The sequence below is a fragment of the Procambarus clarkii genome, chromosome 13 (genome assembly GCF_040958095.1).
Source record: "Procambarus clarkii isolate CNS0578487 chromosome 13, FALCON_Pclarkii_2.0, whole genome shotgun sequence".
NCBI classification, from domain to species: domain Eukaryota; kingdom Metazoa; phylum Arthropoda; class Malacostraca; order Decapoda; family Cambaridae; genus Procambarus; species Procambarus clarkii.
Window position 1 is genome coordinate 22,036,420 of NC_091162.1, and position 72,089 is coordinate 22,108,508.

General features: G+C 42.8%; 1 protein-coding gene across 1 annotated transcript; it reads right to left on the reverse strand.

The window, feature by feature from the left end:
• Nucleotides 1–15,876: 15,876 nt before the first annotated feature.
• Nucleotides 15,877–34,175, reverse strand: LOC138364401 (micronuclear linker histone polyprotein-like). The gene is made up of 3 exons (XM_069324020.1): nucleotides 33,983–34,175; nucleotides 27,687–29,108; nucleotides 15,877–15,914 (listed from the first exon to the last, which is right to left on the reverse strand). Exons 2-3 carry the CDS (start codon nucleotides 29,104–29,106, stop codon nucleotides 15,877–15,879), a joined length of 1,458 nt encoding a protein of 485 aa, XP_069180121.1. The 5' UTR covers nucleotides 29,107–29,108; nucleotides 33,983–34,175.
• Between the last annotated feature and the right edge of the window lie 37,914 nt (nucleotides 34,176–72,089).

Below are 72,089 nucleotides of genomic sequence, written 5' to 3' on the forward strand. Positions count from 1 at the left end.
GGCAGACTCTGGTGGAGCAAAGCGCCCAGAATCGTGCAGCAGCAGAGGCGGCTCGTATTCAGATCCAGGAGTGAACTCGTGTGAAGGACTGGAGATTCCTTTTACAGCTAAATAATATCAGCACTGGCATTCGCTGACGATCTGGTTGTGGCAGCAGAAACGGCTGCTGGACACTCATAACAAGTATTTGCCACACACTGCGGGGCTCTGGTCTTAATGTAAATGCTGTGAAATGCTGTACGCTAAGCATAGCGATTGATGCCCATTGCAGGACGTGGCATGTCCCCACCAGGAAGGCATACTACGTCGGGGATGATGAAATCGGTAGGTTGAATGTGGCGGACGAGTATAAGTACTTATGAATAATTATCGGGGCTAGGGGCAGACGCTTATCCTATGGTTCCCTGTTTGAGGATGGCCTGACAAACATCGCTAAGGCGCCACTCAAACCCCAACAGAGGCTATGCCTACTAAAACACCACCTAATTCCCAAAATGAACCACCGGCTTGTTCTCGGACGCGTGTTTAAGACATAATTAGCGAGGCTTGTTCGGCGGCTGCGGCATGCCATTCGTGACTGGCTGCGGCTGCCTAATGATACTCCTAATGCCTATTTTCATGCCAACGTGAAGGATGGTGGACTAGGAATACCAGACTTTGCCACATCAATCCGCCTACAGAAGAACAAGCGGATTGGGGCGTTAGTAGAGTCAGAGGATCCAGGGGTAGTGGCAGTGGCTCTCCTACCCGTGTTCCAAGCGCGAATGCATCGATATGTAGACCTGACCACGACCGCCCAAACCCCTTCTAACAGAACGACTGAGCGCTCTAGAAAGTGGAAAGCAAAACTGTATAGCATGGTCGATGGTGCCGGCCTTCCGTCCTCTTGTGAGGTTCCAAATTGCCACAAGTGGGTCACATCCGGTACCTGTCTGCTTAGCGGAGGAGATTTTGCTCATGCCATCCAGATTAGGGCAAACGCTGTTGGCACTCCGTCAAGAGCTGCTAGGGGTAGACCCGAGGCTTCTGGTCTCTGCAATGCTTGCCAGAAACCAAGGACCCTGGGCCACATATCCCAGGCATGCCACAAGACACATGGGGCTCAAGTGAAACGTCATGACGATATCACCCGGTTCGTAGCTGGCCGCCTGCAGCAAAGAGGTTGTGAGGTGGAACGTGAAGTCCGTATACCGGATGGAGGGACCTTCTGTAAGCCTGACATAATAGCTTGCAAAGGCGAAGAGGCCTTCATATTAGACACCCAGGTCTCTGCTGATAACTTCCCACTCTCCCGTCCACATCAGAGCAAGTGCGACAAGTACGGCACCCCAGAGATCCTTCAAAAGGTCAGGGAATATACCGGGAAGCACACAGCATCCGCCTCGTCAATAACCCTTAATTGGAGAGGAGGATGGTGCAAGGAGAGTGTGCGTGGTCTACAGAATATGGGACTCACCAAGAGCGACATTGAGATTTGCTCTGTGAAAACCCTGACCTGGATATATTCCATCTACAAAATATGGTCCAAGACCACATCTAGGGGCAGACCACCTTAGTCCCAGGATCACCGTGCACAGGGTGCATAAAGGTTAATATAGTCTTGCTTAGGTAAACTGCAGCCAGGATAGCTGGTAGCCTAATCTAATCTAATGGTAATCTAAGCAGAGTCGTCATCTGGAGTACCACTTCTCCAAATGGTGTTTCACAAGAGGGTAGATGACCTGGCCAGAGCTCAGGAGTGGGTAAGGCAGCGGCTGGAGGAACCCCCATGCACATACATGATATCCCTCCCTATCCGGGGTCTTGTTAGGAGCTTTCACTATGAATAATTTTTTCCATGTATGCCGATGTCAAGTCATCAATCCTGCCGCATAGGCAGCTTGTTGTTTTGCCTTCAGCGTTATTTCTTTTTTAATGATATACTGTGCATTTCTTCCTTTGTGTGCTGTGTCCCATATAAGAAAAAAAACAATACAAAAGAATTTTCCATTTTGTGTATGTTATTTTCGTGTGTTATTAGTATCATCTTAACTCTTGTGGGTTGTGATGAGATCTGCCATTTATATGTATTTTAGTTTGTGTTTGATAGGGAATTAGGTATGCTTAGGGGTGCCTTCTCGCCATGCCCTGTGGCTGGGGGGATTGGTGCCCTGAAGCTACATAAACACCCTATAACGGCGCCCCCCCCCCCCCCCCGAAGTGGCAAGGGGAGTTAGGGGGACAACAATTACACAAAAACTTATCAGAATCTTTAGTAATAGCTCCCTAAATACTGGGAATGTGTCTGAACTGTAAAAAGGAGTGAGACACAACAACGAGCACTCCATATCTGAGCAAGCAACTAGTAATATTTACAGCAACGCTCTGGCATAAAGTTAACAACATCAAGCTGCCATTTCATAATTAAAACATAAAGCCTAGTCTCAGCAAGAGTGACTCCATCTGGCAACAGTCACATAGGCACCGGTTCTCTATTTCAGAATAAGTTATTAATTGTTTTAGAGCGTAGATTAGCCAATTAACATGCTTTATTACATTAATACTTTCTTATGTAAATTAAGTTGTTAGGCAGCGAGGCAACGCCTCATCATCAGTAAGTTCTGACCTACTCATGCCGTATCTGAGCTTATATTGCCGAATATTCAAATAATCAGAATTGCCATACCCATAAATTTTAATTATCAGTTTATTTTATTGAATACAATTCTTGTATGCAAATTTACATTTATCTTTGTGTATTTATACCTTTTCTGCAACAGCACAGATATTCCTAGGGCTAAGCTAGAGCGTGCATTTACTTCAGGTCCTAAAATATGAGCCTTATCAGTGCTAACAGTCATAGAGCTGTTATATAATATTCTTGTTTTCATTTACAAGTTAATGTGTGGTGTACCCACAGGAAAAAATTGTTCTGCAGTTTATGAGTCAGATCAGCCTTCAGTAATGGGCTTGTACTGCTACAGCCCATTTCCACTATCAAAGTCACAGAGGAGTGGACTAATAATCTAGCATAGGAACCTCGCATGCAGCTAAGAGCTTTTAGTTTTGTTCTTTATCAATAGTTACAGAATATTATTTAATTTAATTTCATGGTTCTAATAACCACATATTGGTTCCTGTGTAATTCTCCTCATGCCTCCAATCCCGGTATATTCCCCCACAACATTCAGGTTGCGACCACAATTATAATTTCAGTTCCCTGGTGGATGGGTGTTATCCTAAGGTCACCCAGTATACTATCTTTCTAGCTAATGACGTTTTATGTTTCCAGAGGTGACATAAGGAGGCGATTGCACTGAGGGAAGGGCAGTTCACCTTGAGCAGTCCAAGACTCTTGACTTGGTCCTGTGAGAGAACAAGGTGGCCACCATCGGTTATAGCAGTGTGTTAGCTGCTGATTTATGCAGTATTGTATGGGCCGATGTACCCGGGATTGGCTAGGAAGAGTTACAAGACGACAGTGGTGCGTCTGTTGAGAAGTGCTACTAGTGAGCGACTAGAGACTTCTGCTAAGTGGCTAGCTACCCCTGTATGTGATTATTTGAGACCCCCTGTCAGCGTGTTGCTGAAACCCTCTGCCAGTGTGCATCTGGAGAGCAGGGGGGGGGGAGTATTGGCACATTGTAATGATACGGTGTGTGTGGACTGGCACATGTTGAGGAAGGTGAACTCGCTGGTGTTTGCCATTAAGTGTGAACTACGTGTACCTGGAAAGTGGATTCACCGGGACTTGATGAACACTGCCGATGTATTGTGTCGACACTGTAAATATGTGTAATAATACTTTAATATAATATATATAGTGGTGAAGGTGTTAATATATTGGTGAAGATGTAATTGTGCATTGTTTATCCCCCCTTTTATTCTCTGCACTACTACCTACCCCAGCCAGTTCTTGAAAACTTACCACTGATATTGGGGGTTGGATAAAGATGAAGAGGTTATAATATACATTAACAGCAAGAACCCGGTTATTGGCCCAAAGTGGCCGTAACAGCCAGCATCGAGGGCCAGCAACATGGACGAGCAACATGGGCCAGCAACGAGGGCAAGCAATTAGGGCCAGCAACGACAGCCAGAATCATGATACAGCAACATAGTCTAGCAACATGGGCCAGCAACATGGGCAGGCAACAATGTCCAGCTACATGGGCCAGCTGTTGGAAATTTACCCACTATATCTATATTGTTATATAAGAAATGTATTATTTCTATATCATATCCAAGTCATATCGGAATCACTTTAGATTCATTATATCCTACATCTGGATCCTACATGACAATGCCACTATGATCACGTACGCCATAGGGCCCTTGGTGCCTATGTGACTTTGTGCATGATTTCTCAAGGATCTAGATGCTTCGAGAATAATGTCTTAATTAAAAAACTATTGGAACATTAATCAATTTCCGGTGAGGAATAAATCTAATCCTTAATAATAATTAATAGTACAATCCAGGACTACCAATAATCTAAGTCTTATATCTAATTATATTACAATCACATCTTATCTCAGTCATATGTATAGACAGTAAAAATAATCAATAAATATGTATTGAAAGCAACCCTCTCTAGGGAGGAGAGCGGAGCCAACTCTAGAGAGAAGCGACCAAAGGGGGTAGGGGGGTGGGGCCATACAGACCTTCCAGTCTGTATTTATCATGTGAGTTACAATAGGTAATGACAATGCTTTAATTCATATGTGTGTTTGAATTTGGAGAGAGGTGCTTGACATCCTGGAGGTATGAAGTGCACTATAGACCCTCAGGGTGAATCGAATTCATTCACCAGCCATGAGATCTATGCTTCTCTTTTTAATTTGCCTAATGCAGTTATGCTTTCCTATCCCAATGAACTCCACAAGTCTATAACTAATAAGACCAGATTTATGTGAATCCGGAGAGATGGGGAGTGGACATGATCACCACACACCCGGGCCACTGCCACCTTAGAGGTGGTGACATATCAAGGTCACCCTCAGTCGACACCTTACCAATATGGAGGGTGTTGATCGACATCATTTGCTATCATTGAGTTGCTGATTTAAGAAAACCGAGACGTCAATGGAGGATGCGTGTTAACCTTGCCACACATCATCCTACCTGCAAAACTGAATCTAGCTTCTGGTAGATGTAGACAGCTAGGTGCAGAGCCCCGAGGATGACTGGGAATGGCTGGCGGGTCACGCGGTATTCGCGTTTGTACTCCTGGACCCAAACCATTTTGAAGCTCAGAACGAACAGTGCAACAGGATGATAAGATTCAGAGTGCTAATGTAGTGCTATAGTTGAGTGCCACTGTAACTTTAAATGTCTTTAGGGGTTCCCTACCTAACCCCAATGTTTTCAGTGGCTGTATATAAATTATCTATTGTGAGTTGATATTATATGAAGTGCACTGGGTGGAAACTCCAGTGACCATTGTTGAAGAACTGTTGACCTACAATGGGAGTCTGCAGTGCTGAGGACGAGAGGTCAACAAGATGCAGGACTGACTACAGACTAGTAAAGGAACAAAGAAGAGTTATCCACTCCACTGGGCGATAGTGTTATTTGGAGTTCCACGGGATGGTACTGCGGTCCCTCTGACAGTGATTTGCAATGGTGGGGACGTGATGCACGACACATCACTTGTACATACACTCACAACTATTGCGCTTACCTCCAACACCCTCCTCATAACACTTGCACTTACCTTCAACACCAATCACTCAATACTTGCACTTACCTCTACCACCAGCCACACAGCACTTACCTCCACCACCCACTACACAACACTTGCACTTCCGTCCTTTACAGCCAGTCGTATACACGCTCTCACCCGCCGAACACAACGTCTTGCAGGACCCTCCACGCTTCTTGCACTTGCTCTTGGTTTTGCAATCTGTTGATGAAGGACAGTTTTACAACATACAATATCATGTGTGTATATAGGTAGGCCTCCACGAGGCAGGTAATGGAGCCACCTTCCCCATAGTCACTTCGGGAGACCCGACACTACTCTCAGTGGTACGGGAGCTTCTTATAACACGTCTAAGTGAAAGATCACGAATACTAACTTTGAATATTTAGAGTTATACTAACTTTGAATATTCAGAATTATACTAACTTTGAATATTTAGTTATACTAGCTTTGAATATTTAGAGTTATACTAACTTTGAATATTTAGAGTTATACTAACTTTTGAATAATTAGAGTTAAACTAACTTTGAATATTCAGAATTATACTAACTTTGAATATTTAGTTATACTAGCTTTGAATATTTAGAGTTATACTAACTTTGAATATTTAGAGCTATACTAACTTTGAATATTTAGAGTTATACCTAACTTTGAAATATTTTGAGTTATATTAGGATTGAGACTGATACCAGGTAATGATACTGGTTAACTCTCACAGCGTATGTGTGTGTGTGTGTGTGGGTGTCTGCGTTGTCTTTATGTTGCTTGTGAGGTTATTTCTCTGTAAATGTTTTGATGTGTTCCTGTTCGTTGTGTGACATTTTCAGTATTATCTGCCAACTACTGTAACTAAAGAAACACAATATAAAACAAACAGCTGGATGAAATGTTTGCTCTCACACAATAGTGGCTTACAGTGTATATTATTCGGACTTTATTTTGGTATACTAATGGCTACTTTACTGGTGCCTTGGAAAGGTAAACAAGGCAGGTTCAGTGGCAGTTAACCCCTAGTCTGCAAATTGCATCAACTAAGGTATAAAGTATTCGTGCTGGTTTTCGGCTCCACAGGTGGTGCGCTTGAGTAGTGGTGGAGTAGATGTGGTTGGTTCGGGCTCGGTTTTTTGGAGCCATGCCAGTGCGGAGTGAGAGCATTTAAGGATGGGTACTATGTTGCCTCACCTGAAGAGGACTAGCTCGGCTGGTTTAGTTTTTTCCTTGCCGGTGGACCACACGTTAGTTGGTCTTGAATTGGTGGACGTGCTCCGTGTCAAGTTGCCCGATCTGATGGGAGTTCAGCTGCATCATGACCGTCGTGTGGTGGTTAAGTTTCTCCATCAAGCTGTGTTTCAAGAGTTCCTTGGTCAGTGTGATGGGCGTTCTTTCCCTCTGCCTGATGGAGCGGGCTCCGTTCGGGCGGTTTATTAGAGTGTGATTTTGACTTATGTGGTGGAGCGCCGTTCGAATTACCGGATGAGTTTTTGACAAGGCTCTTTGGGTGATTTTGAAAAGTGCTCAGTATCTGGTGGAACAAGGTTTCTGACGGCCACTGTGTGGGGATGCACCAGGACTCTGACGATGTCCCTGCCTGCCATGAAGTGTCCTATCTTCGTTGTCCCTGATGGTGTTTACGTTCTGCTTCCTGTATAGAGGTCAGCCCTGTACGTGGTACCGCTGTGGTCTGGAGGGTCACCTGGCGGCTGATTGCACCATGGTTGAGGCAGACCGAGTGAATATATTCAGGAAGGATGATTTTCCACCCTTTACGACTCAGGAAACGCCAGTGGGGGGTGTTGGATGGAGGTGTTGTTCTGCCTCCCAGTCTTCCGGTTTAGGGGCCGGAATGTGTCGATCCCGGCTGTGGCCTAAGTGTGTTGTGGCAGTGTCGTTGCTACCCTGGTGTGAGTTAGACGTCTAGGCTTACCTTCCACATGGATTTACTACAAAATGGGTACAGGCGGCTTTAAGGAGTCCACAACCTAGCAGTGATATACACCATCTAGCTATTGGAAGCTTTCACCTAGGTTACTATATCCATTGTTCACCAATACCTGAGTTATTCTTTCAAACTCTCTACTCACGTTGCTCCATTAAGAGCAGTGGGTAAGCGCTCGACGAATATAAGCATTGGGAACACAGGTTTTGTATCTTTGGGGACACTCACTTCTGCCGTTCAGACATAGTCCCATGTTGGTAGGCTTAGTATATACGCTGGTGCTTAAAGAGGTTCCTGTTTTTGTTATTACTACATCCAAGAATGACAGACTGTTATTTTCACCATTTTCATGTGTAAATCGGAGTACTGACTCTCTCTAGATGGCTTTTTAGATCAATTCTTTCGTCTTTTACTATGACGAATATGTCATCTACATAACGGCAGTATACAGTTGGTTTTTGTTTACTACTGAAGACTCTGTCTTCGATGGTTCCCATATAAAAAGCCAACAGTGGCTTGATAAAAAAACGTAAAGTAACCCCTCACCAATCTGGAGCCCTTGGGAGATGGGGATATTTGAGGTAAATACCTCAAAATCTCTATCTCTTTTAAGGGTCTGATGTGGTGTAGTGGGCTAAGGCGTACTAGTTATAGCAGCTACTGGAAGGTAGTTGTGCTTTCTGGGTTCGAGGCCCACTGGTGGGTGTTGTCTAAACTTTGTTAAACTTCACGTGTGTGTGTGTGTGTGTGTACTCACCTATTTGTGCTTGCAGGATCAAGCATTGGCTCCTGGATTCCGCCTTTCCAGACATCGATTGTTTACAGCAATGACTCCTGTCCCATTTCCCTATCTTACCTAATTTTAAAATTATGAATAGAGTTTGCTTCCACAACCTGTTCCCCAAGTGCATTCCATTTTTCCACTACTTTCACGCTAAAAGAAAACTTCCTAACATCTCTGTGACTCATCTGAGTTTCCAGTTTCCACCCATCCCCCTCGTTCTCGTATTATTACGTGTGAACATTTCGTCTATTTCCACTTTGTCAATTCCCTTGAGTATTTTATATGTCCCTATCATATCTCCTCTCTCCCTTCTTTTCTCTAGTGTCGTAAGGTTCAGTTCCCTCAGACGTTCTTCATATCCCATCCCTCGTAACTCTGGGACAAGCCTTGTCGCAAACCTCTGAACCTTTTCTAGTTTCCTTATGTGTTTCTTCAGGTGGGGGCTCCATGATGGCGCGGTATACTCTAAGGCTGGTCTCATGTAGGCAGTGTAAAGCGCCCTAAAAGCCTCCTCACTTAGGTTTCTGAATGAAGTTCTAATTTTCACCAGTGTAGAGTACGCTGCTGTCGTTATCCTATTTATATGTCCCTCAGGAGTTAGATTAGGTGTCACATCCACTCCCAGATCTCTTTCTTGAATCGTTACAGGTAGGCAGGCCCCCTTCATTGTGTACTGTCCTCTTGGTGGTCTATCACCTGATCCCATTTCCATAACTTTACATTTACTGGTGTTGAACTCCAGTAGCCATTTCCCTGACCATCTCTGCAACCTGTTTAAGTCCTGTGGGTACCGACCTGTGAGATTTATATTTATTTAATTTATATGAATTTATATTTACGTTAATTTATATACTTCGATAGCAATTTGTATAATCATAAGTGGACTGTATTTCTGCAATAATCTCAATCTCACAAATCGATCCTCTACACATTAGGGGGGGTTTATATTAATTGAATATATATGCAGCCAATCAAACTACAGTAATAGACTACATACATTGAAGAGGTTCCTTATCTTATAGTACAGCAGGTTAGTCCACCAGGTATAACTAGGGTGTAGACACCAAATTATCCTCTTTGAGGTAGCTTCCATCACCCAGTAACTGATGCACAAAGTCTTGCTTCCTCGTCTTGACCTGTCAAAAGGGGGCTAGCTGTAAAGCCAGAATCCTTTATATGACAAGCTATATCAGAGAAAACACTATACAGTACATGGAACATGAATACCTGGCTTAATTACCTTTAGTTTGAGGCGATTTCGTGATCTAACCGGCTAACCCTACCCAATGACATTAATGGCCACTAATGATAGATAAACGGGTTTCGGAAAGAACACTTAACTTGAATTTGTTGACAGCGTGTTGAAAATGGTACACCTTTGGTTTCCATAACACTACGTCCAAGTAAAATTAACAGGAGCCGTATTTGCTCCCGTGTGCCTCTGGTCTAGTATCAACAATGGCTGCCCTCCTTCCTCCACTGACGCCTGGCTTACATTGTCCAGATTTCAGAAAGTGATAGAAGGGTCACATTTACTCTACTTTAATATTGATAATTAAGTTAATTTATATAAGATGTTTTTATGATGGTAAAGTCCAAAGACTAATGTATTTAAGAATAATTCCCACCATAATAGGTGGTGAATTATAATAGTGTGTGGTGATGATATCCCGTTTTCTTTAGACGGTAATTCCACTACAAGTTACGTTTTCTATGGGTTAACTTGTTGGTAATACAGCTATTATCTGTATGATTATTAAATGGTGTCGGATTTTCCGACATAATTCCCCAGGGGGCTGCTCACGGGTCGAAGTCCTCTTTAGAACAGACGAACACCGATACTCCTCCTTCGAATTATTTGATTAATTTGATGTTAGTTAGTAGTTAGTAATCACACATTTGTGTGTCTGTTCGTACAGGACGGATGTCCCGTACTAGAGTTCCAGGGGTTAGAAGTCTAATGCGATTTCATTTCCCTGTCAACTCTTGAAAGGCTAATATTCAAGCCTAATTACATATTATTTAACCCAGAAGACTGAATGTGATCAAGTACTACAGTCAAGTATGATTCAGGGACTGCAGTGAGATCAGTGACATTAGATATAACTTGAAGTTTGTTCAGGTAACTAGTCACTGATATATAAACACTGAGGCCCATGGAATACATCTTGATTAAATAATAAATGTATCAAATCAGTCATCAGATTTATTACGGTTTAATTTAGTTAATTGATTCAGAAGATTGAATAGCTCATCATTAAAGTAAAGTATGGTTCTGAGACTGCAGTGGGTTCAGTGACATTGGTCGCAGTGACTTGTAGCTGTTTTAGGCTACTGTTCACTGATTTGCCACTGAGGCCTCATGAACTCATCTTCAGCTTCAAATGATGATACTAACATCAACCTCTGTTACTATAGTCAGCTGTAATCTCCTTAGTATAATGCTACTGGAGAAATATAATCAGCTGACAAATTTAGATTTCTATTGGTATTGTTTATCTGCAGGCATAGATCTCCTCAGGCTTGATACTGGGCCTGAGAGTAATTTACCTCCTGCAGAGTTTAACATGGTTATGCCCTGATATTTAGTAGGGCTACCGATGAATCGATGACAATAGTCTGTCCCTACAAGGAGACCGAAGTCGGTGAGGTGATCAGACTTAATATTATCTGCCAATTTATTCCTCTATTTCTCAGGAATTTGGCTGTTGCTCTCAGACCTTGAACTTGTAGGTCTACTGGTATTTTGTCCACCACAATGGCTTGTACTCGACAGACGTACCTGCCTAAACGTACTGATGGTTGTACCACCTGGTAGACGAGGTCCTGCATCTGTTACAAACCCTGAGATGTTGAATGACGTCTGGGCTACAGGCCTTAATTGTAGTTCATATGCCAACTTTTTAGTGACAAATGTTCTCTGGGATCCTTGGTCAAACAACCCACGGGTATGGACCTTGGCCCTCTTATTCAGGATGGTAATTTGGGCAGTAGGCAAAGTCGTATTACCTTTAGACTTTGCCGATTGGACACTCTTTGTTTGTTGCACCTTGCAGTACTGTACTGTAGTGGGAATGCTATCTTCCACCTTGGGGTTTGGAGACGTTCTTTTGGTGTCTCTGCACAATGCTGCATGGTGCTGACCTTTGTTACACCTATTACAAGGGTGTAATTGGGTTTCACAATCCTTGATGTTATGTTTCCTGAGGCACCTCGTGCAATGTTGCAAATCTTTGAGTCGCTCAACACGGGCGTCACTATCAGGAAAATTAGAGCAGTGGTACATTGAATGTTTCTCATTGCAGACCAAACATGTTACATAGCTTCCAGTACCCTTTGGTGTCACGTTCTTGGGTGACACAGTAACTATAGGCTTGGAGGGTCCCACTGCATATACGCCCACACTGCTACTGTTCCACTTTGGTGTTGAATTATATTGTCTAGATTGATTTGGAGTACCTTTGGTACTCTGTGGTTTACTATTATTGGTTTCTGAGGGTTTACTTGGTGGTTTTAATTTGTCATGTGTTCGTAATTGATGAACTACTGACTTTAAACCTTCAGATATTTCATTCATAGATAAGATGCTTTTATTGTAATGAGCACTCATTTGTCTCAATATGTCCCTAGGTATTTTCTCTTGGACAATTATTTTCAAGACCCACTCAGCCCCGTTTGTATCTGCTGTCAGGCTGAGGGCATTGATCAATGATTCTACCTCCAGCTTGAAGACTTGGAGTGAATCAGCTGAAGCCTCCGGTGGGGGTAAATGCAACAGCTCATGAACTAAATGTGATGTTCTTACTTCTGGATCAGCATAATTATCCTTGAGGAGTTTTACTGCCAGATCATAGCCGTCATTAGTTAATCTCAGATGGGATACTACTGTTTTAGCCTCACCTGATAATTGGCCTTGCAAATAAGAGAATTTACTACTCTTTGGTAAAGATTGTTTTGAGTCTACAAGGTCAACGAATTTGTTCCAAAATTCGTCCCAATCTTCCTCATCTTTTCCTGAGAAAGTGGGTAAATTAATTGGAGGGAGTCGAGCTTCTGCTTGACTCGTATTAGATGCAACTGTTGTTGTTGTTGCTGTTGCCTTGTTCTGGGCAATTTGACATAAGGCTGTAACGTGGCCTGAGTGTGATCTTCATAACTCGCAAGATCAACCATAATGTCGTCTATTTCTGTTTCTGATAAATTGGTGTTGGCAAGTTCAGCCACATATGTTGCTATTTGACATTTGATTTGCTCAAATTTACCTGCAGCTGCTTGATAATAGCTTTCCAGGTCAGCATAATCAACTTGAGATTGTTGTGACAAATCTTCACATTTCTTGATCTGTCTTGTCAAGTGGCCTTTAAGACCTGCAAGGGTTCTTTTCATTCTCCCTGCATTATCCATACTGGTTCGTTGGTGAAGCCTTGTGGGACTTGTACTTGGGCTGCTCATAATACTGAACAAACACTAATGGTAGCCTAGGGTAAAATGCACTCACTAGGCAATAATCCTACCTCTACTAGAGGTTAGCACTTAAAATTAATACACATTATATATATATACAATCATACACACTAATGATTTGAGTGATAAACCAGTGTCATGGAAGTGCCTTTAGGTTAGCTCTTCTATATCACCCTAGGATGGTAGAGACACTAATTAATCACTCAAAGGTGTAATGATCATAAGTAATTTATTATATATACAACTCAACTCGAGTTGATAAAAATTACACCCAAAATAGGGTCTGGACCATTCATTAATGGTGTTAGGTTGTTGAATATAGTACAACTGACTATGGTAATAATGGGACTAGGATGAACAATAATAGTTCAACTAGTCAATTTTAATATCCTACCCTGTTGTGGGTTGGCAATTAGTAAATATTATACTGTGATCACTAGTGCAATATATTAAATGATTCTCTATTTTGGAGAAATAATATACACAATTATTGATAATAGCCTCTTAATTAGCCTCTATGAAACTTCTAATATTATCTAGAAGTATTAAATATTATTAGTGACCTCGCGAAATAAACTCCACAAAATTCGTAGATAATCTCTCGCGAAATGTAACACCACGAAATCCGTGAACAATCTTGCGAGGACACAGCCACTAATTTGGCTGGCTTCTATATTAGCGCTGTCATTTCACTGAATAACACACCACCAAATCTGTGGGTGTACATGAAACCGCTGATGAGGCTGAACTCAGTTGAGGGGGGCTCGTGAGCTCCACGAGGCAACGCCGAAGTCATTGACTGCTGGCTTTGTTTAAATCACACTGCACTAGTATATTTAATGAATCCACTGGTTAACTGGTTCATCCGGTACAAAGATGACCAAATGTGGGTTCAAAGGATCAAATAATCCGTCATCCGGTTCGAAGGACCAAATAATGTGGGTACCGACCTGTGAGATTTATATTTATTTAATTTATATGAATTTATATTTACGTTAATTTATATACTTCGATAGCAATTTGTATAATCATAAGTGGACTGTATTTCTGCAATAATCTCAATCTCACAAATCGATCCTCTACACATTAGGGGGGGTTTATATTAATTGAATATATATGCAGCCAATCAAACTACAGTAATAGACTACATACATTGAAGAGGTTCCTTATCTTATAGTACAGCAGGTTAGTCCACCAGGTATAACTAGGGTGTAGACACCAAATTATCCTCTTTGAGGTAGCTTCCATCACCCAGTAACTGATGCACAAAGTCTTGCTTCCTCGTCTTGACCTGTCAAAAGGGGGCTAGCTGTAAAGCCAGAATCCTTTATATGACAAGCTATATCAGAGAAAACACTATACAGTACATGGAACATGAAGACCTGGCTTAATTACCTTTAGTTTGAGGCGATTTCGTGATCTAACCGGCTAACCCTACCCAATGACATTAATGGCCACTAATGATAGATAAACGGGTTTCGGAAAGAACACTTAACTTGAATTTGTTGACAGCGTGTTGAAAATGGTACACCTTTGGTTTCCATAACACTACGTCCAAGTAAAATTAACAGGAGCCGTATTTGCTCCCGTGTGCCTCTGGTCTAGTATCAACAATGGCTGCCCTCCTTCCTCCACTGACGCCTGGCTTACATTGTCCAGATTTCAGAAAGTGATAGAAGGGTCACATTTACTCTACTTTAATATTGATAATTAAGTTAATTTATATAAGATGTTTTTATGATGGTAAAGTCCAAAGACTAATGTATTTAAGAATAATTCCCACCATAATAGGTGGTGAATTATAATAGTGTGTGGTGATGATATCCCGTTTTCTTTAGACGGTAATTCCACTACAAGTTACGTTTTCTATGGGTTAACTTGTTGGTAATACAGCTATTATCTGTATGATTATTAAATGGTGTCGGATTTTCCGACAAGTCCTCTTGGAGGATCCTACAATCCTCATCTGTCACAACTCTTCTCATTAATTTTGCGTCATCCGCAAACATTGATATGTATGATTCCACTCCTGTAAACATATCATTTACGTAAATTAGAAAGAGGATTGGGCCCAGCACCGATCCTTGAGGTACTCCACTCGTTACTGTTCGCCAGTCCGACTTCTCGCCCCTTACCATTACCCTCTGGCTCCTTCCTGTTAGGTAGTTCCTCACCCATGCTAGGGCCTTTCCGCTTACTCCTGCCTACCTCTCAAGTTTGTAAAGCAGTCTCATGTACGGTACTGTATCAAAGGCCTTTTGGTAGTCAAGAAATATGTAGTCTGCCCAGCCTTCTGTGTGCGTGTGTGTCTGTGTTTACAGGATATGTGGAAACTGGTCAGAATTGCATTTCACCTTTGTAAATGCACATTAATGACACTATGTGAAAGACACGTCGAACACTTTATGTAGGACAGACGTAAATCTGTGTATCTATGTATTTATACATATAGGATAGATTAACATTTTTAAAGAACTACAATCGTCTTTTGTCGTTGATTGTTCAATAAATCCCTGAACTATATGTTTAACAGATCTTTCACCCTGTCCATGGAGGACAGAAGAAAAGGTACATTTGCTGCTTAGCATTGTAAATGTGTGGCCACGTCTGTGGTAGAAAATAATAATAATAAAAACTGTTTAGTATGAATACAGATAAGATAAAAGGTAGTCGATCATCACTACACAAAACTTGCACTTACATCCACCACCCGGCACACAAAACTTGCACTTACATCCACCACCCGCCACACAACACTTACCTCCACCACCCACCACACAACACTTGCACTTCCGTCCTTTACAGCCAGTCTTATACACGCTCTCACCCACCGAACACAACGTCTTGCAAGACCCTCCACGCTTCTTGCACTTGCTCTTGGTTTTGCAATCTGTTGATGAAGGACAGTTTTACAACATACAATATCATGTGTGTATAAAGGTAGGCCTCCACGAGTCAGGTAATGGAGCAACCTTCCCCATAGTCACCTCGGGAGACCAGACACTACTCTCAGTGGTACTGGTGCCTCTTGCACTTGCTCTTGCAACCTGTTGATCAAAGACAGTTTTACAACATACAATAATATTTGTGTATACAGCTAGACTTCAACGTCGTAGATAATATCGTCACCTTCCATTATTTTGGGAAACCAAAATATTACTTACAGCGTTTTAATATAATATAATATATTACTTTTTTGAATAGATAAGATTATGTTTTTACCATTTACTTTGGTAGCTTTAATGTTTACATTTTCTCAGTATCTGTGAGCTACACGATTTGGGTAAAGGCAAAAATCACACAACAGGAATTTAATATTTATGCTGAATTATTTCACCTGACCTTCCCTGCAGCAGAGAGAGACTCTCAGCTGACCTGACCTAGGCCAGAGAGAGACCCTTAGTTGTTCTGACCCAGAGCAGTGAGAGAGACCCTCAGTTGACCTGAGTGCCATCAATGAGAGATCATATAGTGTACAACAATAAATCTACGACAGTGAGAGACGGTCAGTTCACCTGACCTAGAGCAGAAAGAAAGATCCTCAGTTGACCTGACCTATGTCACACTTACCATCTGCTGGCCGGCCCCAGGTAAGATGGCCACAGGTTAATTTATACTATATTATTAGGCGGCAGAAAGCCAGTTTTTAATTTATTTAGTTTTTAAGTTCCTGCAGGAAGGATAAAGCCGCCTAGTCTATGATTCAATATAGTGGGCGTCAGGCCCGTTGATTAGAGAATTCTCGCCAAGATTTGTGGAAGGCGACGATGCTGGACTCCCCGGATGTGGAGGAATAAGAGGACTGGTTACATGAAAGTTAGATTTAGCCAATAGAGTAGTGACCTAAAGTCACGTGATCGGAGGAGGGGCCCAGTTTGCTGCGTCACAGGCGGGCGAGTAAGCCCTCTGTCTCTTATCTTCGTGGAGGGACGAATTTTACACGTGCACCTAGGCTGACAAGAGAAACGGCGATGTATTTATATCGGTGACGAAAGAAATGGCCACTATTCTGCTGCCTTGTGGTGATTCTGTGACCACCGGACGATATAGCGGGTGTATAGTGCACCAAACAACTGCTACTCTGTGGATAGAATCAGTGATGTGCCTTTACAACATCAGCAGCTAATCAGCTAGTAACAGTGAACGGTGTAACGTGACAGTGAGTCTAGAGAACCCATGTGAGGACCGTTGCAAGCCATGGTCATCCAATAATTCATCATTTAGAGTGATGAGCAGTGTGATACCCTGAATCAGTGTGAAAAGGGTCGGTCAGGGCTACACCTCTCAGTGGATCCAATTGTAGAAATTTTACAACAATACAGGAAGCAGTTCCCCGGTAGCCTTATCGCCAGGGAGGGCCGGGAATGTCTGCAGTTGTCCATTCTATTACCCGGCCGCCTTGAGCAGCACCGTGTGGACAAGATGGGGTGAAGCACGAAGAGGAATTCCCCGCAAAACACCAGGACCGGAGAAGCAACGAGCATGCAGCCAACAGAGTAGTCTACCCTGGATAACTCTTGGGGGGGGGGGGGGTAGCGAGGTGCAGCGACAAAGCGCCAATTGTAAACCTGGTAGAATAAATCTGGCCCTCCTCTTGTAGTAGGCTGTGCCGAGAAACGAGAATTTATTTGACATGACTATCTACGGCCACAAGTAACATTTTAAAGTAGTTTTCTGGAATATGATAATTCTGTGTCAGTGCTAATGTTCATGGGTGTCACCAACATGACTACAATAGTCTGGGTGTCAGCAACACAACAACAACAGTCTGGGTGTCAGCAACACAACAACAATAGTCTGGGTGTCACCAACATGACAACAACAGTCTGGGCGTGTGTGAGAAATTCTGATTCCAAAATAATGATAAAAATCTAATGTATAATTCGAAGGACAACCTTTAATAAAAGGAAATAAATTGGGGGAACCAGTGCCTATGGACATCTTAGATGAGTATAAATGAGATCTATTAATATATAATAAATGAACTGTAGTTACTATTACTTGTAAAGCCAAATCCCTCCACAGAATTTGGGGTTTTAATAAGTAAATAGAATGTAAAGTATTTCAGGTAGTAAACTAATGAAATACTAATATGCATTAATTCAAATATTCACATATATAAATGATATGCAAGAATATGATATTCAGAACTAATACTACAATCTATCTACGAAAACTACAAAGACAGCTTAGCTGTAGGCAGAAATAGTAGTAATCATTCGTGAACTCATATAATCGTCGCCTGAAACGTGTTTCATCAGGCTACTCTGGGAACACGTGAGCGTCGAGGAAGTTATCGTCTCGCTTGCGTTTGTACTCTAGCTGAAAGACGATTCACATATAAAATCTATTGGAGAATATATTATTCCTCAAGTATTCATAGAAATTAATGTGAATAGCTAAGGGGAAGGAAACTTACGGGTTTGGTATAGAGGGCGCGCATCATACCGACATACTGTCTTATCTAAAATATTTAATGTAACTACAAAAACCTAGACAAGAAGAAACTAATGTGCCGGACACGGTTTCTGTGACGTAATGAAGCTGTTGCGTCTTGTTGGGGTCTGTAAGTGCACGGATGGCTCTCTATGAAGACGATTGTGTAGTCTGCTTCCAGATACTCTCCTTAAATATGGCGTCGCTTGCCAATCTCTCTCCTCCCGCTCCCCGGGGTAGCTCGCGCATGTGCAGTCGAACTACGACGCGTTGAATATTTTCTATGCTTTATTTAATTTCCCGTGTTGATGAAAATAAGATGTATCAGAAACTATAGAGAATTAATTGGTCTAATTTGACAATATTTAAATTATCGACGTTTCGGTCCGTCCTGGACCAATCTCAATCGACTTGAGAATGGCCCAGGACGGACCGAAACGTCGTCGTCCCTTCACATTCTAATTTGTGGTCTGGTCAACATTTAAATTATCGTTTCTTAATAATTAGATATACACTATGAGATAGAAGAGTGTTGGATAGAAATTTTAGTCATCAGTGAATGTGCTGGAGTAACAATTCGTAATTTTGTGAATTATTACCACCTAATAAACAATATTGTTAACTCGAATATTATCAGCTTGAATTCACTTAGTATATTCGTGCAATAGGGTTATTAAATAATAATTCACATTAAAGAATGTGAAATAGGGAGAACTTAATACAATTCTCGTGAATGTAAATATTTTCCCTTTCATCATGTGTGCTGATGCAACACCTGACTAGAATTTCTGGGAAATAAGACGATATTACGCCTTATTAAGTTAAACTCAATATTACTAAGCGATCTGTTAGTAAATATTATTGACCAGTATAAGAATAGTTTCTTAAGGTACTGAATGTTAGTAATAAGTTTTTTCTACAAAATTTCCAACAGGGTTTCAGCAACATAACAACAATAATCTGGGTGTCAGCAACATGAGAATAATAGTCTGGGTGTCAGCAACACAACAACAATAATCTGGGTGTCAGCAACAACAACAATAATCTGGGTGTCAGCAACATGAGAATAATAGTCTGGGTGTCAGCAACACAACAACAATAATCTGGGTGTCAGCAACAACAACAATAATCTGGGTGTCAGCAACATGAGAATAATAGTCTGGGTGTCAGCAACACAACAACAATTGTCTGGGTGTCAGCAACACAACAACAATAGTCTGGGTGTCAGCAACACAACAACAATAGTCTGGGTGTCAGCAACATGAGAATAATAGTCTGGGTGTCAGCAACAACAACAATAATCTGGGTGTCAGCAACATGAGAATAATAGTCTGGGTGTCAGCAACACAACAACAATTGTCTGGGTGTCAGCAACACAACAACAATAGTCTGGGTGTCAGCAACACAACAACAATAGTCTGGGTGTCAGCAACACAACAACAATAGTCTGGGTGTCAGCAACACAACAAGAATAGTCTGAGTGTCAGCAACAAAACAACAATAGTCTGGGTGGCAGCAACATAACAACAATAGTCTGGGTGTCAGCAACACAACAAAAATAGTCTAGGTGTCAGCAACACAACAACAATAGTCTGGGTGTCAGCAACACAACAACAATAGTCTGGGTGTCAGCAACACAACAACAATAGTCTGGGTGTCAGCAACACAACAACAATAGTATGGATTTTAGCAACATAACAACAATAGTCTGGGTGTCAGCAACACAACAACAATAGTCTGGGTGTCAGCAACACAACAACAATAGTCTGGGTGTCAGCCACTTAACAACAACAGTCTGGATGTCAGCAACACAACAAGAATAGTCAGGGTGTCAGCAACACAACAACAATAGTCTGGGTTGTCAGCAACACAACAACAATAGTCTGGGTGTCAGCAACACAACAACAATAGTCTGGGTGTCAGCAACACAAAAACAATAGTCTGGATTTTAGCAACACAACAACAATAGTCTGGGTGTCAGCAACACAACAACAACAGTCTGGGTGTCAGCAACACAACAAGAATAGTCAGGGTGTCAGCAACACAACAACAATAGTCTGGGTGTCAGCAACACAACAACAATAGTCTGGGTGTCAGCAACACAACAACAACAGTCTGGGTGTCAGCAACACAACAACAATAGTCTGGGTGTCAGCAACACAACAGCAATAGTCTGGGTGTCAGCAACACAACAACAATAGTCTGGGTGTCAGCAACACAACAACAATAGTCTGGGTGTCAGCAACACAACAACAATAGTCTGGGTGTCAGAAACACAACAACAATAGTCTGGATTTTAGCAACATAACAACAATAGTCTGGGTGTCAGCAACACAACAACAATAGTCTGGGTGTCAGCAACACAACAACAATAGTCTGGGTGTCAGCAACACAACAACAATAGTCTGGGTGTCAACAACACAACAACAATAGTCTGGGTGTCAGCAACACAACAACAATAGTCTGGGTGTCAGCAACACAACAACAATAGTCTGGGTGTCAGCAACACAACAACAATAGTCTGGGTGTCAGCCACACAACAACAATAGTCTGGGTGTCAGCCACTTAACAACAACAGTCTGGGTGTCAGCAACACAACAACAATAGTCTGGGTGTCAGCCACTCAACAACAACAGTCTGGGTGTCAGCAACACAACAACAATAGTCTGGGTGTCAGCAACACAACAACAATAGTCTGGGTGTCAGCAACACAACAACAATAGTCTGGGTGTCAGCAACACAACAACAACAGTCTGGGTGTCAGCAACACAACAACAACAGTCTGGGTGTCAGCAACACAACAACAATAGTCTGGGTGTCAGCAACACAACAACAACAGTCTGGGTGTCAGCAACACAACAACAATAGTCTGGGTGTCAGCAACACAACAACAATAGTCTGGGTGTCAGCAACACAACAACAACAGTCTGGGTGTCAGCAACACAACAACAATAGTCTGGGTGTCAGCAACACAACAACAATAGTTTGGGTGTCAGCAACACAACAACAACAGTCTGGGTGTCAGCAACACAACAACAATAGTCTGGGTGTCAGGCACACAACAACAACAGTCTGGGTGTCAGCCACTCAACAACAACAGTCTGGGTGTCAGCAACACAACAAGAATAGTCAGGGTGTCAGCAACACAACAACAATAGTCTGGGTTGTCAGCAACACAACAACAATAGTCTGGGTGTCAGCAACACAACAACAATAGTCTGGGTGTCAGCAACACAAAAACAATAGTCTGGATTTTAGCAACACAACAACAATAGTCTGGGTGTCAGCAACACAACAACAACAGTCTGGGTGTCAGCAACACAACAAGAATAGTCAGGGTGTCAGCAACACAACAACAATAGTCTGGGTGTCAGCAACACAACAACAATAGTCTGGGTGTCAGCAACACAACAACAACAGTCTGGGTGTCAGCAACACAACAACAATAGTCTGGGTGTCAGCAACACAACAACAATAGTCTGGGTGTCAGCAACACAACAACAACAGTCTGGGTGTCAGCCACACAACAACAGTCTGGGTGTCAGCAACACAACAACAATAGTCTGGGTGTCAGCAACACAACAACAACAGTCTGGGTGTCAGCAACACAACAACAATAGTCTGGGTGTCAGCAACACAACAACAATAGTCTGGGTGTCAGCAACACAACAACAATAGTCAGGGTGTCAGCAACATAACAACAATAGTCTGGGTGTCAGCAACACAACAAGAATAGTCTGGATTTTAGCAACATAACAACAATAGTCTGGGTGTCAACATGACAAGAATAGTCTGGGTGTCAGCAACACAACAACAACAGTCTGGGTGTCAGCAACACAACAACAATAGTTTGGGTGTCAGCAACACAACAACAACAGTCTGGGTGTCAGCAACACAATGTAACAAACTAGGCTAGTTGTAAGAATTATCCAGAGTGGTTTATCGACAAAAGAGAATGGGAAGCTGGGCCCGCGTGGTGACCCGGGACCTGACCCCAGGGGAATTCGCGGTGAAAATAATCGACGCCTTGTTCATAGCTGCGTATAATGAATCATCCTATAGTATTCAGTAAGTTAGAGAAATTAGCCTTTATTCATTTTGTATTAAAATTGTATTGTATAATATTACTGGGTACAATATCAAGAGTATTCTAATTATTGAGTTAAGTCACCATCAGTGACATCACGAATCAGATCTAAGTTGTAAGGCGGAGTGACCTGGCGGTCATAGGTCATCAGAGTTGACATGTCTACTATTTCTCAAAGTTCAATTAACCATTTTGGGGAACGGGAACAGCTCGGCCGTTAGATGCTTGTGTAATTTATCTTCAGTAAAATAATTCAATCAGTCTGGATCAATTAAGTACAACAGAGGTTAATTGTTACAACTTAAACCTTGCTAGTAACTTGGTAAAACTTAGACTATGCGGAAGGATACAATGCTCTAGTCTGGGGAAGACCAGACGAGGAGAGATCAGTGTGAACTCCAGATCAACTGGGCGAGGTCAGCCCATCTCACCTCTCCCCCAAGACCAGCCCAACATCTTTAGCTGGTCAACATAGAGGTATAGTTGCTATTGTTATTTATAGGGATAGTCAATTCATTGCCGTTCAGGAACAGTAGGGAGTGTTAAAGTGACAGGGAGTGAACATATTTAGATTTTGCTTTAGTTTTTCTTTTTATAAATTAATTAGTTAATAAATTGCATTTTTATTATTTCCATGTGTTTATGTGAACTTGTCCTGGTCACGTGGTCCACACGAGGCAGAGTTGAATTGGGCGCCGATTCTAACATCGAATCGGAATTCATCATCTCCGTCTAATTAATTCCACACTCAAGTTTCCGAGGTTATAAACTACTCGTGGGGATCAAGCCCCAAGGTTGATTAATTAGCATGATCGATCCAGACCTCGATCATTGCTCTGTGTTACTGGTCTGGTGGTGGCGGCGGAGGCGACTCTAGGGTTTTGCTCAAAGCCTAGGTCACGTCATACGGGTTGTAGAATCCTAAGTCGGTCAATCCTCTTAGGACCACGTGGCGTGGAGTCGGCTTTAGTAAAAGTTTTGGAGTCCCTTGTAGAGAATAAAAAGTAAGAATACGGGTAGAGGGGGAGAAGAGGAGGAAAGTTAAGTCGAGAACACCCTCCCCGTGTTACAACAACAACAATAGTCTGGGTGTCAGCAACACAACAACAATAGTCTGGGTGTCAGCAACACAACAACAATAGTCTGGGTGTCAGCAACACAACAACAATAGTCTGGGTGTCAGCAACACAACAACAATAGTCTGGGTGTCAGCAACACAACAACAATAGTCTGGGTGTCAGCAACACAACAACAATAGTCTGGGTGTCAGCAACACAACAACAACAGTCTGGGTGTCAGCAACACAACAACAATAGTCTGGGTGTCAGCAACACAACAACAATAGTTTGGGTGTCAGCAACACAACAACAACAGTCTGGGTGTCAGCCACACAACAACAACAGTCTGGGTGTCAGCCACTCAACAACAACAGTCTGGGTGTCAGCAACACAACAAGAATAGTCAGGGTGTCAGCAACACAACAACAATAGTCTGGGTGTCAGCAACACAACAACAATAGTCTGGGTGTCAGCAACACAACAACAATAGTCTGGGTGTCAGCAACACAAAAACAATAGTCTGGATTTTAGCAACACAGCAACAATAGTCTGGGTGTCAGCAACACAACAACAACAGTCTGGGTGTCAGCAACACAAGAATAGTCAGGGTGTCAGCAACACAACAACAATAGTCTGGGTGTCAGCAACACAACAACAATAGTCTGGGTGTCAGCAACACAACAACAACAGTCTGGGTGTCAGCAACACAACAACAATAGTCTGGGTGTCAGCAACACAACAACAATAGTCTGGGTGTCAGCAACACAACAACAACAGTCTGGGTGTCAGCCACACAACAACAATAGTCTGGGTGTCAGCAACACAACAACAACAGTCTGGGTGTCAGCAACACAACAACAATAGTCTGGGTGTCAGCAACACAACAACAATAGTCTGGGTGTCAGCAACACAACAACAATAGTCAGGGTGTCAGCAACATAACAACAATAGTCTGGGTGTCAGCAACACAACAAGAATAGTCTGGATTTTAGTAACATAACAACAATAGTCTGGGTGTCAACATGACAAGAATAGTCTGGGTGTCAGCAACACAACAACAACAGTCTGGGTGTCAGCAACACAACAACAATAGTCTGGGTGTCAGCAACACAACAACAACAGTCTGGGTGTCAGCAACACAATGTAACAAACTAGGCTAGTTGTAAGAATTATCCAGAGTGGTTTATTGACAAAAGAGAATGGGAAGCTGGGCCCGCGTGGTGACCCGGGACCTGACCCCAGGGGAATTCGCGGTGAAAATAATCGACGCCTTGTTCATAGCTGCGTATAATGAATCATCCTATAGTATTCAGTAAGTTAGAGAAATTAGCCTTTATTCATTTTGTATTAAAATTGTATTGTATAATATTACTGGGTACAATATCAAGAGTATTCTAATTATTGAGTTAAGTCACCATCAGTGACATCACGAATCAGATCTAAGTTGTAAGGCGGAGTGACCTGGCGGTCATAGGTCATCAGAGTTGACATGTCTACTATTTCTCAAAGTTCAATTAACCATTTTGGGGAACGGGAACAGCTCGGCCGTTAGATGCTTGTGTAATTTATCTTCAGTAAAATAATTCAATCAGTCTGGATCAATTAAGTACAACAGAGGTTAATTGTTACAACTTAAACCTTGCTAGTAACTTGGTAAAACTTAGACTATGCGGAAGGATACAATGCTCTAGTCTGGGGAAGACCAGACGAGGAGAGATCAGTGTGAACTCCAGATCAACTGGGCGAGGTCAGCCCATCTCACCTCTCCCCCAAGACCAGCCCAACATCTTTAGCTGGTCAACATAGAGGTATAGTTGCTATTGTTATTTATAGGGATAGTCAATTCATTGCCGTTCAGGAACAGTAGGGAGTGTTAAAGTGACGGAGTGAACATATTTAGATTTTGCTTTAGTTTTTCTTTTTATAAATTAATTAGTTAATAAATTGCATTTTTATTATTTCCATGTGTTTATGTGAACTTGTCCTGGTCACGTGGTCCACACGAGGCAGAGTTGAATTGGGCGCCGATTCTAACATCGAATCGGAATTCATCATCTCCGTCTAATTAATTCCACACTCAAGTTTCCGAGGTTATAAACTACTCGTGGGGATCAAGCCCCAAGGTTGATTAATTAGCATGATCGATCCAGACCTCGATCATTGCTCTGTGTTACTGGTCTGGTGGTGGCGGCGGAGGCGACTCTAGGGTTTTGCTCAAAGCCTAGGTCACGTCATACGGGTTGTAGAATCCTAAGTCGGTCAATCCTCTTAGGACCACATGGCGTGGAGTTGGCTTTAGTAAAAGTTTTGGAGTCCCTTGTAGAGAATAAAAAGTAAGAATACGGGTAGAGGGGGAGAAGAGGAGGAAAGTTAAGTCGAGAACACCCTCCCCGTGTTACAACAACAACAATAGTCTGGGTGTCAGCAACACAACAACAATAGTCTGGGTGTCAGCAACACAACAACAATAGTCTGGGTGTCAGCAACACAGCAACAATAGTCTGGGTGTCAGCAACACAACAACAATAGTCTGGGTGTCAGCAACACAACAACAACAGTCTGGGTGTCAGCAACACAACAACAATAGTCTGGGTGTCAGCAACACAACAACAATAGTCTGGGTGTCAGCAACACAACAACAATAGTCTGGGTGTCAGCAACACAACAACAATAGTCTGGGTGTCAGCAACACAACAACAATAGTCTGGGTGTCAGCAACACAACAACAATAGTCTGGGTGTCAGCAACACAACAACAATAGTCTGGGTGTCAGCAACACAACAATAGTATGGGTGTCAGCAACACAACAACAATAGTCTGGGTGTCAGCAACACAACAACAATAGTCTGGGTGTCAGCAACACAACAACAATAGTCTGGATTTTAGCAATGTAAGACAAAGCAGACAACACTCACCTTGTTTGCAACATTTACAAGTTTTACAGGAGCTGCTGGTGTAAATTTTGTACACAGATGAACACTTCTTATCTGGACTGACACACCGGCCGCCGTACCTCTTGCACGCCATTACAGTCTTCTTGCACCGGTCGTCCAGTGTCTGTCCTTCCCCGGAGCCTCCACTATTGTCGCCTCTGTCCTTCTTATTCTTACTTGAGGCTCCAGTCTTGTGGCCGCTGCCCTTCTTACTCTTCCTGGAGGCTCCAGTCTTGTGGCCTCTGCCCTTCTTACTCTTCCTGGAGGCTCCAGTCTTGTGGCCTCTGCCCTTCTTACTCTTCCTGGAGGCTACAGTCTTGTGGCCTCTGCCCTTCTTACTCTTCCTGGAGGCTACAGTCTTGTGGCCTCTGCCCTTCTTACTCTTCCTGGAGGCTACAGTCTTGTGGCCTCTGCCCTTCGTACTCTTCCTGGAGGCTCCAGTCTTGTGGCCTCTGCCCTTCTTACTTTTCCTGGAGGCTCCAGTCTTGTGGCCTCTGTCCTTCTTAATCTTCCTGGAGGCTACAGTCTTGTGGTCTCTGCCCTTCTTACTCTTCCTGGAGGCTCCAGTCTTGTGGCCTCTGACCTTCTTACTCTTCCTGGAGGCTCCAGTCTTGTGGCCTCTGTCCTTCTTACTCTTCCTGGAGGCTACAGTCTTGTGGCCTCTGCCCTTCTTACTCTTCCTGGAGGCTACAGTCTTGTGGCCTCTCTCCTTCTTACTCTTAACGGAGGCTCCAGTCTTGTGGCCTCTGTCCTTTTTACTCTTCCTGGAGGCTCCAGTCTTGTGGCCTCTGCCCTTCTTACTCTTCCTGGAGGCTCCAGTCTTGTGGCCTCTGTCCTTCTTACTCTTAACGGAGGCTCCAGTCTTGTGGCCTCTGTCCTTTTTACTCTTCCTGGAGGCTCCAGTCTTGTGGCCTCTGTCCTTCTTACTCTTCCTGGAGGCTACAGTCTGGTTACCTCTGACCTTCTTACTCTTCCTGGAGGCTCCAGTCTTGTGGCCTCTGTCCTTCTTACTCTTCACGGAGGCTACAGTCTTGTGGCCTCTGTCCTTCTTACTCTTCCTGGAGGCTACAGTCTGGTTACCTCTGACCTTCTTACTCTTCCTGGAGGCTCCAGTCTTGTGGCCTCTGTCCTTCTTACTCTTCACGGAGGCTCCAGTCTTGTGGCCTCTGTCCTTTTTACTCTTCCTGGAGGCTCCAGTCTTGTGGCCTCTGCCCTTCTTACTCTTCCTGGAGGCTCCAGTCTTGTGGCCTCTGACCTTCTTACTCTTCCTGGAGGCTACAGTCTTGTGGCCTCTGCCCTTCTTACTCTTCCTGGAGGCTGCAGTCTTGTGGCCTCTGCCCTTCTTACTCTTCCTGGAGGCTCCAGTCTTGTGGCCTCTGTCCTTCTTACTCTTCACGGAGGCTACAGTCTTGTGGCCTCTGCCCTTCTTACTCTTCCTGGAGGCTCCAGTCTTGTGGCCTCTGACCTTCTTACTCTTCCTGGAGGCTCCAGTCTGGTTACCTCTGACCTTCTTACTCTTCCTGGAGGCTACAGTCTTGTGGCCTCTCTCCTTCTTACTCTTCCTGGAGGCTACAGTCTTGTGGCCTCTGCCCTTCTTACTCTTACTGGAGGCTCCAGTCTTGTGGCCTCTGACCTTCTTACTCTTCCTGGAGGCTCCAGTCTTGTGGCCTCTGTCCTTCTTACTCTTCCTGGAGGCTCCAGTCTTGTGTCTTCGGACCTTCTTACTCTTCCTGGAGGCTCCAGTCTTGTGGCCTCTGTCCTTCTTACTCTTCCTGGAGGCTCCAGTCTTGTGGCCTCTGACCTTCTTACTCTTACTCATATTTGTATTACTCATATTTTTCTTCTTATTCCCTTTTTTTTTTGTATTATCCTTATTTATTTTATTTACGTTAAATCTATTTTTCTTCACATTTATCTTGCTCTCCCTCGAGTATGTTTTTGTTTTCTTCCTCGAGGATGAACTTATTCTCTCAAGTTTTTGCTTCTGATTTTTAATTTTCTTGACTTTTCTCCTCTTTGGTTCGACTGTATTTTTGTTCTTCCTGTGTTTATTGTTGTTCTTTCCTCTCTGGTTCTTATTTCCTCCTCCGCCTCTCTTGCTCGTAATAATTTCTATATAATCTTTTATCTTTTTCTCTCGGTCAGGTTTGCCAATTTCTTCGTCATCTTTTCTCTTTCTTTGCGCTTTATCTATCTCCTTTCCTTTGTGGTTTGTGTTGGCTGTTATTGTCTTGTTTCTTGTGTTATTGTCTATTCCTTTTCTTCTTTCCCTTTTTCTTTCACCTTTCCGGTTGTCTTTTCCGTTTGGACTCTTCTCTTTTCCTTGTGGTTTCCGTGTTCTCTTGCTGCCAGGCCCAGTTTGTCCATTGTTCTTGTCACTGTCTTTATTAAGGTCATTCTTACCCATTCCCGTAAGCGTCTTTTTGCCTTTTCCTCTTCGTTGTTTTGTCTTTGTCTTGTTGTCATTTGTCGTCATCTCTGGCGTGTTCTCCTCGTTCTTGTCACCTCTATGACGACTCTTGTTGTTGTGTTCGTCTCTTATCTCTTTCCTCCTCGTGTTCTCATTTCTCTGTTTACTCTTTATTGCGGCCTTGTCTTCTCTCTTGTTTCTCTTCTTATCACCACTTTTATTCTTTAATATTTTCTGGCTGCCATCGTCGCTTGCGGGTCCATTCTTACTCTCTCTGGTTATCCTTCCTGTTCTTGGAGGCTCAAGCGACCCCATACCTGTTATAAAAACATATATATATATATTAGGAGGTATTTACTGTGCATATGTTCCTCTTACCTTATGTAAATCTCTCTAAACACATCTACTGTCCTTATGTTAAGGTCTAACAATTGTTAGTGCTCTATACAAGTGAGTACAGTTGTTGGAGTTGTTATAACTACCCAGGAGTGCTGCAATTAATTAATGCCGTTTAAAATACAGCTGCAAATTGTTTCATTCAAAATGGGGTAATTCTGACAAGCCATAAATTTATTTTTCCGTCGAGGTCACTAGAGATGGTCTTCCTCGGGCAAATTTATGTCAATGTTTGTAAAGAGGAAAAGCAGGTATATTAGGCTATCAGTAAATTAACATAATACAATATTATGCATAAAAAATAATCCGATGTGTAATACTTTTATCATAGAATTTTAAAGAATTACATTAGCAGACAAATAATTAATACTGTACGTCAGAACACCAGTAAAAACGTAAATGTAGAATAATTAAGAATAAAATTAACTATTGACAAGCTAGTGGTCAACCCGCCACACGTGACGTCACCAGGCGCCGTCAGCCAGTCTTCCATCAACCTTCTAGATGGACGGACGGACGCTCCAACTCAACCTCTTGTTTCCCACCAGCATCTACGACCTCTGAAGGCTTTCGTATGTCGTTCCAATGTGTTGTTGTAGTTGGTGGCTTACTATGAGCTTACGTTCACAGAACACCTTGGCTTCCCCAATATTAATCTCGTATACACAAGCGAGAGAAATCGTGAATCAACCTGGCCGCACTTCCTGTCTAATTACCAACAAAGTATCGGCACCAGCCGTCATGTTAGTAGCACTCAGCCTCGGTATTGAGGCTGAAGGTAGAAGTTTACATCGCGGAAAATATTGTCGAGACGTGCCTCAAATTGCCCACCCTGGAAACACAAACCGAAACTGTCTCTATTTTCCGCTTGTTACAACTTGTAATAAAGTTGTTACATCTTGGCTTAACGTGTTTATGACGTATTAGAACGTTGTTACAACTTGCTATATTGGTTGTTATAACTGGTTAGGAAGTGTTAAAACTTGTTCCAACGTTGTACCAACGTCGTAGTTTCGGTGTGTGTTTGGCGGGCAACGACTCCACTCCAGTTGCCAGTTAAGTAATGACTTGTCTTTATGCATGTAGTAGATGGATCAATTGGTTGGTGTGTAAATACACAAGCTTACTTGCAAGCTAGTTATGAAGCCTACCAAGCAACAAACTCGGCCAGACACCTTCAACTCTTTGTCTAGATTACTTGTAATGAAATCAATGTCACCCTCTTTCATAATAAATCTTGATTTAAAAACCCCATCATCTGTGGAAATACTCTGTGAATAACTTTGCTTAAATTTAATAAATTTACATGTGGGGACGTCATAAAGGAACGATAGTCCCCGGATATCGCCTGTAGCCTTGTTACTCTACAAAGAACAGTGTTCCTTAGGGCAATTACCTGGATAGAGTAAGATACTTGAAATATGAGATTTAAAGTAAGATTACCTCCAGAACGATAGACCACTGTAAATTCTTCGCGCTAATAGTTCTTGAAGCGAATGAACTTGTTCACACAGCCGTGCTCAATTGATGGGTCTCATGTTGTACCATAGATGAGTATGAAAAATATGTAGTAAGTCTCCCCACAGGATAAAGCAGTGGTATTAAAATATGAACAGCCATTTATTCTCATGCAGAGGTAATATCACAGATTTCCCACAGAACATATCTTGACTATCTGGAGCCGACAGGGCTCAACATTTGGCTGTACTTTCGAAGTAAAGACAGTATATTCATACCGGGGCTCACATTAAGGCTGTTGTTACAATGTTTGATCAGAGCAGACTCAATCACGTTTCGTTCAACAAAATCCTTACTTTTAACAATACATTTTGCCCATGTGAAGTCGACAGAATGATTACATAAACTGGAATGTAAATACAATGCACTGGAGTGCTGGGCTGTACGAATAGGATATGAATGCTGTTTTAAACGCGAGGAAAGAGATTTACCTGTCTGGCCGATGTAAACACATGCACACTCATTACAAGGGAAGGAATACACACAACCTGCTACCGACGAGGGCGAGTTCTTAATTATGGACTTAACTGTATTATCATTTTTGAACACTAGATTATTTCATGTTCGGTGACAGCAGTTCGGTGACAATTGCGCACTCTCAAAAGTAACATGTCCCCTTGGGAGTTGCGTGGTGACCGCCGGCCAGGTCGGACGTTCCTGAGGTCTCTCCGCTTCTGACTAGTGTTTACGTTGGGTGATCGCTTGTTTGCCCTGCTGGTGGTGGTTTGCCACTGACAGGGTGACGTTTGCTTAGCCATGGGGACGTCTCGCCCTCCACTGACGAGAACGCTGTCAGCTGGTCTGGCGTTTACGGTGCCGGTGGACCATCCATTGGTTGGTGTCGCCCTGGTGGACGTGCTGCATGTGCAGCTGTCTGACCAGGTGGGCATCCAGCTGCTTCAGGGCCACCGTGCTGTGGTACAAGTTCCGCCTCCAGGCTGCCTTTCAGGCGTTTCTCGAGGGGTGTGAGGGGCGTGTTTACCCTCTCCCTGATACTGCTGGCTCCGTTAAGGTGGTGAATCTTAGTGTCACCTTGACGTCTGTGACGGTGCATGGTGCCCCCTTCGAATTACAGGACGACTTTTTAACCTCCTGTTTCGAACGGTTTGGGGCTGTGTTAAGTGTTCGATGGAATAAGGTCGTTGCCGGGCACTGTGTTGGTATGCTTGACGGCTCCCGCAACCTGACGATGTCACTGAAGTGTAGTGTACCGTCGTCGATGTCCGTGTTGGGTTACACGCTCCACTGCCAGTACCGGGGTCAACCGCGCACCTGTTATCGGTGTGGTCACGAGGGTCATCTGGCTGCGGCGTGCGACGTGGGAGCAACTGGTCGGGTGCATGTTCTTCGTGCGGAGGATTTTCCGCCCCTGTTGCGTTCGGACGGTGTGGGTGCTGTGCCTGAGGCGCCTGACTGCCTGTCTCCTGCTCCACCTGTTGAGGCGAGTTCTCTCGCCCGTGCAACACGTCAGGTGACTGCTGTGGCCCCTGGGGTTGTTGAGCCGGTGTGTGAGGGTGACGGGGCGTCGCCTGCGCTGCGTGTAGTGCAGAGTGTCCCGGTGGAGGTTCATGTCCCACCCCCGCCTGTGGATGTGGTAACGGCTCCCGGGGACGCGGGTTCTGCTGTTTTGGAGGGGGTGCTTCGGCAAGGTGAGGTGCCTGCCGTGCCTGTGTGTGTTAACGACTGTAGTTCTGCTCTTTCCATCCCTTTGCAGAAGCGTGCACGTCGGTGTTCTGAGGCTGTTTCCGTGGATGATGTAGACAGTGTGGGTGATGTGGCCTCTGTGGACTCTTCAGACGGTGCGGGTGTGGCCTGTGTGGATGTAACGATGGTGTCCGTGCCTGCAGAGGGGTCTGCTGGGAGTGGTGTGGTGCGGCCTGTCTCGAAGCGTTCGCGGCGGGCTCGGAGTGTCTCCCCTTCGTGGTGTGCCTTGGGAGGAGGTGGGGGAGTATGGTGCTCAGCTGGCGCCCCCCGCCGTGGATGATGGTGCTGGGCGGGGCTCCGAAGTTGCTACCTGTGTCCCCCTTCCTGTGTCACCTGCTGTTGGATCCCCGCAGTGAGGGGTTGTCCCTGATGATCGGAACCTCGTCGTGATGTTGCGGAAAGATGTGCGCCGGGGGGCCTCGGCTCCTGTGCCCTGTGGTGGGGTCGCTGCCGCGCCTGCATCCCCTGCTGTTCCCCCTCCTTCATTACCCCGGTCTGGTGGTTGCCTAGTCCCGTCTGCTGGGGTCGTGCCCTGTGAGGGTCCGGAGTTGGGCCCTTATTGGGATGCCCGGGTGCTTCCGATCCCGTGGTGCTCGTCCACTATCTGGGTATCGTCTAAGAAGGTGTTTGTTTATAGGGTGCCGGATAGGATGTCTCAGCCGAGGGTACTGCCTGATGGCCGGCTGCCCGCCGACCTGTGGGTGATTTGGGAAGCGTACTGCTTGCGCTTTCCGATACGCAAGTTTCCGGAGAAGTATTAGTTCCCGTCTTGCGCACACCGCTACGCCGTGCCTGGAACAGCTGCCTCCGTGACCATGACGCCCCGCCCCCCGGTGCGGGGAGTCTCCCTCTAACGTTCGCCTCTGTTTTCGTCGCCACTCCTCTCTCTACGGCCCATCACATCTACCGCTTTTGACTTTCTTCTCCTCCTCACCTTCAACGCGTCTCCTTACATCTGTCCTGGTGCAGTCATCGGGAGGGTTACCCCTTCATGCAAACTGCACCTATTCTCAAGAAGAAGAAGAACATGTCCCCTTGGCCTTCTTCCTACCTCTGTAATAGATGATGGGAAATGTCTTTGGCTATGTTATGTATTGGCCGTGCATGCTTAACTCATGGACATTAAACAGATCACCGCTCTGCACATTATGGTCCAAACTGCGTTGTCCCAATTAGTCTACTTAGTCGTTTGCCTCCTTGTGGAATGTCCCGATTTTCATGACGATCGTATGTCCCTCGACAAATTCATTGGCGAGTCTCATACCTTTGATATCGCCCGCATTGTGTTTTTGTTCTCATATTGGCATCCTAAGTGAGAAATAACGCCTTTTGAATATCCAGCAACACTGATGGCGCTACATAGTCTCCCGGCTTGGTGCTTTTTGATAATTACTGAGGTAGATAATAAGAGGTACACTTAGATAAATAATTATATTTAGTGAGGTAGATAATAGGGGTATAATTACTGAGGTAGATAATAGGGGTATAATTACTGAGGTAGAAAATTATGTATAATTACTGAGGTAGATAATGGGGGTATAATTACTGAGGTAAACAACAGGGGTATACTTACTGAGGCAGCAGCGGGCACCGTTGGGGCAATCATTGTAGTCAGTGTGGGAGGTGAGACAGTCGGCTGGACCCCGCACACACACTCCCCCACCCGTGCCGCACCTCTCACCCGCACCTTCTGTCTGGAGCACCTGTGGGAGGTGAGACAGTTAGCTGGACCCCACACACACTCACCCACCTGTGCTGCTCCTCTCGCCCGCACCTCCAGTCTGGAGCTGCTGTGGGAGGCGAGGCAATCAGCCGGACCCCCCGCATATACACTCCACCGGAGTAGTGCATGTGATCCTATAGAACGGCCGTTTTCGGTCTGGCGACAGTCAGTCTACAGGGTCATTTTTTATCTTTTTTTGCTGGCGGTCTACACCAAAATATGTGCCGTTTTTATTTGGGTATAATTTGTTTAATTTTTTATGGGGTGGTAGATGCCAAAAATCTATGGTGACGTTGATTTGGCGACGACAGCCCTATAGAGAGCATAATTTTTTTACGGAGCTATTTTTGGCGGCAGTTACTGAAAAACTGTGGGGATTTTTTTTTTATTTTGGCGACTGCCAGTCTGGAATAGGTAATCCTGCTTGAAGCCGCATGACCTGGGGGAAAATCGTGGCAGTCAGTGGGTTTGTCTGAAGAACCTGTAAATGGGCAAGGGCAGACACTGGGCTGGGATAGGAAAACTCAAATGGTCGGTTTCGGCCTTCATTCGGTTTGGTCACTATCGTCTGCAGGTTTCTTCGAGTCCTCTCTGCTGGTAGATCTTGATTGCACAACACTTAGAGGTTTCCTTGATTTACACCGACTGCTGGTATTGGCAGTCACTGGCTAGCTCTACCAGGAGGTAATCCCAGGAGGCAGTGGGACTTGTATTCGGAGACAGTACTGTTTCGTGGGGCTCGTGGGAGCCACCACTCATCAATCCAAAAAGACTCCACTGAATTTAGGTCTTTTACTGATCTCTGACAATATTTGGGTCTAAAATAATCTGTCTCTTTTTGGTCTTATATGGTCTTTGAAATTATTTGGTCTAAAATGGTCTCTGTCATATTTGGGTCTAAAATAATTTGTCAAATTTCTGTAAATTTCGGTCTTCAAATGGCCTCTGTCATATTTTTGGTCATAAATGGACTCTGAAGAAAATCGGTCTTCAAATGGTCTCTGAATAATTTTCGGCGTTTAAACTGGTCTCTGTTGATTTTTGGTCTTTACAGATGAAACAGCCGTAAATGGATATACAAACTAAAAGTCATGGCTAAGATGTCTATTTTCCTTAACAAAACTTCTATGAACATATTTTCTAAAATGGTCCTTTTTTCCAAATTTCGGTCATAAACTTGTAAATAAACTTCTATGATTACATGAACTCTGAAACATTTTCATTAAACTGATATCTGAAAAATGTTGAATTTCTCCTATAAGAACTCTTAAGAACTGGTGTGTTCATCTTCATCAAATACAGTAAGAAAAATAACGAATAAGATAATAATGTTTTGCATAACTTTATCTCTGATTTTACTAATGAATTAAATTAATATTATTAAGTGATAATGGTTGGTGAGGCGGGGACGGTTGTCCCTGACCATCACCCGGGTGGTCCAGTGTTTATACCCGCGCGTAGTGACCATCACCACCTCCCCTTGCTCTTCCCCTTCCTTCTCTTACCCCTCCCCTCTTCCCCTTTCTCCTCATCCCCCCTTCTCTTGCCCCTCCTCTCTTCCCCTTCCTCCTCATCCCCCCCTTCTCTTACCCCTCCCCCTCCTCTTACCCTTCCTCCTCATCCCCTTCATTTCCCCCTCCCCTTCATTTCCCCCTCCCCTCTTCCCCCTCCTCTTCCCCTTCTTCCTCATCCCCCTTCTCTTACCCCTCCCCCGTCCTCTTCCTCTTCTCTAACCCCTCCTCTTCCCCTTCCTTCTCTCACTCCTCCTCCTCTTTGCCCTCCCTCTATTACCAGTACTACGCCTACCCCTGCTATTCTTCCCCCTCCTTTTCTCCTCCGTTACTTAATTCCCCCCTTCCACCCCCCCCAGACGTCCTGCTCCTTTCCCCCCTCCTCCTTTCCCCCTCCTCCTTTCCTCTCCCCCTTCTTCCTCCTTCCTCTTAGACCTACTCCTTCCTCCTCTGCCTCGACCTCCTCCTCCTTCCTCCTTCCTCCTTGGTCTTCTCCTTCCTGCTCGATCTCCTCCTTCCTCCTCAACATCATTCTCCTTCCTCCTCGACCTCATCCTTCTACCTGGAATTTTTCCTCCTTCCTCCTTGACCTCCTCCTCTCTCCTCCTCCGCAACCTTCCTACCTTACCAAATCTTCCTTCCTCTTCGACCTCCTACTCCTCCTTTCTCCTGGCTCTTCTCCTCCTTAACCTCCTCTTTAACATCCTCCTCCTTCCTTTTCGCCTTCCTCCTCGCCCTACTCCTCGCAATCTTCCTCCTTCCTCCACGCCCTCCTCCTCCTTCCTCCTCACCCTCCTCCTTCCTCCTCACCCTCCTCCTTCCTCCTCACCCTCCTCCTCCCTCCTCGCCCTCCTCCTCCTTCCTCCTCGCCCGCCTCCTTTCTCCTCGCCCTCCTCGCCCTACTCCTTGCTCTCCTCCTCCTTCCTTGACGCCCTCCAGCTCCTCGCTCTCCTCCTTCTTCCTCGACCTCCTCCTTCCCCCTCCTTCTTTCTCGCCCTCCTCCTCCTTCCTCCTCGCCCTTCTCCTCCTTCCTCCTTGCCCTCCTTCTTTCTCCACCTCCTTCCTCCTCGGCCTACTCCTCCTACCTCCTCGCCCTCCTCCTCCTTCCTCCTTTTCTTCCTCCTCCTCCTTCCTCCTTACCCTCCTCCTTCCTCCTTACCCTCCTCCTTCTTCCTCCACGCCCTCCTCCTTCCTCTTCCCTCCTCCTCGTGCTCCTCCTCCTTCCTCTTCCCTCCTCCTCGTGCTCCTCCTCCTTCCTCCTCGACCTTCTTTCTCTTCGACCTCATCCTCTTATCTGGAATTCTTCCTTCTTCCTCCTCGCTCTCCTCCTCCTCCTCCTCCTCCTTCCTCCTCGCCCACCTCCTTCTTCCACGACTTCCTATTGCTTCTTTCTCGTCGTCCTCCTCCTCACTCTCCTCCTTCTTCCTCGCCTTCTTCCTCCTTGCTCTCCTCCTCTATATATATATATATATATATATATATATATATATATATATATATATATATATATATATATATATATATATATATATATATATAAAGTAAGATTAATAATTCTAACACGAATTTTCTCTATGTTTCTTATATATCTTTTCACTGTTGATGGTAACTGAAAAATCAATTCTCCAAAATTAATTTTTATTTCTAGTCTGACGCGACACTTGAACGCATTTCGTAAAACTTATTACATTTTCAAAGACTTTAGTTTACACACACACAACTATAACTGAACAGAGTGCAAATAGCTTCGATTTTATACCTGCATTTGGGTGAGGTGATATGTTACAACAGTTTTGGATGAGGTGAAAACAAACTTTCAACACAAGACAGAACACGAAACAATTCGTATAATATTTTGTAAGTTAAAGGGAAGAATGAAAGTAACTGCAAAGGGTCTTTTGGCCCATATTTCTTGATGCTTCTATATTGGTGCGGAGTCCTGAAGTGGGTAGAATATAGTTGTGCATTAATTGGCTGTTGATTGCTGGTGTTGACGTCTTAATATGCAGTGCCTCGCACATATCAAGCCGGCTGCTATCGCTGTATCTATCGATGATTTCCGTGTTTTTTGTTAAGACTTCTCTGGTGATGGTCTGGTTGTGGGAAGAGATTATATGTTCCTTAATGGAGCCCTGTTGCTTATGCATCGTTAATCGCCTGGAAAGAGATGTTGTTGTCTTGCCTATATACTGAATTCTTTGAGGCTTACAGTCCCCAAGTGGGCATTTGAAGGCATAGATGACATTGGTCTCTTTTAAAGCGTTCTGCTTTGTGTCTGGAGAGTTTCTCATGAGTAGGTTGGCCGTTTTCTTGGTTTTATAGTAGATCGTCAATTGTATCTTCTGATTTTTGTCTGTAGGTATAACGTTCCTATTAACAATATCTTTCAGGACCATTTCCTCAGTTTTATGAGCTGTGGAAAAGAAGTTCCTGTAGAATAGTCTAATAGGGGGTACAGGTGTTGTGTTAGTTGTCTCTTCAGAGGTTGCATGGCGTTTCACCTTCCTTCTTATGATGTCTTCAACGAAACCATTGGAGAAGCCGTTGTTGACTAGGACCTGCCTTACCCTACAGAGTTCTTCATCGACTTGCTTCCATCCTGAGCTGTGGCTGAGAGCACGGTCGACATAAGCGTTAACGACACTCCTCTTGTACCTGTCTGGGCAGTCACTGTTGGCACTGAGGCACATTCCTATGTGTGTTTCCTTAGTGTACACTGCAGTGTGAAAACCTTCCCTCCTTTCCATGACTGCTACATCTAGAAAGGGCAGCTTCCCATCCTTCTCCATGTCGTAAGTGAAACACAACACAGAATTCCGCTCAGATGCCTCCTTCAGCTCCTGCAGATGTCTGACATCAGGTACCTGTGTACAAATGTCGTCAACATACCCTGCAGTATATGGCCGGTTTCAAGTTCATGTCAACTAAGACCTTTTGTTCGATGGTACCCATGTAGAAGTTCGCAAACAGGACACCTAGGGGAGAACCCATGGCGACCTCATCTACTTGCTTATACATGTGCCCATCCGGGCTCAAGAAGGGTGCCTCTTTAGGACAAGCTTGGAGTAGTTTCTTTAGAATGTTTTCTGGTATGTCAAGAGGAGTACAGGCCGGATCACGATACACTCTGCCCGCTATCATCCCGATTGTTTCATCCACAGGTACGTTGGTAAACAGTGATTCTACGTCCAACGAGGCTCTTATCCCTGTGGCCCGTGTTCCCCACAGTAAGTCAACAAATTCCTTTGGAGACTTCAGGCTGAAGGCGCAAGGGACAGAAGGAGTCAGCAAGCTGTTGAGTCGCTTCGCCAGTCTGTACGTGGGTGTGGGTATCTGGCTAATGATTGGCCGAAGTGGGTTTCCAGGCTTATGTGTCTTGACATTTCCATACGCGTATCCAGGATTACATTCCCCAATAATCTTTGGCAGGTGGAGTCCAGATTTCTTGGCGTTCACAGTTTCGATCAATTTGTTGACCTTTGCCTTCAATTCAGCTGTAGTGTCCTTCGTTACCCTTTGGAATTTAGTTTGGTCAGAGAGAATGAGGTTCATTTTCGCCAGATATTCGTCTTTTTTAAGAATGACGTATATTGGCGACTTGTCACCTCTTCTGACGACTATCTCCTTGTTCTCACGAAGGCTCTTAGCTGCCGCTTTGAGCTCGGGGGAGTATGGTGCTTCAGTAATTGCCTCGATTCTTTCCTCCTTCCGCAATAAGTTCTGCTTGTAGAACGTGTTAAGTTTTACAAAACGCATTCAAGTGGCGTGTCAGACTAGAAATAAAAATGAATTTTGGAGAATTGATTTTTCAGTTATCATCAACAGTGAAAAGAAATATAAGAAACATAGAGAAAATTCGTGTTAGAATTATTAATCTTACTTTTTCGGTCATATTTAATAATGTGTATATATATATATATATATATATATATATATATATATATATATATATATATATATATATATATATATATATATATATATATATATATATATAAGCCATACGCAGAAGCCTTACAGCAACTGGCATAACTGGTACGCCTTTAACGGACTGCACAAAACTCAGACCCTTAAAAGAGATGGTAATTTCGGAGTATTTTTTTAAATACCCCGAAATTTCCATCTCTTTTAAGGGTCTGAGTTTGGTGCAGTGGGTTAAAGGCGTGCCAGTTGCTGTAAGGCTTCTGTGCTGGCTAGGGCTCGAATCTCCTGATGGGAAAGTGTTCTAAAGTTGTATAAATTCTCTTGCGTGTTTAGGCAAGTTGTGCATTAAGCATAGACACAGAGTATTAACAGGAATTTGATGAATGAACGTGAGTGACCCCAGACTGGCTCTAGTTGCCCCTGGGAGGTGGTGATCTTTGGAGGTGGTGTGTTTAAATACCCCGAAATTACCATCTCTTTTAATTTCCATCTTTTTTAAGTTTGGTGCAGTGGGTTATAAGCGTAACAGTTATGCCAGTTGCTGTAAGGCTTCTGTGCTGGCTAGGGTTCGAATCTCCTGGTAGGAAAGTGTTCTAAAGTTGTATAACTTCTCTTGCATGTTTAGGCAAGTTGTGCATTAAGCATAGACACAGAGTTCTCCCATATTAACAGGAATTTGATGAAAGAACGTGAGTGACCCCTCACTGGCTCTAGTTGCCCTTGGGAGCTGGTGATCTCTGGGGGTTTAAATACCCGAAATTACCATCTCTTTTAAGGGCCTGAGTTTGGTGCAATGGGTTAAAGGCGTAACAGTTATGCCAGTTGCTGTAAGGCTTCTGTGCTGGCTAGGGTTCGAATCTCCTGGTAGGAAAGTGTTCTAAAGTTGTATGTATATATATATATATATATATATATATATATATATATATATATATATATATATATATATATATATAATACATATATACATATACATATACACATTATATATAAGAGCTAAATAAACTGGTAGACTGACTAGAGCTTTACTGAGAGTATCTTGCCTGTTGTCCGTTGACGAGGGTGTTGGAGGCGAGGATGGCCACCACCCACTCCAGGACCAGCCAGGCCGACACCTTCATGTTGACGGTGATGATCCTGCACAACTGTCAACTGTTAACACCTCCAGGATCACAACACTGCTGCTACCACAGAGAGGCTCCCAGCAACACCAATGAAGTTCTCTCCACGCCCGCTGTCACTGCCTGTTTGGAGAAACTGAAGCTTCCTTTTCACAGATCAAACATTTATATATCTACCACTGTTCCGTATGCATCACATTCTTATCTGCCAGACTGTGCTACCTTCATGTGTGTCGGCTTGACGCTTAACATGCACGACTCTAAAAAAATGTGTATAATATTTTACGTTAGGGTTATAAACATGTTCGAATATACATTGTAGTTCATCTAAAATATAAAGAACAATTGATCTTCCTGTGACGTCAGGGAACATATGTTGTTGAAATAAAACTTAAACAGTACCATACCATACTAGGCAGCCCAATGTGAGTACCCGACCGCTCTCATGTCACTGTCCAACCTGCACATGAACATTTTACAGAGAGTTGACTTGTATATAACTGCTTTGCTAACTTCCACACCTCTAATCCACTAGTATGTCCCTAGTGAGTGTCGTGCTATGTTTACTTTGCATATGGTTTCTAGGAACACCAGCTTGTGGATGGCATGTCAGTCTCCTCGAAAGCTTCGTGGTGGTCATACCAATATTAGTAGATCGAAGATGGCATCCTTCACTAGGGCGTGTACATTGGTATACCACTTTTGCTATTTTTGGAGAGGGTTGTATTGTTTATTGGGGTTGTTCTTGAGCACTAAATCAGCAGTCTGATTAAGTAGTAAATTGGTAGTAAACTGATTGTTTGGTAGTAAATAACGGTTACATTTTTGGTCTGGGACTATCGGTTTCGCTCCAGTTGAAATATAATTTGTGATTAGGCCAAATTATTTGGGTTTATTGTTTCTGATCGGCGGTTCGAGGCTTCGAGTGTCCTGATGAATGAAATATATATATATATATATATATATATATATATATATATATATATATATATATATATATATATATATATATATATATATATATATATATATATTGTCAGGTGTACAAAATAAAACAAAACATACAAAAAAGAATAAGGGTGGTAGGAGAGGAAAAGAATAAAGTATTCAGTAAGAATCCACAAGATCTTCTCTGAATGCTCTTTGTTTTCTTCTTCGAGGATGTGGGTCCCTTCAATTGCACCAGAGGTGGTACCCCTAATATATATATATATATATATATATATATATATATATATATATATATATATATATATATATATATATATATGTCGTACCTAATAGCCAGAACGCACTTCTCAGCCTACTATACAAGACTCGATTTGCTTAATAAGCCAAGTTTTCATGAATTAATTGTTTTTCGACTACCTAACCTACCTGACCTAACCTAACCTAACTTTTTCGGCTGCCTAACCTAACCTACAAAGATAGATTAGGTTAGGTTAGGTAGGGTTGGTTAGGTTCAGTCATATAACTACGTTAATTTTAAATCCAATAAAAAAAATTGACCTCATACATAATGAAATGGGTAGCTTTATCATTTAATAAGAAAAAAATTCGAGAAAATATATTAATTGAGGAAAATTTGGCTTATTAGGCAAATCGGGCCTTGCATAGTAGGCTGAGAAGTGCGTTCTGGCTACTAGGTACGACATATATATATATATATATATATATATATATATATATATATATATATATATATATATATGTCGTACCTAGTAGCCAGAACTCACTTCTCAGCCTACTATTCAAGGTCCGATTTGCCTAATAAGCCAAGTTTTCCTGAATTAATATATTTACTATAATTTTTTTCTTATGAAATGATAAAGCAACCCTTTTCTCTATGTATGAGGTCAATTTTTTTTTATTGGAGTTAAAATTAACGTAGATATATGACCGAACCTAACCAACCCTACCTAACCTAACCTAACCTATATTTATAGGTAAGGTTAGGTTAGGTAGCCAAAAAAAGCTAGGTTAGGTTAGGTTAGGTAGGTTAGGTAGACGAAAAAACATTAATTCATGAAAACTTGGCTTATTAGGCAAATCGGGCCTTGAATAGTAGGCTGAGAAGTGCGTTCTGGCTATTAGGTACGACATATATATATATATATATATATATATATATATATATATGTCTCATTGAATATGACTGTACATTCTGTATTTATTATCTTCTGATTTAGGGCTTCTATCCCTCTAACTATTTTCCCTAGCATCAGGGCTTAGCTAAAAGAGGAGTTCTCCAAAACTCAATTTCGTTATTTCTAGGTGAAGAAAAAAGTGAATTACTATAGAATGTTTTACACTTATTTATACAATTTGCACAACGTTTCGAACCTCCATGGTTCATTCTCAAGTGAAAAGAAATTACAAAACTCATTGATTTATACCCGTACTGGCTCAGGTGAACAACAAGTACAATAAAGGTAAAAACAAGGGGGGATACATAGGTGATAAATGGGGGACGAAGCACATAAGAACATAAGAATAAAGGTAACTGCAGTAGGCCTATTGTCCCAAACGAGGCAGCTCCTATCTATAACCACCCGATACATACAAAGATTAATCAGGTGTAATTGACTTGTTATGTTGAACAGTGTCTTCTGTGTTGGCATCGTTATGTTCTGGTCTTGTCCTTACTCTCATGGTGGGTAGAGTAAATAGATCCGTGATTTGGGTGTTCATGGTAGGTTGTTCTATTCTTATGTGAATTGCTTCAAGAATTTGTAATCTTCTTGCATCTTGGGTTTTGTCTATTATACAGATATTTTTGTTCAACATTTCTCTTGTTAGGGTGATGTCATGGGCTTGTCTCATGTGATTCCTGGGGGCACCGGATTGAAGATGACATGTCAAACGCCTCGTCAGCTTGGTCGACGTCATACCTATGTACTTACATTGAAGGTTACATCCTTTGTGGGGGCAAGTGTACATGTATACAATGCTTGACTGCTGTAGAGGGTTCTCCGTCGGCTTCGGGCTGTTTTTGATAAGGAGTTCGGAAGTCTTCTTGGTTTTGTAGAATATGTCATCTAGACATAGATTGGTTTGGCGCATACATGGTTTTGCGCTATGTCATCTAGAACCCCGGCAACAAACACCCGCAAACAGGGAACCCAGATGGTGTCACTCCGGAGGCGAGTAACCGCCACCCTACTCCATACAACGGGAACCCGCCCATCATGAAAGTCCTCCAGCCTTTCTGACAGCAGGGACTCGGCAACCACGGCCTCCAGTGCCCCAATTCGCAACCCCACAAAAGGGGGCCGGACAGAGGGCACCACCACAGGGGCACCAGCGGCCACGGGCACACCACCAGACGACTGCAGGGAACCAGGGCGGCGCGCATCCTTTCATAAAGTTACTACCAGGCCACACCCAGCACCAGCATCTGCACTATCCCTGGCAGCGGAAGCCACCACACCCCACTGCAGAGAGCCCCCTGGCGGGGAAGGAACAGAAGGTACACCCGAGACACGGGCATCAGCACCAGCAGGCACATATACCACCGCCACCACTAACTGTGGAGACAATGACGCATCCGGATCCACGCCGTCAACACCCAAAGACCCACAGTCACTGAACTCCCCAACAGCGGCCCAGGCAGTAGACGAACGCCTGGAACATTCGGGCTCTGGCCGGATATCGTCAGAGCCAGAAGCGGATCCAGAAACACGGGCACCACTAGCCGGACGAACCGACGCCTGACGCAGAACGGCAGCAGCCTCTACCACAGGGGGAACCGGACCACACACAGCAGGAGGCTCCGCAGCCACCCCATCACCCAGCTCAGTAGGAACCCGAGGTGAGGATGCAGGGCCAGGTTCAGCAGCCGAAAACGAGGGAGCAGACGGCGATGCCTCACAGACAGCACCAGGAAGGCCAACGGGAGCAGCATGGCCAGTGACAGGATCAGGAGTAACATCCGACGGCACAGCAATATCTGGAGGAGGGACTGCGACAACCGGGGGAACGTCGGGCGACGCTGGGGAAACCTCAGCAGCGAACGGGACGCTCACCTCCTCTTCCCCGGAGTCCTCCTCCAGAGGGAGTGGCGGGAAATCCTCTTCACGGAACAAATTTACGGGAGCAACCGGATCAGCAGTGCACACGGCAGCCTGATGCCCCAGCAAGCCACACCAGAAACAAGTACGGGGTTGCCGGGTATAAAAAACCCACACGTAGTACCCTAAAAGCCAGACAAAGGACGGAATGTCCGACCTCAGTCACATCCCTAGGGTACGAATGTTGGTCTTCACACTCGAATACTTCCCAGAAGACAGCGAGTTCATCCGCACACTGACGACGGGGCTATACCTCTGGAAGAAACGCCGGAGGAGGGTCTCAGGAAACTCCATGGGGGCGCCATGGACACTCACATATGTCACAGCACCACTGCGGTCCGAAATTATCACAGACCCGTTGCTGTCCTGCAGCAGCAAAGTACGCCCCTCGTACCTCCGGAGAAAATCACGGTACACTGCCTCACCCACAAACTTTATGATCACACGTCAAGCAGTGACCAGCTCGACACCGTAGACGTCCTGGACCGGGACCCTGAGCATGTCACTCAAGACCAAGTCCACAAGAGGGTAATCTGCACGGCCAGTAAACTCCAAACCTATGGAGTTCACCCTCACGACAGCTGGAAGATGGCTGCCCTTCGTAAAGGCGCCACGTCCACTCCACCAGGAACAGCAGGGAGGGTAGAGACACCCACACCCCCTGCAGGCGAAAACGTCAACCACCCCAAACTACCAGAGCGGTCAGGCGACACGTCTACACCGCACGGCAGTGCAGGTGAGACTCACAGGCAGTCAATATGATTGCAAACAATGCATAAATTTGATTTGGATGTGACGCGTTGGACTCGCCATTAATGCATACATCCCAGTGTCGGTCATTCTCCAATAAATTGCGAACTTGACATGCAGTACGGAAAGTGGCATGTGTTACGACGTTGACAAATCTCAGTGGCTGGAAAGACGTTGGACCGGACACATTTATTAACAGCATGCGAAGAAAGAAGCATTCATCCTGATTGGGATGCTCAGTGTACAGTCTGCTTATCGTAGTTTATTTGAATATGCAAGATTGTCCATCGACTCGGTCTCCTCGTTGTGTCGCTCAAATGATTTTCTACTGGCATTCCGTGTGTAATACGTATGCACTTGCGAATACAGTAGTGTTTTCACAAACGCGTCATTTTGACATAACATGAAGAAAGCAGTTAACATTGTAGCCGGTGGATTCAAAAAGATAAACAATACTAACGAAATATTTCAATTCAAACGTAGATCAATCGACACAGCTCAAATTCACCCTCAAATGCAATAAAAAATAAGAAGAAAAGTTAAAAAAAAACGAAATGAAGAACAATGAAAAAAAAACAAATAAGCTATACTCATGAAATGAATGGTATGGTAAGCAACACAGCTCAATTCCAATGCAACGTCATGCAAAATAATTAAATCAAAATAAAAATAAATCAAAATCTATAAAAAATCAATTTATCATTGCAATCAGAAACATTGATATGGAATCGTAACATATTTTGTATATCATGAGTTGCTCTTACGTGCAACAGATGGCACTGTTTTTTAAAAACGCAAGTTTTTACCTGTCGCAGGCGTGGCATCTAAATAGTAGGTATATAAAAACACACACGTATTTGAATTGAACGTTGTGTCAAAAGTTCAGAGCAATCAGTGAAGAACTTTCGGAGATTATAGCGTGTGTTGCTCGTATGTCCTACAAATGGTGCTGTTTTTCAAACAAAGTATGTTTTTTCCTGTCACAGGTGAGGCATGTATATAGTAGGTATGTAAAATCATTCGCATATTCGAATGCAATGTTGTGTCAAAATTTCAAAACAATCAGTAAAGAGGTTTCGAAGATTTCCCTCGCATGAAAAACACCCAGAAAACACAGCTTTTCAAAAACAGCATGTTTTTTCCCATCACAGACGTGACATCTATATAGTATGTATATAAAATCCCGTTCGGATGCGAAGGGAACGTTGTGTGAAAAAAAAAAGTGGTGATCTCACTGATGTCAATAACTACAGACCTATATCAATTCTGCCAAACTTGTCAAAAATATTTGAAAAACTAATCTACAAACAGCTCTACTCTTATCAAGCCAAACACAATATACTTAGCTCTTGCCAAAATGGCTTTAAACCCCCCAAAAAAGCACTAACGATGCACTTATTAGTATGATTAACATGATCCAGTATGTTTCTGTGAATAATTCCATTTCTCCCACCCTACCCATCATCATTGGTGTTCCTTAGGGCAGCATACTTGGCCCTCTCCTCTTTCTCATCTACAATAATGACCTTCCAAATGCCTCTCAACACCTCAAACCAATTCTATTTGCTGACGACACGACCTTTATTTTCTCTAGTTCTGACCCTCTTGCTCTTAATGTCACAGTGAAAACTGACCTAAATAAAGTCCATCTTTGGCTAACTGCCAACAAACTCACCCTTAGCACTGACAAAACTTTCAATATTTTGTTTGGCAATAAATCCTCAAATCAAATTAATCTAAGAATTAACAATATCCAAATTAGTAACAAAGTAGATGGAAAATTCCTTGGTGTTCTCATCTTCAACAAGCTGAATTTCCAGGGACACATTCTAAATATATCAAAAAAAGTTTCTAAAACTGTTGGTATTCTTTCTAAGATCAGATATTATATACCTCGCCCTGCCCTGGTGACGCTCTATTACTCTCTCATCTATCCTATCTCAATTATGGTATTTGTGCTTGGGGTTCTACTACACAAAATCATTTACATCCTCTAATTATTCAACACTAAGCTGCTATTAGAACAATATCTAACTTTGTACCCCAGACAGCACTCGGCACCCTTACTGAAATATTTGAATATGTTAGATATTAAGTCACTGCACATCCGCTCATGCGTACTCTATATATTTAAGACTCTGAACTGCATTGTCAATCCTGACCTTAGAAGCTTCCTAGAAGGTTGTAACAGAACTCATAGGCACCACACCAGAAACAAATACCTATTTGATATTCCAAGAGTGCGACTTAACCAAACTAGAAATGCCCTACAAATCAAGGGACCCAGAATATGGAATGGTCTCCCCAATCATGTCAAAGGCTGTACCTCTCTCAACCAGTTTAAGAGTAAAAGCAAGTGATAATAAACTCCATGTAACCTACCTTACCCCCTAAATGTCAACCCATGTCTTGCTTTTGTTAAACAATGCTCTTTGTTCTCCAACTTGTACAATTGCTGATTTCTGCCATGTTCCCCCCTTTTTTATTTTTTATTCATTTTTTCAACACAATTTATACCTAATCCCAAATACTATTAAGTTTTCGTCTGTTTTTTCCCCACACCTTGCCCGAAACGCTATGTGTATTAGTGGGTTTAGGTATTGTATGATTAGTTCTATCTATAAATCCAACATTATGTTTGTAAATCAACTATGTATGTACTTTTCCTGAACAAAAATTTATTTATTTATTTATTTATTGTTGGTAGGATTTTTGTCCTATTGTGGCCGTGTGGATTAAAGCAGGTGTCTGGGAATCAACAGAGCGCCGATTCAAGTCACCCCATTGCCTCAAAAGATTTAATCATTTGTACATCGTGCCACTGTGATTTCTTTGTGATACATACATACATATATATATGTATATATATATATATATATGTATATATATATATATATATATATATATATATATATATATATATATATATATATATATATATATATATATATATATATATATTGGCAATTATTATTAAAGGGACAGCTGTGGTGCTAAAATTTATAAAAAAAAAAAAACTCAATGCGTTTGACTCGTTCGTCATTAGTCCTGTTATTCTTGCAATGTTGCCCACATTGTTAACTGTCAATATATATTTAAATAGCTTAATTAGTCTTAAGGACTTGGTTATATATTGACTTCCATCCTGCTAACTTGCAAATTCTCAGCGAAAACCTCAATTATTATATTAGATTAAAGACTTGTAGGAATCTGTATGTGAGTTAGTGGTTGCCAGACACATGACTTGTTGCCTAACTTATAACCTCATCCATATTTATCACACTGTAGCTCTGCTCTCTGCAAACACTATATGCACGCACCACAATTTGGGTAAAACCTATAATGTATTTTTTGGTGTAAAAATAAATACTACACCAACACACATTCGACAAACACCTTTACATTGAGTTCGCACTCGCATAAAACATGCATAAAATCTCTGTATTAAGTGCTGCGTGATGGCTGGCACGAAGGTACGATTGTTTACCAGATAAGCATGTGGTATGGGGTTGCTGGCTGACAACCGGGAGGCCCGGGTCACTGGCTGACAACTGAGGGGGCCCGGGTCGCTGGCTGACAACTGAGGGTCCTGGGTCGCTGGCTGACAACCGAGAGGCCCAGGTCGCAGGCTGACAACTGAGGGTCCCGGGTCGCAGGCTGACAACTGAGGGTCCCGGGTCGCAGGCTGACAACCTGGGGGTCCGGGTCGTTGGCTGACAACTGAGGGTCCCTCAGTCTGGATGTTGCCAATCATCAGATACCCACACCCACGTTCAGACTGGCGAAGCGACTCAACAGCTTGCTGACTCCTTATGTACCATGTGCTTTCAGCCTGAAGTCTCCAAAGGAATTTGTTGACTTACTGAGGGGAACACGGGCCACAGGGATAAGAGCCTCATTGGACGTAGAATCACTGTTTACCAACGTACCTGTGGATGAAACAATTGGGATGATAGCGGACAGAGTGTATCGTGATCCGGCTTGCACTCCTCTTGACATACCAGAATACATTCTAAGGAAACTACTCCAAGCTTGTACTAAAGAGGCACCCTTCTTGAGCCCTGATGGGCACATTTATAAGCAAGTAGGTTACCATGGGTTCTCCCCTAGGTGTCCTGTTTGCAAACTTCTACATGGGTACCATCGAACAGAATGTCTTAGTTGACATGAACTTGAAACCTGCCATATACTGCAGGTATGTTGACGACATTTTTACATAGGTACCTGATGTCAGACGTCTGCAGGAGCTGAAGGAGGCATTCGAGCGGAATTCTGTGTTGAGTTTCACTTACGAGATGGAGAAGGATGGGAAGCTGCCCTTTCTAGATGTAACAGTCACGGAAAGGAGCGGAGGTTTCCACACTGCAGTCTATTACCATTACCCCCCCTCCCTTCACCTTCCCCATCCCCTCCTCTTCCCCACCATCCCTCACTCCCCTGTCCCTTCGTCCTCCCCACCATTACCCCCTCTCCTGTCCCCTCGTCCTTCCCACCATCTTCCTCTCCTGTTCCCTCGTTCTCCCGACCATTCCCCACTCCCTCGTCCCATGTATTTCCAAATGATCTAATGTTTCCATCAGAAAATTGGGAACATCAAATGATCTGATGTTCCCATCACTTAAATATAAGAAAAACAGTTAAAAACGATATGAAAATCAATTAAAAAATATAAAAATAAACTAATAAAATATAAACTAATAAAAAATAAACTGATAAAAATATAAAAATAAATGAACGGTATAGTAAACAACTCAGCTTAATTCCAATGCAATGTCACACAAAATAAATAAATCAAAATGAAAAGAAATCGAAATCTATGAAAATTCAATTTATCTATGAAATCGGAAACATTGAATTGGAATCATAACATATTAAGTACACCGTGTTTTGCTCTTACGTGCAACAGATGGCGCTGTTTCTAAAAAAAGAATGTGCTTACCTGGCTTAGGTATCGAATCTATACTTTTACTCATGAAATGAACGGTATGGTAAGCAACACAGCTCAATTCCAACACAATGTCACACAAAATAATTAAATCCAAATTAAAATAAATTGAAATCATTTGAAAATTAAATTTATCAATGCAATCAGAAACATTGAAATAGAATCATAACATATGTAGTATAGTGTGTTGCAAATATGTGCAACAGATGGCAAATATTAATTCAGTAAAACTTGGCTTATTAGGCAAATCGGGCCTTGCATAGAAGGCTGAGAAGTGCATTCTGGCTACTAGGTACGACACACACACACACACACACACATATATATATATATATATATATATATATATATATATATATATATATATATATATATATATATATATATATATTTTTTAATTAAATAGAAGGGAGTACCACCTCTAGCTGGAAGAAGGGGGACCCATAGCCTAGGAGGAAACCACGCATAACGCATTAGAGGGAATGTTTAGATCCCCTCCAATACAGTTTCTGTGTGCTTTTCTCCTACCACCCCCTTCCTTTTTTATTTTTTGTGCTTTATTATGCATTTGATGGTTACAAGATATACATGGGTTGATACAAAAATAATAATGCAAAAAGGTGCTTAAAGGTTATGGATCTCTTGAAAAATACAACAATGGGAAACATTGATGAATGTCACAGACGGGTTCGATCATTGTTGCAAGTCAAACACTTCTTCGAATTCCTCTGAAGTTGGACTAGTGCCCAAGACGCAACAGGCATTTCCCCTCTGAATCGCAACACTGAGGCGCTGGAACAAGAAACTTTTTGCTCTCTGGTCTTTTGTAGCACTGATCAATTTGTCCCCCAATTCCTTCAGGAACTTCAATGCACATTTTCCCCACGAACCGAGGGTCTCCGAGCCGATCGGAACAAAGCTGTAGCAGTGTGCTAGACCTCTGTATTTAATCATTTTCTGCGATTCCCTGAAAGAAGCAGCACCACCGCTTTCACGTGTGCTGTAGTGGAGGTAGGTACTGGTCAGTGTGGCAGCGCACGTGTAGTCCCATACCACTTGCTTACCATCCTTCCAAGGTAGCAAGGTGACCCCATCAGGGCGCTTCTGAGGGTCGTTAGGTCTGGATAAGTGTGGTTCTCTTTGTGCCGGGCAGCGGGCTGTGGCGAGGAGCCTCTTGATGATGTCGTTGACTTCTTCATGTCTTGCAATTTTACCCTGTGATTTACGACATACCAGACCATGACGACCATATTGGTCTGCCATCGCAGTTCCGCAGATGCACCTATGTTCGGTGAGGATGGGGGCGGCAAGGCGAAGGGCAACTCCAATGCGGAGAGCGTCATGACTGAGGCGAGTTCCCAGGGCTGCATTGGGCACAGCAAATAAAAAATTCCCGGCGTGGGGTGCTGTTACCGCTAGGAGGCGGGCTTTGTTTTCAGCATCAGCGTTGTCAATCATTGCTGTGACAGTCTTTTCCATTATGGGGCTATCCCAGTGGGCCTGCTTGTGGTCTTTTGGGACTTGTGGTCGGGGTTGAGGGTGTGCAATGGTGTCCCATTGTCTGGCTGCTTCGATGAACGTTTGATCATGAGTTCCCGCTGTCTCTCTCATACGCTCTGGTAGGATCTGCCCTACCAATTCGTTGGCTGCTGTACATGAGGATAAGAATGCTGGAAGTGCTACCTCAGTTGCCTTTCGTATGCCTATCCCTCCAAATCTCACTGGTAGTGTTGCTTGGTCCCACTGACTGTCATCTAAATCTAGGTTGAGCGCCTTCCTGAATATTGACCTGAGGAGCTCATCATATTGATTTAGAAGTGGGTTGCCAAAAGTTGGTGCACACCTTAAGAAGTATGTTAGCCTGGGCAAGGTAAGGCACTTTGTGAGAAGGTAGAGGGCATCGTGGGAGTCCAAGTCCCCAATTCTCTCTTCCATCCTCTTAAGGTCTCTAAACTTTTCGTCAAGGACTGCAGCAATGGCATTGTGGCCCAGAGGTGCTCCGAGTAGTGTGCTGTCGGTAGGTTTAACGACTGAGGCTTCTGGTAGAACTGATTTCACTGCTCTAATGATTACTTCACTAGATGCAATAATTTCGCACTTGGAGGGGTTAAGAACGAGGGATTAAGAATATATATATATATATATATATATATATATATATATATATATATATATATATATATATATATATATATATATATATATATATATATATGTCGTACCTAGTAGCCAGAACTCACTTCTCAGCCTACTATGCAAGGCCCGATTTGCCTAATAAGCCAAGTTTTCATGAATTAATATATTTTCTCTAATTATTTTCTTATGAAATGATAAAGCTACCCATTTCATTATGTATGAGGTCATTTTTTTTTATTTGAGTTAAAATTAACGTAGATATATGACCGAACCTAACCAACCCTACCTAACCTAACCTAACCTATCTTTATAGGTTAGGTTAGGTTAGGTAGCCGAAAAAGGTAGGTTAGGTTAGGTTAGGTAGGTTAGGTAGTCGAAAAACAATTAATTCATGAAAACTTGGCTTATTAGGCAAATCGGGCCAGGCATAGTAGGCTGAAAAGTGAGTTCTGGCTACTAGGTACGACATATATATATATATATATATATATATATATATATATATATATATATATATATATATATATATATATATATATATATATATATATATATATATATATATATATATATATGTGTGTGTGTGTGTGTGTATGTGTGTGTCGTACCTAGTAGCCAGAATGCACTTCTCAGCCTACTATGCAAGGCCCGATTTGCCTAATAAGCCAAGTTTTACTGAATTAATATATTTTAATATATTATATATTAATATATACTCATATATATTATATTATTACATATTATATATATATATATATATATATATATATATATATATATATATATATATATATATATATATATATATATATATATATATATATATATATATATGAGTATATTTTGGTAGCAGTTTTTCTTGTAAACATTTGTTAAATATGACCGAAAAAGTATGATTAATAATTCTAACACAAATTTTCTCAATATTTCTTATGTTTCTTTTTTACTGTTGATGGTAATTGAAAAATCAATTCTCCAAAATTAATTTTTATTTCTAGTCTGACGCAATGCTTGAACGCGATTCGTAATAACTTATTACATTTTCAAAGAATTTAGTTTGCACACACACAACTGTAACCTGAAAACACTAAACAGAGTTATACTTATGCTAACATTAAACAGGTTGTCTTATATTATTCTCGCATTTGGGTGAAGAATGTTGCAACAGTTTTGGATGAGGTGAACAAACTTTTGACCAGCACAAGACAGAACACAGAACAATGGGTATAAATTGGATAAATGAGAGAGAAGAATGGAAGAAACTGCACTGGGCCTATTGGCCCATACTTCCTCTTGATGCTTCTATATTGGAGCGGAGTCTTGAAGTGGGTAGAGTATAGTTGTGCATTAATTGGCTGTTGATTGCTGGTGTTAACTTCTTGATGTGTAGTGCCTCGCAGATATCTAGCCGCCTGCTATCGCTGTACCTATCGATGATTTCTGTGTTGTTTGTTAAGACTTCTCTGGTGATGGTCTGGTTATGGGAAGAGATGATATATTCCTTAATGGAGCCCTGTTACTTATGCATTGTTAATCGCCTGGAAAGAGATGTTCTTGTCTTGCCTATATACACTGAGTTCTTTGAGGCTTACAGTCCCCAAATGGGCATTTGAAGGCATAGATGATGTTGGTCTCTTTTAAAACGTTCTGCTTTGTGTCTGGAGAGTTTTTCATGAGTAGGTTGGCCGTTTTTTTGGTTTTATAGTAAATCGTCAATTGTATCTTCTGATTTTTGTCTGTAGGGATAACGTTCCTATTAACAATATCTTTCAGGACCCTTTCCTCGTTTTATGAGCTGTGGAAAAGAAGTTCCTGTAAAATGGTCTAATAGGGGGTACAGGTGTTGTGTTAGTTGACTCTTCAGAGGTTGCATGGCGTTTCACCTTTCTTCTTATGATGTCTTCAACGAAACCATTGGAGAAACCGTTGTTGACTAGGACCTGCCTTACCCTACAGAGTTCTTCATCGATTTGCTTCCATCCTGAGCTGTGGCTGAGAGCACGGTCGACGTAAGCATTGACAACACTCCTCTTGTACCTGTCTGGGCAGTCACTATAGGCATTGAGGCACATTCCTATGTTTGTTTCCTTAATGTATATAGATGCCACACCTGTGACAGGTAAAACCACGCTTTTTTTTTTTAAACAGCGCCATCTGTTGCACATATTAGCAACACACTATACTACATATGTTATGATTCTATTTCAATGTTTCTGATTGCATTGATAAATTTAATTTTCAAATGATTTCAATTTATTTTAATTTGGATTTAATTATTTTGTGTGACATTGTGTTGGAATTGAGCTGTGTTGCTTACCATACCGTTCATTTCATGAGTAAAAGTATAGATTCGATACCTAAGCCAGGTAAGCACATTCTTTTTTTAGAAACAGCGCCATCTGTTGCACGTAAGAGCAAAACACGGTGTACTAAATATATTATGATTCCAATTCAATGTTTCCGATTTCATAGATAAATTGAATTTTCATAGATTTCGATTTCTTTTCATTTTGATTTATTTATTTTGTGTGACATTGCATTGGAATTAAGCTGAGTTGTTTACTATACCGTTCATTTATTTTTATATTTTTATCAGTTTATTTTTTATTAGTTTATATTTTATTAGTTTATTTTTATATTTTTTAATTGATTTTCATATCGTTTTTAACTGTTTTTCTTATATTTAAGTGATGGGAACATCAGATCATTTGATGTTCCCAATTTTCTGATGGAAACATTAGATCATTTGGAAATACATGGGACGAGGGAGTGGGGAATGGTGGGGAGAACGAGGGAACAGGAGAGGAAGATGGTGGGAAGGACGAGGGGACAGGAGAGGGGGTAATGGTGGGGAGGACGAAGGGACAGGGGAGTGAGGGATGGTGGGGAAGAGGAGGGGATGGGGAAGGTGAAGGGGGGGGGGTAATGGTAATAGACTGCAGTGTGGAAACCTCCGCTCCTTTCCGTGACTGTTACATCTAGAAAGGGCAGCTTCCCATCCTTCTCCATCTCGTAAGTGAAACTCAACACAGAATTCTGCTCGAATGCCTCCTTCAGCTCCTGCAGACGTCTGACATCAGGTACCTATGTAAAAATGTCGTCAACATACCTGCAGTATATGGCAGGTTTCAAGTTCATGTCAACTAAGACATTCTGTTCGATGGTACCCATGTAGAAGTTTGCAAACAGGACACCTAGGGGAGAACCCATGGCAACCCCATCTACTTGCTTATACATGTGCCCATCCGGGCTCAAGAAGGGTGCCTTTTTAGTACAAGCTTGGAGTAGTTTCCTTAGAATGTTTTCTGGTATGTCAAGAGGAGTGCAAGCTGGATCACGATACACTCTGTCCGCTATCATCCCGATTGTTTCATCCACAGGTATGTTGGTAAACAGTGATTCTACGTCCAACGAGGCTCTTATCCCTGTGGCCGTGTTCCCCGCAGTAAGTCAACAAATTCCTTTGGAGACTTCAGGCTGAAAGCACATGGTACATAAGGAGTCAGCAAGCCGTTGAGTCGCTTCGCCAGTCTGTACATGGGTGTGGGTATCTGGCTGATGATTGGCATCATCCAGACTGAGGGACCCTCAGTTGTCAGCCAACGACCCGGGCCCCCCGGTTGTCAGCCAGTGACCCGAGACCCTCAGTTGTCAGCCAGCGCCCCGGGCCCTTGGTTGTCAGAAAGCGACCCGGGCCCCCGGTTGTCAGGCAGCGACCTGAGCCTACCGGATGTCAGGCAGCGACCCAGGCCCTCGGTTGTCAGGCAGCGACCCGGGTCCTCGGTTGTCAGCCAGCGACCCAGGTCCCTAGTTGTCGGCCTGCGACCTGGGTCCCTGGTTGTCAGCCAGCGACCCGGGTCCCTAGTTGTCAGCCAGCGACCCGAAACCCTCAGTTGTCAGCCAGCGACCTTGGTCCCTGGTTGTCAGCCAGCGACCCGGGTCCCTGGTTGTCAGTCAACGACCCGGGCCCCCGGTTGCAAGCCAGCGACCCCAAACCACATGCTTATCTGGTAGACAATCGTACCTTCGTGTCAGCTATCACGTAGAATTTAATACAGAGAGTTTATGCATGTTTATGCGAGTGCGAACTCAATGTAAAGGTGTTTGTCGAATGTGTGTTGGTGTAGTATTTATTTTTACACCAGAAAATACATTATAGGTTTTGTCCAAATTGTGGTGCATGCATATAGTGTTTGCAGAGAGCAGAGCTACAGTGTGATAAATATGGATGAGGTTATAAGTTAGGCAACAAGTCATGTATCTGGCAGTCACTATAACTCAAATATAGATTCCTACAAGTCCTTAATCTAATATAATAATTAAGGGTTTTGCTGAGAATTTGCATACATTTGCAAGTTAGCAGGATGGAAGTCAACATATAACCAAGTCCTTAAGACTAATTAAGCTATTTAAATATATATTGACAGTTAACAATGTGGGCAACATTGCAAGAATAACAGGACTAATGACGAACGAGTCAAACGCATTAAGTTGTTTTTTTTTTAGAAATTTTAGCACCACAGAAGTCCCTTAAATAATAATTGCCAATTCCATTTATGTGTATATTTTTTCTCGTGTATTGCCCATTGTAATAAACACAACTGCCGACACGTGTCGAACAATCTATTTGCGAGTATGTGCATGTATATTATATATATATATATATATATATATATATATATATATATATATATATATATATATATATATATATATATATATATATATATATATATATATATATATACATATATATATATATATGTCGTACCTAGTAGCCAGAACGCACTTCTCAGCCTACTTTGCAAGGCCCAATTTGCCTAATAAGCCAAGTTTTCACGAAATAATTGTTTTTCGACTACATAACCTACCTAACCTAACCTAACCTAAATTTTTCGGCTACCTAACCTAACCTATGAAGATAGGTTAGGTTAGGTTAGGTAGGGTTGGTTAGGTTTGGTCATATATCTACGTTAATTTTAACTCCAATAAAAAAAATTGATCTCATACATAGTGAAATGGGTAGCTTTATCATTTCGTAAGAAAAAAATTAGAGAAAATATATTAATACAGGAAAACTTTTCTTATTAGGCAAAATGGGCCTTGCATAGTAGGCTGAGAAGTGCATTCTGGTTACTAGGTACGACATTATATATATATATGTCGTACCTAATAGCCAGAACGCACTTCTCGGCCTACTATTCAAGGCCCAATTTGCCTAATAAGCCAAGTTTTCATGAATTAATGTTTTTTCGTCTACCTAACCTACCTAACCTAACCTAACTTAGCTTTTTTTGGCTACCTAACCTAACCTTACCTATAAATATAGGTTAGGTAGGGTTGGTTAGGTTCGGTCATATATCTACGTTAATTTTAACTCCAATAAAAAAAATTTGACCTCATACATAGAGAAAAGGGTTGCTTTATCATTTCATAAGAGAAAAATTATAGTAAATATATTAATTCAGGAAAACTTGGCTTATTAGGCAAATCGGGCCTTGAATAGTAGGCTGAGAAGTGAGTTCTGGCTACTAGGTACGACATATATATATATATATATATATATATATATATATATATATATATATATATATATATATATATATATATATATATATATATATGTCGTACCTAGTAGCCAGAACTCACTTCTCAGCCTACTATGCAAGGCCCGATTTGCCTAATAAGCCAAGTTTTCATGAATTAATGTTTTTTCGTCGACCTAACCTACCTAACCTAACCTAACCTAGCTTTTTTTGGCTACCTAACCTAACCTTACCTATATATATCGGTTAGGTTAGGTTAGGTAGGGTTGGTTAGGTTCGGTCATATATCTACGTTAATTTTAACTCCAATAAAAAAAAATTGACCTCATACATAGTGAAAAGGGTAGCTTTATCATTTCATAAGAAAAAAATTATAGTAAATATATTAATTCAGGAAAACTTGGCTTATTAGGCAAATCGGGCCTTGAATAGTAGGCTGAGAAGTGAGTTCTGGCTACTAGGTACGACATATATATATATATATATATATATATATATATATATATATATATATATATATATGTCGTACCTAGTAGCCAGAACTCACTTCTCAGCCTACTATTCAAGGCCCGATTTGCCTAATAAGCCAAGTTTTCCTGAATTAATATATTTACTAAAATTTTTTTCTTATGAAATGATAAAGCTACCCTTTTCACTATGTATGAGGTTAATTTTTTTTTATTGGAGTTAAAACTAACGTAGATATATGACCGAACCTAACCAACCCTACCTAACCTAACCTAACCTATATATATAGGTAAGGTTAGGTTAGGTAGCCAAAAAAAGCTAGGTTAGGTTAGGTTAGGTAGGTTAGGTAGACGAAAAAACATTAATTCATGAAAACTTGGCTTAATAGGCAAATTGGGCCTTGCATAGTAGGCTGAGAAGTGAGTTCTGGCTACTAGGTACGACATATATATATATATATATATATATATATATATATATATATATATATATATATATATATATCATTGAATATGACCACATATTCTGTATTTACTATCTTCTGATTTAGGGCTTCTATTCCTCTAACTATTTTCTTAGCATCAGGGCTTAGCTGAAATAGGAGTTCTCCAAAACTCCTTTTCGTAATTTCAAGGTAAAGAAAAGAAGTGAATTACTATAAAATGAATTACACTTATTTATACAATTTGCACAACGTTTCGAACCTCCATGGTTCATTCTCAATTGAAAAGAATTTTCAGGGCTGGCTGATTTTATACCCGCTCTGGGTCAGGTGATAAGGCAATAAAGGTGAAAACATGGGGGGATACATAAGGGATAAATGGGGGTGAAACAAAATATATTATTATACCAACGTCCAAGTGTCTTCTTATAGCAGCGTTTATTTCCGCGTTGATATATCCGTTGTTCACTAATACCTGAGTTACTCTTTCAAACTTTCTACTCACGTTGCTCCATTCAGAGCAGTGGGTAAGCGCTCGACGAATATAAGCATTGAGAACATTGGCTTTGTATCTTTGGGGGCACTCACTTCTACCGTTCAGGCATAATCCTATGTTGGTGGGCTTAGTATATACGTTGGTGCTTAAAGAGGTTCCTGTTTTTGTTATTAGTACATCCAAGAATGGCAGACTGTTATTTTCATGTGTAAATCGAAGTACTGACTCTCTCTCTAGATGGCTTTTTAGATCAATTAGTTCATCTGAGTCTTTTACTATTACGAATATGTCATCTACATAACGGCAATATACAGTTGGTTTTTGTCTGCTACTGAAGACTCTGTCTTCGATGGTTCCCATATAAACATAGACGACAAGCGTTCTGCTTTGTGTCTGGAGAGTTTCTCATGAGTAGGTTGGCCGTTTTCTTGGTTTTATAGTAGATCGTCTATTGTATCTTCTGATTTTTGTCTGTAGGGATAACGTTTCTATTAACAATATCTTTCAGGACCCTTTCCTCCGTTTTATGAGCTGTGGAAAGGAAGTTCCACAGCTCATGGCAGGTCCTAGTCAACAACGGCTTCTCCAATGGTTTCGTTGAAGACATCATAAGAAGGAAAGTGAAACGCCATGCAAACTCTGAAGAGACCACTAACACAACACCTGTACCCCCTATTAGACTATTTTACAGGAACTTCTTTTCCACAGCTCATGAAACGGAGGAAAGGGTCCTAAAAGATATTGTTAATAGAAACATTATACCTACAGACAAAAATCAGAAGATACAATTGACGATCTACTATAAAACAAAGAAAACGGCCAATCTACTCATGAGAAACTCTCCAGACACAAAGCAAAACGCTTTAAAAGAGACCAATGTCGTCTATGCCTTCAAATGCCCACTTGGGGACTAGAAGCATCAAAGAATTCAGTATATAGGCAAGACAACAACATCTCCTTCCAGGCGATTAACGATGCATTAGCAACAGGGCTCCATTAAGGAACATATAATATCTTCCCATAACCAGACCATCACCAGAGAAGTCTTAACAAAAAACACGGAAATCATCGTTAGCTACAGCGATAGCAGACGGCTAGATATCTGCGAGGCACTACACATTAAGAAGTCGACACCAGCAATCAACAGCCAATTAATGTACAACTAAATTCTACCCACTTCAAGACTCCACACCAATATAGAAGCATCAAGAAATATGGGCCAATAGGCCCTTTGCAGTTACTTCCATTCTTCCCTTTAACTTACAAAATATTATACCCATTGTTTCGTGTTCTGTCTTGTGTTGAAAGTTTGTTTTCACCTCATCCAAAACTGTTGTAACATATCACCTCACCCAAATGCAGGTATAAAAAATCGAAGATGTTTAAGCTCTATTCAGTTATAGTTGCGTGTGTGTAAACTAAAGTCTTAGAAAATGTAATAAGTTTTACGAAACGCGCTCAAGTGTCGCGTCAGACTAGAAACAAAAATGAATTTTGGAGAATTGATTTTTCAATTACCATCAACAGTGAAGAAAAATGTAAGAATCATTGAGAAAATTCGTGTTAGATTATTAATCTTACTTTTTCGGTCATATTTAATAATATATGTCTACAGGAAAGACTGCTACCAAAATATACTAATATATGTAATATATATATATATATATATATATATATATATATATATATATATATATATATATATATATATATTATTAAATATGACCGAAAAAGTAAGATTAATAATTCTAACACGAATTTTCTCAATCTTTCGTACATTACGCTTCACTGTTGGAGGTAAATAAAAAATCAATTCTCCAAAATTCATTTTTATTTCTAGTCTGACGCGACACGGGCGCGTTTCGTAAAACTTGAACAACACCTCGACATCCTCACAGACCAACATCACCTCAGCACTGAAACAAGGATTATCAAGAAACTAACAACATTATATGGAGGACCTATGGCAATTCCACGACCAAGAGATGGCTTCCTGAACCTTGCAGGAATTAACCTCACTGAGGACCAAGTCACTCTCCTAAATCTGGGCATAAACTGTCATGTTATGTCCAGACCGAGTGAGATGGCCCGGAAAGTAGAGTTGGAAATTCTGTTGGACGACAAATTCGACCTCGAGACACAAAAGAAGGTCACTACCAAAGATACCTTACAAGCAGAACTTATTGCAGAAGGAGGAAAGAATCGAGGCAACTACAGAAGCACCATGCTGTCCCCCGAGCTTAAAGCGGCAGCTAAAAGCCTTCGTGAGAACAAGGAGATAGTTGTCAGGAGAGGTGACAAGTCGCCAATATATGTCATTCTTAAAAAAGACGAATATCTGGCGAAAATGAACATCATACTCTCTGACCAAACTAAGTTCCAAAGGGTAACGAAGGACACTACAGCCGAATTAAAAGCAAAGGTCAACAAACTGATCGAAACTGTGAACGCCAAGAAATCCGGACTCCACCTGCCAAAGATCATTGGGGAATATAAACCTGGATATGCGTATGGAAATGTCAAGACGCACAAGCCTGGAAACCCACTTCGGCCAATCATTAGCCAGATACCCACACCCACGTACAGACTGGCGAAGCGACTCAACGGCCTGCTGACTCCTTATGTTCCTTGCGCCTTCAGCCTGAAGTCTCCAAAGGAATTTGTTGACTTACTGCGGGGCACACGGGCCACAGGGATAAGAGCCTCGTTGGACGTAGAATCGCTGTTTACCAACGTACCTGTGGACGAGACAATCGGAATGATAGCCGACAGAGTGTATCGTGATCCAGCCTGTACTCCTCTTGACATACCAGAAAATATTCTGAGGAAACTACTCCAAGCTTGTACTAAAGAGGCACCCTTCTTGAGCCCGGATGGGCACATGTATAAGCAAGTAGATGGGGTCGCCATGGGTTCTCCCCTAGGTGTCCTGTTTGCAAACTTCTACATGGGTACCATCGAGCAAAAAGTCTTAGTCGACATGAACTTGAAACCGGCCATATACTGCAGGTATGTTGACGACATTTTTACACAGGTACCTGATGTCAGACATCTGCAGGAGCTGAAGGAGGCATTTGAGCAGAGTTCCGTGCTGCGTTTCACTTACGAGATGGAAAAGGATGGGAAGCTGCCCTTTCTAGATGTAACAGTCATGGAAAAGGGCGGAGGTTTCCACACTGCAGTCTACACTAAGGAAACAAACATAGGAATGTGCCTAAATGCCAACAGCGACTGCCCAGACAGGTACAAGAGGAGTGTTGTTAACGCATATGTCGACCGTGCTCTCAGCCACAGCTCAGAATGGAAGGAAGTCGACGAAGAACTCTGTAGGGTAAGGCAGGTCCTAGTCAATAACGGCTTCTCCAATGGTTTCGTTGAAGACATCATAAGAAGGAAAGTGAAAAGCCATGCAACCTCTGAAGAGACAACTAACACAACACCTATACCTCCTATTAGACTATTTTACAGGAACTTCTTTTCCACAGCTCATAAAACGGAGGAAAGGGTCCTGAAAGATATTGTTAATAGAAACGTTATCCCTACAGACAAAAATCAGAGGATACAATTGACGATTTACTATAAAACCAGAAAAACGGCCAGCCTACTCATGAGAAACTCTCCAGACACAAAACAGAACGCTTTAAAAGAGACTAACGTCGTCTATGCCTTCAAATGCCCACTTGGGGACTGTAAGCTCCAAAAAACCCAGTATATAGGCAAGACAACAACATCTCTTTCTAGGCGTTTAACGATGCATAAGCAACAGGGCTCCATTAAGGAACATATAATCTCTTCCCACAACCAAACCATCGCCAGAGAAATCCTAGTAAACAACACAGAAATCATCGATAGATACAGCGATAGCAGGCGGCTTGACGTTTGCGAGGCACTACACATCAAGAAGTCAACACCAGCAATCAACAGCCAATTATTGCACAACTATATTCTACCCACCTCAAGACTCCGCTCCAATATAGAAGCATCAAGAAATATGGACCATTAGGCTTTCTACAAACACTTCTATTCAATATCCATTGTTTCGTGTTCTGTCTTGTGTTGATGAAATTAATACCCTATTAATACTCTTGTTCTGTCTTGTGTTGATGAAATTAATACCCTATTAATACCACATTTTGTTCTGTCTTGTGTTAATGCCACATCACCCCTTCCACCTCACTCAAAATGTAGATATAAAATCGGAGATACGTAAGTTCTATTCAGTTGTGTATTTGTGAACTAAAGTCTTTGAAAATGTAATAAGTTTTACGAAACGCGCCCGTGTCGCGTCAGACTAGAAATAAAAATGAATTTTGGAGAATTGATTTTTTATTTACCTCCAACAGTGAAGCGTAATGTACGAAAGATTGAGAAAATTCGTGTTAGAATTATTAATCTTACTTTTTCGGTCATATTTAATAATATATGTCTACAGGAAAGACTGCTACCAAAATATACTAATATATATATATATATATTATATATATATATATATATATATATATATTATAACTATAACAAAAAATCATTCATCAGGACACTCGAAGCCTCAAACCGCCGATCAGAAACAGTAAGCTGCTCTGCCTACTATGCCACAACATTTCCTTAGATGGAAGGATTCCATCTACTTCCAAACTGCAACTTTATTGTTTGGGTTTATACAGGATAGCCTAATCACTAATTATATTTCAACTGGAGCGAAACCGATAGTCCCAGACCAAAAATGTAACCGTTATTTACTACCAAACAATCAGTTTACTACCAATTTACTACTTAATCAGACTGCTGATTTAGTGCTCAAGAACAACCCCAATAAACAATACAACCCTCTCCAAAAATAGCAAAAGTGGTATACCAATGTACACGCCCTAGTGAAGGATGCCATCTTCGATCTACTAATATTGGTATGACCACCACGAAGCTTTCGAGGAGACTGACATGCCATCCACAAGCTGGTGTTCCTAGAAACCATATGCAAAGTAAACATAGCACGACACTCACTAGGGACATACTAGTGGATTAGAGGTGTGGAAGTTAGCAAAGCAGTTATATACAAGTCAACTCTCTGTAAAATGTTCATGTGCAGGTTGGAAAGTGAGATGAGAGCGGTCGGGTACACACATTGGGCTGCCTAGTATGGTATGGTACTGTTTAAGTTTTATTTCAACAACATATGTTCCCTGACGTCACAGGAAGAGCAATTGTTCTTTATATTTTAGATGAACTACAATGTATATTCGAACATGTTTATAACCCTAATTTAAAATATTACACACTTTTTTTTAAGAGTCGTGCATGTTAAGCGTCAAGCCGACACACATGAAGGTAGCACAGCCTGGCAGATAAGAATGTGATACATACGGAACAGTAGTAGATATATAAATGTTTGATCTGTGAAAAGGAAGCTTCAGTTTCTCCAAACTGGCAGTGACAGCGGGCGTGGAGAGAACTTCAGTGGTGTTGCTGGGAGCCTCTCTGTGGTAGCAGCAGTGTTGGGATCCTGCAGGTGTTAACAGTTGACAGTTGTGCAGGGTCATCACCGTCAACATGAAGGTGTCGGCCTGGCTGGTCCTGGAGTGGGTGGTGGTCATCCTCGCCTCCAACACCCTCGTCAACGGACAACAGGCAAGATACTCTCAGTAAAGCTCTAGTCAGTCTACCAGTTTATTTAGCTCTTTGTGTGTATATATATATATATATATATATATATATATATATATATATATATATATATATATATATATATATATATATATAAACAATAAGACAAACCTGACTAATATTATATTCGTTTAATAGTAAACTTTGAAGACAGAAATATCACGACGTGGCAGCGGAAGTCAATAATTATCAAAAAGAAGGCACCGGGCCGGGGAGACTATGTAGCACCGTCTGTGTCATTGATTATTAAACAATTCCTAGTGTTCGAGACGTCTTTAATAATGGACCACTACTGTGTGCAGCTAGGTTAGGACTGGCGTGCAAGCCACTCACAGTAGTTATCAACAATGTAAAATGCCTAGATCAACGGCACAAGATCTCGAGCTCTTAGCAGATAAATGTCGTGTCTGATCTCTACCTGCTGGTGCAGACAGATCAGTCCTCAGTTCATAAAAAATAATCAATTTTTTGGATAGGACCAGTATGGCGACGGATCCTTTTGTGGGACGGAGTCTGAAAACGTTTGCAATATGAGGGCGAAGTATTTCCTGTAACACCATGTGCTTAATATACGAATTTATTCACTAAAATTAGAACATAAAACGAAAAAGTACAAACATACATGGGACTGGGATGATTGTCATGGTCATAGACAATCTATGCTCAGTACCATCTCTTGGCGATGGTGCTTAGGCGACGTAATGTGCTCATGAGACGTAATGCAACCTAACCTTAACAATTACCAACCTGTCCTCTTAAAAATAACGTCGCTTTTGGCCGTTTACCAGTATGGCCGAAAGTGGACGTAATTTGAAAATGAAATAAAAATGAAAATAATTTTGTTTTCAATAACAGTAAGTTAAGGGCCCTCTGGCTGGTTAGGTGGGCAGGAAATTCTCAAAAAGTTTCAAATTTTGATGAAAAATGTTAATTGAAAGTTTCCTCTCCTAACCTTTCCGAGTAAGCCGGACGACCCAAACACAACGGGATAGTACGTTACTTTTGCGAGTTGATTTCATTTCAAATTACGTCCACTTTTGGCCATAGTGCGCATACGAGCGAAAAGCGACGTTATTTTTAAGACGACGAGTTGGGTAATAATGACCACCTCAACAACAACGGCTGCCTAACACTACTGCCGTATATGCAAGGGACAATTTGGAGCTCAAATCTGATGCTCGGGATTTTGAATTTCAAGCACAATAAAGATTGACATGTGTTGGAAATACAATCACAAACTTGTACTCGGTCCAGACTCACACTCTACAGGACATGACGCTCTATATGGCCGCACCAGTCATAACCATCAAACTCACTGGGTCGTACTTATACACCACAATGCGAGTCAGGTGTGTACACAAGATAAACTCACTTTACTAACTCAACAGAACACTGCATTCATACAGTATGCTCTTCTGTCTGCGATGAATGGGGAGATGTCTCGACCCAGGTTGATAATGTTTTAAATTCAACTATTCGGAACAAAAAGTTCCAAGTAGCACGGGCTATGGTGAGCTCGAAGTGAACTTACCTGGCACAGTAGCGGCGCTGTAACTTCCCCCTCGACCCAGGTGTCTGGCATGAGTACCTGTAGCTGTCAACGGTTACGGTGCTTTGGAGCTCAGAGAAGCACACGTACGTCTGATACACTGAACAGCAAAACCAGAGAATAAGGAAGAGAGCCGAGCCTAGAGCAACCGGGCTCACATCTCATTTATTTAAGTAAAAGCCTACAGAGCACCAATCAGAATACAGTTTCAACCGTATACCCGTATCTGATTGGCTGAGCTCTGAGGTTTAATGGTGCGGCTGGGAGGAGGAACAAGGTTACCAACGACCATTGGCCTCAAGTCAGGTGAAGTGAGTGACCTAAGCAGGTACCTGCTACACTCTACAGCTAACTTGTTAAGTGAACCCCGCCAACACCCCATAATTATACAGCTAGGTGTATAAACTGCTCTCATCTGGTATAATCAAGCGTTGTATGTCACCACACACACACGATTTGTGAACTGCTCATACGATTGTTTGGTGTCCAATCCATAGACACCAAACACGAGATACTTGCGTCCTTAGATATAGGCAAATACAATTGCTCAATGCACAGCATTGCTCAGCCCAAATGCTCAAAGCACAGCATTGCTCAGTCCAAATGCTCAAAGCACAACGTGGGCAGAGCTGCACAACAGCGTAGGGGTAGAAAACTAGCTGAGAGAACACCTTTCTCTCGCACCTGGATATCACTCATGATGTCAATAAAAGAACAAAAAATCTAAGACGAGCGATGTCAAACTAAGCAGATTCAACGACGATTTTACCAAGCGACACATGACCAAAAGGAACATTGTGAAAATAATTTTTTTCATCCTGAAAATCGGAACATCCTAGGAGGATGTGCTGGACTGTTAGTGGAACATCTTAGGAGGAGGTACAGGACTGTTAGTGGAACATCCTAGGAGGAGGTGCAGGACTGTTAGTGGAACATCCTAGGAGGTGCAGGACTGTTAGTGGAACATCCTAGGAGGAGGTGCAGGACTGTTAGTGGAACATCCTAGGAGGTGCAGGACTGTAGTGGAACATCCTAGGAGGAGGTACAGGACTGTTAGTGGAACATCCTAGGAGGAGGTGCAGGACTGTTAGTGGAACATCCTAGGAGGAGGTACAGGACTGTTAGTGGAACATCCTAGGAGGAGGTGCAGGACTGTTAGTGGAACATCCTAGGAGGAGGTACAGGACTGTTAGTGGAACATCCTAGGAGGAGGTGCAGGACTGTTAGTGGAACATCCTAGGAGGTGCAGGACTGTAGTGGAACATCCTAGGAGGAGGTACAGGACTGTTAGTGGAACATCCTAGGAGGTGCAGGACTGTTAGTGGAACATCCTAGGAGGTGCAGGACTGTTAGTGGAACATCCTAGGAGGAGGTGCAGGACTGTTAGTGGAACATCCTAGGAGGAGGTACAGGACTGTTAGTGGAACATCCTAGGAGGAGGTGCAGGACTGTTAGTGGAACATCCTAGGAGGAGGTACAGGACTGTTAGTGGAACATCCTAGGAGGTGCAGGACTGTTAGTGGAACATCCTAGGAGGTGCAGGACTGTTAGTGGAACATCCTAGGAGGTGCAGGACTGTTAGTGGAACATCCTAGGAGGTGCAGGACTGTAGTGGAACATCCTAGGAGGAGGTACAGGACTGTTAGTGGAACATCCTAGGAGGAGGTGCAGGACTGTTAGTGGAACATCCTAGGAGGAGGTACAGGACTGTTAGTGGAACATCCTAGGAGGTGCAGGACTGTTAGTGGAACATCCTAGGAGGTGCAGGACTGTTAGTGGAACATCCTAGGAGGTGCAGGACTGTTAGTGGAACATCCTAGGAGGTGCAGGACTGTAGTGGAACATCCTAGGAGGAGGTACAGGACTGTTAGTGGAACATCCTAGGAGGTGCAGGACTGTTAGTGGAACATCCTAGGAGGTGCAGGACTGTAGTGGAACATCCTAGGAGGAGGTGCAGGACTGTTAGTGGAACATCCTAGGAGGAGGTGCAGGACTGGTAGTGGAACATCCTAGGAGGAGGTACAGGACTGTTAGTGGAACATCCTAGGAGGAGGTACAGGACTGTTAGTGGAACATCCTAGGAGGAGGTACAGGACTGTTAGTGGAACATCCTAGGAGGAGGTGCAGGACTGTTAGTGGAACATCCTAGGAGGAGGTACAGGACTGTTAGTGGAACATCCTAGGAGGTGCAGGACTGTTAGTGGAACATCCTAGGAGGTGCAGGACTGTAGTGGAACATCCTAGGAGGAGGTACAGGACTGTTAGTGGAACATCCTAGGAGGTGCAGGACTGTTAGTGGAACATCCTAGGAGGTGCAGGACTGTAGTGGAACATCCTAGAAGGTGCAGGACTGTTAGTGGAACATCCTAGGAGGAGGTGCAGGACTGTTAGTGGAACATCCTAGGAGGAGGTGCAGGACTGGTAGTGGAACATCCTAGGAGGTGCAGGACTGTTAGTGGAACATCCTAGGAGGAGGTGCAGGACTGTTAGCGGAACATCCTAGAAGGTGCAGGACTGGTAGTGGAACATCCTAGAAGGTGCAGGACTGTTAGTGGAACATCCTAGGAGGTGCAGGACTGTTAGTGGAACATCCTAGGAGGTGCAGGACTGTTAGTGGAACATCCTAGGAGGAGGTGCAGGACTGTTAGTGGAACATCCTAGGAGGAGGTACAGGACTGTTAGTGGAACATCCTAGGAGGTGCAGGACTGTTAGCGGAACATCCTAGAAGGTGCAGGACTGGTAGTGGAACATCCTAGGAGGAGGTGCAGGACTGGTAGTGGAACATCCTAGGAGGAGGTGCAGGACTGTTAGCGGAACATCCTAGGAGGATGTGCAGGACTGTTAGTGGAACATCCTAGGAGGTACAGGACTGTTAGTGGAACATCCTAGGAGGTGCAGGACTGTTAGTGGAACATCCTAGGAGGTGCAGGACTGTAGTGGAACATCCTAGGAGGAGGTACAGGACTGTTAGTGGAACATCCTAGGTGCAGGACTGGTAGTGGAACATCCTAGGAGGTGCAGGACTTGTAGTGGAACATCCTAGGAGGTGCAGGACTGTTAGCGGAACATCCTAGGAGGTGCAGGACTTGTAGTGGAACATCCTAGGAGGTGCAGGACTGTAGTGGAACATCCTAGGAGGTGCAGGACTGGTAGTGGAACATCATAGGAGGTGCAGGACTGTTAGTGGAACATCCTAGGAGGAGGTGCAGGACTGTTAGTGGAACATCCTAGGAGGAGGTGCAGGACTGGGTGTGGAACATCCTAGGAGGTGCAGAACTGTTAGCGGAACATCCTAGGAGGAGGTGCAGGACTGGTAGTGGAACATCCTAGGAGGTGCAGGACTGTTAGTGGAACATCCTAGGAGGTGCAGGACTGTTAGTGGAACATCCTAGGAGGTGCAGGACTGTTAGTGGAACATCCTAGGAGGTGCAGGACTGTTAGTGGAACATCCTAGGAGGTGCAGGACTGTTAGTGGAACATCCTAGGAGGAGGTGCAGGACTGTTAGTGGAACATCCTAGGAGGAGGTGCAGGACTATCAGTGGAACAAGACAGTCCTGACAGTGAGGGCCCCAGTAAGTGGCCCTCAGTTAATCCCGTGTGACCAACTCATAACCTGACCAGAGACTGGGCCTACTGTTATGGCGGCACCAGGAAGGTCACGGGGTAAATCACATTATCTATAAGTATCTTGTTATTCGTAATAACCAACCATTTATCACTAACGATTGCGAATTGCGTTAGAAATGGCAGGGGTAGAAACCTGAGAAAGGAATTCGTTTTGGGGAAAAAGACGAAGCATGAATGGCTTTCACGAAGTCATTAGAGGAACCATCAATCTGGCTGTGAGTTTGCCAAAATTATTATTACGTCTATCTACTAATGACAAGTAAATGCGTGTTGGGTTTCGATCGCCACTGGACGAGTGGTAAACACGCTTCAGGGCCCCAAGAGTACGGTCACTCAACCACAATAACAAACGAACGTTGGTCCATAAAAGGTAATTGTTTTAAAACATTTAATATTCCATGAAGCTCTGCCGTAAAAAAGACAATGGTCTCTGGGGGAGGCAGTACACAATAGTTTAATTAGGAAAAATGAGAAAGAAGCCAACAGCATGAGCAGACTTCAACCCATCCGCAAACAAAAGCCTGTGAACAGTGAAAATGTTCAAGGAAAAAGCATTTCAGCACTGTAGGGAAATATATATCTTCACTGTACACGATAGGGATCTACAAAACTTAACAAGGGTAAGGTAAGTACAATACGAGATTACACATTGCAGACACGCAGGGAGAGACGCCTGTAAGTGATAAATCCATGCAGGCTTTGCAGTGTGGGGCCTGACTCAACCTCATTTCCCCCATCAGGGCTGCATCCGATGGTCTCACAGGGAGCCGCTCACAACGGGTCTAGGGGGATTCGCCGGAGTGCCGTCGAGACTAAGTGATCCTTGAGGGACTTGTTTCTCTTCCAGTCCATCATAGGTGGGTCCTGCAGGAAACGTTGCCATGAAGGGTGATCACCGTAGGTATCCCGTAGCCAGGACCAGAGGGTTTGGAGTGTCGTCCCGAGTGGTTATACCAGACCAGTGAAGTAGGTCGCTGAGAGGATTCCTCTGTCCTGGGGCTCCTTTCGCGTTGGTTGTAGGACTGTTCTCTCGAGCATTCGCTCAGGCTGTTTTCCGTGCGTTGGAGGACCTCCTCGGGTATCCTCTGGACCAGAACATGTCCCAGAGGTTTTGCAGCTGAGTTTGCAACACAGCATCATCGCTGTTGATTCTCTTAAGGCAGAGGCCTAGAGAGAAGGGGAGAGAGTTCTTAAGGGGCGCCGGGTGGCATGAATCATACCTGAGGGACGTGTGGAGGTTCGTTGGCTTGCAGTAGGCTCAGGTGCTGAGTAGCCTAGTAGCCTACTCGCTGGGTTAATGAAGACTGTTGTGTCGAGAAACTTGATTTCCTCCTCGTGTCTCTCGATCGTGAACCGTAGGTTGGAATGGATCGTGTTTGCCTACGCGTGGAAGGTGTCCAAAGCCTCAGGTGGGCCCAGCATCACGCCGATAACGTCATCTATATATCTGAAATAAACTGGGGGGTTGTTAGGATGACTCACCTGGTGTATTTCAAACACCTGGTGCACGAAGATTTCTGCTATGGCGACACTACTCATCACATAGAGGATTGCCTCTACCAGGAAAGCCCTTGTGTGGGGGCCGTCGGACTCCCACGTACCTGAGGTCTTGTCCAATTCTGTGCTCATTGGCAACGAAGAAATCCGCAGTGAGTGAAGCCGCTTCCTTCTGGGGGATGCTGGGGTACAGTGAGACGATGTCCAGAGAGAAG

Coding starts and splice junctions, on each gene's coding strand:
- LOC138364401 (XM_069324020.1), bottom strand. CDS start 29,106: ATGGGGTCGCTTGAGCCTCCAAGAACAGGAAGGATAACCAGAGAGAGT. Junction 15,915..27,686: donor GACTGCAGCCTCCAGGAAGA/GTAAGAAGGGCA, acceptor TTTGATCAACAG/GTTGCAAGAGCAAGTGCAAG.